Below are 68,474 nucleotides of genomic sequence, written 5' to 3'. Positions count from 1 at the left end.
TGTGTGTGTGTGTGTGTGTGTGTGTGTGTGTGTGTGTGTGTGTGTGTTGGAGCCGCTGCTGTACTGTATCAAGGAGAAAGACTGAGTGGTAAGCTTAATGGATTAGCTAATCCTCAAATATGACAAATGATTCTGGCTGCAACTGATACTGTACAGACCTTTAGAACTCAAGTCAAAAACAACATGACAAAGGTTAGAGTCATTACATCAGACGTCTGGGGAAAATACATATTGTTGTGATGCACACCCATGCGTTATTGCCCTGACTCTGGTCTGAATAATGAGTCCCCCTCTGCTCACGTCTCCTTGTTACTCACACTCCAGGGGTTTTCTAGAATGCTTTTTAAGTGTCTCAGATTTCACATTGGTCATGCTACCACTTCCTCGGTCTGCTTTTCGAGCATGAGAGCCGGCTGTAAAGGAAAGGCAGGCTTTTGAAATCCTCCACGAAGAATCCAGGCCTTGAGGGGTGACATGTTCACAGGCGTGAATCACACAGGATCCTCGATTGTTGGCAGGATTACCCAGCACTCAGCTCTGACTCCTCAAGTCTTTTCTATGCACAAAATTTGCACAGGCATCGCTTTCTTTCTTGTGGGGGAACTGTCTTGTGTCTGCACCTAAATTATCCCCCCTTCAATATGTCTTGGATCTTAAATCAATATAATTAATCATAATTAAAAAGGCTTTAAGACTCTGAAGAGGCAGGGGCTGATCCAGCTGAGAGAGAATGCAGAAGCTATATATAAAAAAAGCACAGGGAGATGGAATTTTATCTTTCGGATACTTAGGCTGCTAAATAACTGGATACATTTTTTTTAAAGCTTAAATTTCATTGATTTTCCATGCGACTTAGGCATGATAAAGTGAGAGCTTTATGCCTATAGTTAAGAGGCTTTTCTGCATTTTAAGCACTATATATTTATGGATATAGGCGGTACATATTATACTACATAGGCACATTCCAGAATTTCCAGTGCAGTTCCGAGTTCCCCAATAGCCTAACAAGTGTGGGAACTGAGCACTGTGGAGTCCCCACTACGCAGAGCAAGGGATGGACAATTCCAGAGACATGTTGCATTAATTGTGTCCATCTCTGAATAGCAGCCTGATCTGTCACTATAACCATCTCTGCAGGAGACCCTCAGTGGACACTTAAGGAACAGGAGGAATCAAACCGTAGAGGGAATGTCAGGCCTGACTGGTTCCGGGCATGAGGTCACATCAAGTGAGGCTCATTTAGAATATGTATTGATCGGGGAATCCGGGGGAGAGGGACTTTCCTGCAATTTCCTTGGCGCTCTGTGGCTCTCCTTACTTCTCTCTTCCACCCAAATGAAGGAGGACAGAATAACGGGACTGCAAGTCTGAGCTCACAACTTCACCTCTGAGCAGGCTCCACAGGCCTAAACTTCCCAGCACAGCAACGGCAACCACGACTGGGGATTCACACCTCTGGCTTTTTTTTTTTTTTTTTTTTTTTTAATTTTGCGCTTACTGGCTGACACACCCGCTGCTTTCTGACTCCCTGCACACAGTCCTGTGGCAATTCAAATTTGAAGACACAAGGAAGCTTAGCCAGAGATCTCTTTCCTTTCTCCCAGGCCTTCAACTGTTCCACCGACAGCTCTGGGAGCTGAGAGGCATTCCCTGTGGAGAATCTGACTCATTCTTACAATGGGGCTTCTCCAGCTCTTCTACAGGCACACATCCCATAGTTCATTTCAGAGCACCCAGATCCTAATGACCACATGGTTCCACTTAGGGCCTCATGACTTGCAGGAGCTAGAGGGCAGCAGGACATGTGGCCAATGCTTACCTCTGCCTTCTCTCCCCTTTGGTCAGTCACCCCTGGAGCACTGGGATAATAATGCCAGCTTCTCAGGAGAAGCTGAGGGTTGCATTGTTTTGGGGAGTCCACAGAGGGAAGCCAAAGAACTGAATTCCCAGCTCGGGAACCAAGAAACACGCCTGCATGTAACACGTTACAAGCTCATGTAAATAAAAGGGGAAAGATTTGGACATCAGAGTGCTTCGACCCCTGAAAGATCTTCTCCTGAGTCTGAATTACTTTGCCAAGCATTGAATGGAGTGAAATCTAAATTTCACATCCCTCTTCAGCCTTGTCAAGGAATATTCATAATAGACATGCATAAAACAGGTGTATCGAACAGCCCAGATGGCCTGTAGGAATGTAGTGTATAGACCCAAAGGGAAAGGCAAATATATAGAGGAAGTGCGTGGGAACTTCTCTTTCTGTTTCTTATACAGTAGTCTGAATCTGCATGCATAGGCAGGGCCATCGAGGAGAACTCAGCGAGTGGAATGGTGAAACTGGAGAAATCATCACTGTGACTGTGGCATCTCAGAGACTAGATCCAGGTAGGAGACCTTAGGGCAGTGGTTCCCAAACTTGTTCCGCCGCTTGTTCAGGGAAAGCCCCTGGTGGGCCGGGCCAGTTTGTTTACCTGCCGCATCCGCAGGTCCGGCCGATCGCGGCTCCCACTGGCCGCGGTTCGCTGCTCCAGGCCAATGGGAGCTGCTGGAAGCGGCGGCCAGTACGTCCCTCAGCCCGCGCCGCTTCCAGCAGCTCCCATTGGCCTGGAGCAGCGAACCGCGGCCAGTGGGAGCCGCGATCGGCCAGACCTGCGGACATGGCAGGTAAACAAACCGGCCTGGCCCGCCAGGGGCTTTCCCTGCACAAGCGGCGGAACACTGATATGGAGGTGATACGTCAGGACCACATGCAGTAGACCTTATCAGAGGGCTGACCGGTAGGTTCCCACACTGCCCCCCCAACCCCCAACCCTTCTAGCTCAGGAGCCAGACACAACTGGACAGCATTCGAGGGTTGGCAAGTTTAGTCACTGGCATAGAGAACAGGTTCTTTGTCGATTTCCCCAGAGAGGCTTTCCCTGCAAATTAGACTTTAGAAAGACAAGGAACCTTTCTCTCTGTTCTCTCCCAGGCCCTTGTCTGACTGTCTCGCTGCTTCTGGAAAAGGAACAACACATGCAACTAGAAATGAGGTACGAAGGATGTTCTGCAGGGAACTTGCCTCTGGGGGTATGGCTACCCTGCAAACAAAATAAAGGTCTGACTGCAGCATGGGTAGGCATACCCGTGTTACTTTTAATCTAGCTAGCACAGGTAACAATAGCAGTCGTGGCATTGGGCTAGCAACCAGAATATGTACCCAAAGTCCCTGGAAGTCTTGTACTCGGGTTGCTAGCCCCTGCTGAAGCCTGTGCCACCATGTCTACATGACTATTGTCACCTGTTACCTGTTATCTCTTCGGAGGCTGCATTGCAAATCCATGGCCTACCCATGCTACAATCAGACCTTCACTGGCCATGCAGACATACCCTTAAGGTACAGCTACGCTTGTGGTGGCATGTGGAATACAGACACCGCACCCACAGCTAGCATGGGTATTTCAATAGCAATGGAGACAATGAGGATACAGCTTAAGCAAGTAGAGTGCCCTACATGCCTGAACCCTAGGGTATATACACAACTGAGCCCCACATGGCTCTCTACACACCCAAGCAGGGCCTCCCACGACTACACTGCACGTAGTGAACCACTGCCTCCCCGCTGCCTCCCCCAAGCCAGAGCCTTGCACTGCGGCACATAGCTACGCGAGTAGTGCCTGTACGTTACACGTCACTAAGTGTAGACAAAGCATTAGAGAAGTGCTTGCCCAATATCCCCACCTGCTCTTCCAGAGAAAGCGAAGGCCCTAATGTCCCCGGGCCACCCAGAGAGAACAGAAAGCAGCTAGGTTCAGGGTCAGAAGGACTTGAGGACACAAGGGGTGATGGCTTGTCTCTGAATTCTCACAATTTGGTCAGTCCTGGGTGGAGCACAGAGCTGCAGTGTCTGCTGTGAGGAGAAGCAGAGCATGGTGTCCCAGGGGAAATGCCACACGTTTGGCCATAAATTTGCAATACAGCCTCAGAGGAGATAACCCTGTCACCTCCGCTGTGCGAGCAGTGGCTCTGCAGTATTAATATCATCCACAGAAGAGGGAAGAAACTATTTAGTAGGAATGGGTGGTGCCCTGGAATGTCAGCGGCACTTTGCAGAGGTTGGACTTTAGCACCATCAGTGAAGGGGAACTGCTACTCTGATATTGCATCTGGGAATGTACAACGAATTTCATAGGCATTAGAGATGCCAAAGATTTTGAAGATCATCCCCATGATTATGTGAAACTCTTACCTTTGATGGATTTCAAATCTAGTTCTAAAGTCCCACGAGATGGGTGGAGGTTAAGGACTCCCTCCTTGGGAAACTATTCCACAGCCCGATGGAGCTCAGACTCAGGATACTCTTCCACATATTCCTTTTACGTTTTCCTTTTCCTCACTACGTCCCATTATTCTTTGTTATAACTCCCCAGCCCTAGCCTAGGAAATTCCTCTCCAGCCTTGGTGATAACCTCCTCCACAAAAGGGACTAGCAGGGGCATAATCCCCAACAGCTCCAATACAGCACACACGGATCATCCTTCCCTCTAGATAATGGGGAAGTCACCTGCCTACCATTAAAAAGTCAGGAAGTCCCATCACAAAGTCAGGGAGCTGTAACTCAGTGCAAGTTAGGGTGCCCAGATAGCAAGTATGAAAAATAGGGGTGGAGTGTGGGGGGTAATAGGCACCTATATAAGAAAAAGCCCCAAATATTGGGACTGTCCCTATAAAATCGGAACATCTGGTCATCCTAGTACAAGGAAGGAAGCAATATCATCAGAACTAAGTTACTAAGGAAGGGTCATGTTGTATCTCAAACTAACCAGCTGACGCAGCCACTCCTTTCCCACAAAGACAGGATCAGAGGAACCCCTTGTAGGAGGCAGATGATGCAGCTGTGGGAAAGGGAAGCATCAAAGTCCACTACAAAAAGGTCAATTCTTTATCTTTTCCCCATTTCTTCCATCCCTCCAGCCCACCAGGCTATCAGCTGTAGGGACACATTTACAACAATGGGCCTCTGCTAATGCCAGCTAGGATTCCAATACCATTGTCTTCACCATAGCAAATACGGCTCATTGCCAGCTGCATGACATGAGCTTATTCAAGACACTGCAGGGGCATACTGAGCACATCAGAGTAACCATTGCTCCACTATGCAGCTTGTGAGCTACCAAGGTGCATTTCCTCCCACCAATGCCGACTAATTTTTGGAGCCCAGCCCACTGATTTCTGCCAACAATACAAAGGGTTTAATAAGAGAAGGACATCTCGTGCAGTCTCTGCATGGAGCATTCCCCATTTTGTACATTCCTTTTGCACATTTCTTGCAAACCCCATTGCCCAGGTCTCATCAGTCTCTCCCAAAGCTGCTGTCGTCTGAAGGGCTGGCCAGATAACACGAATTGTTTCATGAAAAAGTTCAAGGTTTTCCCATTTGGTTTTGTTCCAGCGTGAAACGAAACCACCGCTGCTTTTCAGACATTTTTTTGATAAAAAGAAGAGAGAGAAGAGCCTAGAGCCATCACCTGGAATATGAGAGACCCCGGTTCAAATCCTTGCTTTCCCTAATTTGGAGCAGGACCAGGAACCTAGGTTTCCCTCAGGTGTGTTACCCGTGGAAGGAGCAGTGCTCCGAGACCTCCATGAATCGTTGTGTTCTATCTGGTGGACGCTATGCTCGCTCGCTCTCTTTCTAATACCCCTTTCCTGGACTGAATTGGGAGGATCCCTTAAAAAAAAAAAATCTGATCCTCTGCATTCCACCGTTTGAGGGAGTGGAGAACGTTCTGTGACTCCGGCAGACCAGGTGCCAGCTCATGCCAAGGCCCTGGGCCTCACTGCACACTGACAAATGCACAGCTAGGAACCAGTCTGGCTCACCCGTGTGTTACCATTGTTGTAATAGATGGTAAGTTGATAAGAATGTGTTTAGTGTTTAGACTCGATGAAATGCTTGTAGGCTGCTGCATGTACTGGTTTCACTTATAACATCTGTATCCATTGAGTGTTTGCATTGTAAATCTCTGTAACTGTGTAACTCGCCAGACAGGAAAGAAGCAATAATGAGTGTGGAGTGCGGGTCCTGCACACAATAAGGCCCTTTGAAACCAAATGAGCCATTGTGAAACATCAAAGAACAATGACTTTGTTGATTGCCCCTCCACACACACCCAGGAAGAGGAGACAGATGCTCTAGGGGAAGGGAATAAAAATCCCTGACCAGAAGGAACTTTATCACCCTGCTGCTTGGAATGTGGAGAGGACAAGAGTTCTAAGCATAAGCAAGGGATCCACAAGCTGCTTTGCTTAGCTCTGGAGGTCATAGAAAGCTTGAATATCGCAGCCATTTCTATTACCTTTCGGGACCTAAGACTGTAACTCATCTGTGTGTGTGTGTGTGTGTGTGTTTACCTGCTTTAACCTTGTAAATAACTTATTTCTTTTTCTTAGTTAATAAATCTATAATCAGTTTATTACAGGATTGGCTACGGGCGTTGTCTTTGGTGAGAGATCGAAGGTACAATTGATCTGGGTAAATGACTGGTCCTTTGGGACTGGGAGTAACCTGAATGTTGTTGTGATTTTTGGTGGAAGGGACCATCTATCACAGGGGTGGCCAACCTGACCCTGAGAAGGAGCCAGAATTTACCAATGTGCATTGCCAAAGAGCCACAGTAATACGTCAGCAGCCCCCCATCAGCTTCCCCCTCCCCTCCGCTCCCAGCACCTCCCACCCACCGGCAGCCCCGCTGATCAGCACCTCCCCCTCCCTCTCCGCACCTCCTAATCAGCTGTTTGGTGGCAGGCAGGAGGCTGGGGGGGGAGGCGGGAGGAGCAAGGGCATGGCAGGCTCAGGGGAGGGGGCGGGAAGGGGTGGAGTGGGGCCGGGGGCTGTGGCAGAGCCAGGGGTTGAGCAGTGAGCACCCCCCAGCACACTGGAAAGTTGGCGCCTGTAGCTCCAGCCCTGGAGTCGGTGCCTATACAAGGAGCCGCATATTAACTTCTGAAGAGCCGCATGTGGCTCCGGAGCCACAGGTTGGCCACCCCTGATCTCTCACAAAGGCAGGCTTGCCTAGGTGGCAGGATATATTGGAGTTCCTACGAGGACTGTCTGACTCCATGTTAAGGCTGTTGCAGTGTTTGAGGAGTTCACACTTGATTACTTGGCTGGTGAAATCTACGTATAGACCCGCCCAACCAGTTTGGGGTTTGGGCCCTGTTTCTTAATAGGCTGCCCTGAGGTTGGCACTCACAGTCATGAGCCACTCTAGACAGCCTGGCATATACAATGGGGCCTAAGTGAGGTAATAGGAATTACTGGATAGATATCATATGAACTCTGGCTCATTCACATGTGTCTGGATGAGATCAACATTCCCAATAGGCTCCCATAAGAACTTGATTTTTGTTTCTGGGCTGCAACTTGGTTTCCATTATGGTCACCTTCTCCTGAGCTGAGACTTTGTATCTGACAGTATTCATCCTCAGCCCAGGCCAATGACGGACTCCCCTGGCACCATGTGTCTGTCCTGAATTTCAGCTCCTGGAATATCTTGATCATTCGGTCTGTTTACTTCCATTTTCTCTCTTCAGGATAGGGTGACTGGATGTCCTGATTTTATAGGGACAGTCCCGATTTTTGGGTCTTTTTCTTATATAGGTTCCTATTACCCCTCACCCCCTGTCCCGATTTTTCACACTTGCTGTCTGGTCATCCTAGTTCAGGACCCTGATCAGAAAAATTGCCCAGGAAAAGATAAGTGAAGTTTCTTCTTCCCTAAAGCCAATATTAGTACTCCCCTGATTCTGGAGACAGATCCTGAGAGCACATCACATCAATATAGCATTTTAATACGACTAAATGTATGTAAACAAAGCTTGTGTACACTTAGGCCAGACTTACATGCTTGGGGACTTTATTCTGGGCAGCAGTGACTTAAAAAGATTTGGGGGTCAGGATGGATAATCAGCTCCCAGTGTGATGCTGTGGACAAAAGGGCTAATGCGAACCTATAATGCAGAGGTTGGCAACCTTTCAGAAGTGGTGTGCCCAGGGCCGGCTCTAGTGTTTTTGCCGCCCCAAGCAGGGAGGAAAAAAAAAAGAAGCCGTGATCGCGATCGGCGGCAATTCGGCGGCAGCTCTAGTGCCGCTTCATTCTACGGCGGCAATTAGGCGGGAGGTCCTTTGCTCCCAGAGGGAGTGACGGCCCTGCCGCCGAATTGCCGCCGAACTGCCGGACATGCCGCCCCCCTCTTCATTGGCCGCCCCAGGCACCTGCTTTCTATGTTGGTGCCTGGAGCCGGCCCTGGGTGTGCTGAGTCTTCATTTATTCACTCTAATTTAAGGTTTCACGTGCCAGTAATACATTTTAACGTTTTTAGAAGGTCTCTTTCTATAAGTCTATAATATATAACTAAACTATTGTATGTAAAGTAAATAAGGGTTTTTAAATGTTTAAGAAGCTTCATTTAAAATTAAATTAAAATGCAGAGCCCCCTTGACCAGTGGCCAGGACCTGGGCAGTGTGAGTGCCACTGAAAATCAGCTCGCGTGCCGCCTTCGGCATGCGTGCCATAGGTTGCCTACCCCTGCTATAATGCATAAACAGGGGAATCTTGAGTAGGAATAGAGGTTATTTAACCAGTGTGTGTGACACTGGTGCAACTGCTGCTGGAATACTGTGTCCAGTTCTGGTGTCCTTAATTCAAGAAGGATGTTGATAAATTGGAAAGGGTCAGAGAAGACTCATGAGAATCATTAAAGAATTATAAAACATGGCAAAGGTGATAAACTCCAAGAGCTCAATTTATTTATCTTAAGAAAGAGAAGGTGAAGGAGTGACATAGACTAATCAAAAGTACCAACATAGGGAACAAATATTTAATAATGGGCTCTTCGCTCTTGCAGAGAAGACATAATACAATCCAGTGGCTGGTAGTGGAAGCTAGACAAATTCAGTCTAGAAATAAGGTGTACATTTTTAAGTGAGAGTAATTAACCATTGGGACAATTTACCAAGGGTCCTGATGGATTTTCCATCAAGATTCAATCTTATATTCTAAAAGATATGGCCTAGGAATTGTTTTGGGGAAGGTCTATGGCCTGTATTATACAACAATCAGACTAGATGATCACAATGGTCCCTTCTGGTCTTGGAATCCATGATTCAAGGAAATGGTAATGACAGAAGCTGGGGAAAGAAAAAGGCTGCCATCCATATGCAAAGCATAAGAATTGTTGAGGATGGTAAATGCTTTGAAGATAAATCTCCTGTAGGAACTTAGTTAGATGTTTCAGCTGGGACCCTGCTCTGCTTATCCCCGATTCTCTGCGGCTAGAAAAAGGATGGGAATTGGGTTGTAATGCTCTCATCAGAAGTAGATAACTGACGATTTCACTTATATTGTGGCATTTTGAGGAATTGCCGAGACTGTGAATAGGACACAGCTGTTCCTGTAATTCTTGCATAACTCCATAGGTTACCCCTTCTGGACCATGCCCACTGACCTCATTTGATCAAAGCTTTAGGCAATCATTTGCTCCCAAATTGAAAGAGCCAGCCACCAGTCCAGCCAGGGTTGGTGGGAAGTCAGCAGATAGCTCTGAGACAACTGAGGGGCAGCCACTGACCTCGCCTCACCATCCTGCGCTTGTTCTAGCTACCGCTTGCAAAGAGGTAGAGTCTCTTGCTTCAACTTGCCCTGTGACCTGTATTCTTTTCTAGAGCATCTGGCAGGAGCCAGGGTTGTAAGTCAACTATTCCAATGACTCTGAATTGCCTCAGCTTTCCAGAAAGCCACCTGCTGTAGCACTAAGACAGCCGGGAACTGATTCTCTTGAGTGTCTGAGTTCTAGGACCAAAGCCCCATATATCTGCAGGAAACATTTGTATCCCTGTGTTCTCTAGGGAGAAGCCTGTGGGGCAAGAGGGTTTTACATAGGAGGGACCATGTTTGCAGTACTTAGGGTGACCAGATAAGAGGAAGAAAATATCCAGACACATGGAGTGGGGAGGGGGAGGGGGTCAGCCGGCAAAGCCAAAAAAACCAAAAAGCCAAATGCTGCCAGTGGAGCAAAAAAAGCCGAGTGCTGCGGGCGGAGCGAAATATTGGATCGGTCGGGACACGGGACAAACACCTAAATATCGGGACAGTCACCCTAGCAGTACTGTCCAACCATGTTAGTATTGCTTGTGGGGGCATGCAGGGTATCAGGTGAAAGCACATGGGGGCACTCGGGATGTCATGTGACAGTTCATGTTTATTTGGCCTGATGCCACTTGACTTTTCATGCCTAAAGGAGGGGGGCTGAGGCCAGGCCTACCACAATTTGAGTGCTTGTCAAGGCCCTGTATAGGGAGGAGGCTTCTCCTTCAGGTAAAAATCTCCCTAATTTATAAACAGAGAGTCTCTGCCCATCAGGGGAAATTACCGCAGGTAAATGTGGTGGTGACACCAGGACAAATGGGGACTAGTACATACTGAGGAACCTTCTGGCCTTATAAAATAGAAGGTGGCAGGGCTAGAAAGAAACGATGGGCCAGGCGGCCCCTTCCTACTTACTTGTTCTTTCACTTCTGGGCTGCTGTCCTCCTTGTCCCTCCATGGGCTGCTGGCAGGGAAGGAAGGTCACGCCAGACATGGCAACTTGCAGCAGGAGCTGGGAACTACCTGGTCATGAGGGTGTGGTGACCCACAGCAGCAGCTGGTGACAACAGTCTGATACTTTCCCAGTCTTTCAGGAGTGGCTGGAAATCCCCATCCTCTGTTACATCTGCCCCGGGAGCAGGAGCGGGGGATTGACAATTATACTTTGTCTATGGCTGCTGTTGACATCCTAAGCAAACATTCCCCACACTCCAGAAAGTCTGGCCTGGTGCACATGTTTTTGGCCCCGTCTTATCGCACAAGAACCTGAGCGTGCAAGGTCTGTCAATAAGCACCAGTGGGACCGACCTGTATTTTGCCAGCGCCGTGAGAAAGGTGCGTGGGTTGGAGAATCCAAGGGGCAAAAAACTACTTGGGAAAAGTGCTCTGCTACAGGTGCCCTTGGGCAAGTCACTTAGATCCAGATCCTCAACGGTATTTAGGCGCCTCAGGCTGCTGTGGATTCCAATGAGTGAGGCACCTAAGTACCTTTTGAGGCGCTGGCCTCAGTGTCCCCATCTGTACAAGGGGGACACGAGCACTGCCCACAGGGGGGGCTGTGAGGATAAATACAGTCAAGCCTGTGAGGTGCTCGTGGGGGTGGGAGTCACAGCCGCTCCATGGATGGAGAATTTGTACAGTGCCACAGGTCTGTGTTGTATTTAGCTGCGGGGGAGAGGCCGGGGGCGGTGCAGCAGGCGAGCAGAGCCGCCGCTGTGCTGTTTGCACGCTCCGGCTGGCTTGCCCCGACCTGCCCGCGCCCCGCTGCCAGACGGGGCGGGATGCCCGCGGGAGCGGGGCCGGGCCGGCTGCAGGAGCAGCGGATAGAGCTAACGCCGCGCCCTGGTTCCCCGCAGCCCCCCCGGGGCCCCGCCGCGGCGCAGGGCAGGGCAGGGCCGGGAGGAGGGCGCCGCCCCCTCGCGGTTCTTAGGCACCAGGTGCTGGTGGAGGGAGCAGCCGCGGGTCTGGGAGGCGAGAGCTGCCCTTGGCCAAGGCACGTGAGTGTGATGGGTGGGGAACGACCCTGAGCAGGGGCAACTGGACCCCTTCTCCCGTGGGCAGCTTCCCCAGGCTCTCCTGGCAGGAGTGATGGGGGCGGGAATGATTCTTCCTTAAAGTCCTACTCTGTTTGCAGGTCTCTGGGCAGCTCCTGCTATGTTGGTGGGAGAGACCAGGTTGCTTTGTGTGATATCTGTAACCTAGGGGCAAGAGGCAGTTAGTTGTGGGGTGACATATTAATTGTAGGGTGTTTTTTTTTTTTAAGCCTAATGGCCTTAATGGGTCCTTTGGAGAATGAGATCTGGATACCCAAGGCCAGGTCCTCGGCTTGCAGAAATAGGCGGTGGAAGTCCCGGGGAGCTTTCTTGATTTCCACCTGGCTTCTAAAGACTTCTGCGTGTAAAAACCCGCTTTCGAACAAACAGCGGTTCCAAGTTCAGGCTGAAATGATTGAATTGGAGGGAGGGATTGGAGGAGGAATGTTGAGCAACCAGATTTTCTGACTTTAACTGCTGGTAGCCTTTAAATCAAGAAATTGTCCTGCCTCCTACACTTCTTCAGTGTCACTCTGGGGTAGCCCACAAGTGTTTGCTGTTGAAGAAATTTGGGCCAGATCCTGCAGTCCTGAAAGCCAGTAGAAGTTTTGGTATTGACTTCAGTGGGTTCAGCAAGCTGGTTCCTAAGGGTTTTGCATGATGTTTTAAAACTTACATTTGAGAGTCTTGATTTCCTAACCCAAATATCATGGTTTTTAAATAGGTGCTATAAATTTTGGTATCAGTTCTTAAATGCCAAGGCCATAGGTTCTTAAGAAATACCTACAGTAAATAGAGTTCATTTTGTTGTTAATATTTTTATTTTATTGTTGTTTGTTTGTTTTTGTTTTTTGCACTGGTGTGATCATTTAAACTAACTTTCAACTAGTAGGAAAAGAAACAAAATTCCCATTGGCTTCAGTTGAAGAAGGGTTGGGCCTCATGCCAGTTTGTTTACTCTAAAATTAATGAAAGGATGTAAAGTTTGGAGCAGTAAGGGCTACGATTTATTATCTGTGCAAGTTTGTGTTTTCTAAAGAAGGTAACTGTAATGTGTTTCCCAGCAATTAAATGATTTCTATTATGTTGTTGCTATGACACTATTTAGAACCATTGATTTAATAAATTTAATACCTTCATTCATATATAAGCCCAGAAGGCACCATTATCATCTAGTCTGACCTGTAAAATTTCACCCAGTTACGCCTGCATTGAGCCCCGTACTTGTGTGTGACTAAATTATATCTTCCAGCAAGGCTAGTCTTGATTTAAAGATGTCAAGAGATGGAGAATACACCATTTCTGTTGGTAGATTGCTCCAGTGGTTAATCACTCCCTGTTAAAAATGTATGTCTTATTTCTTCTTTGAATTTGTATGGTTTTAACTTCCAGCCACTGGTACCCATTATGCCTTTCTCTGCTAGATTATCTATTACTGTTTGTTTTTCTTATCACAGACAAAACCTCTGCCTTGAAAGGGAAATATTGAAGAGAGGATTTAGAGAAATAAATCAAACAAGGCGCCTGTCACAATTACAGAGCTAGCCGTAACTAGCTCTGTAACTGTGAAATAATAATAATCTCCAGGGTGAAATCATGGGATTCTCCTACTCTTAGACCAGGCCTGTGGCTGCAATACTCTGTATATCAACCGTGCTTTCCCAGCAGGTCCAGCATCTGTGGTTCTTCCCTTCGGGGGTCTGTGAACAGAGTGTCCAGATGGCCGCCTTAAACCAAAGCATTGTTTGATTTCAACAGTAATAATAAAGCACAACATAAGAGGGGGAGAAGGTTTTGACATGGATATAGGCCTTCCTAGGGATGGTCTAACTTCTTCACGCCTCCCCAGCAGGTGTCTGTATGTGTCTGAGTCTGACCAGCTTCTCAGCAACAACGGTCTCCCTGTCTTAAGAGAGAATCGTTTGTAGCATTCTTTGTTCTCTCAGTTTGTGGGCTTTGGGTCCCTGGTGTCCAAACGCAGTTTGGTAGGCTCAACAGGGGGTCAGGCCCGTCTCCACAGGGCCAGTGGCTCTCCCCCCTGCCTTGTAACATCCCCCACGTGGGCGCTGAGGTATCCTCTCAAGTCATTCTTTAGCCTTCCTGTTTAACCCAGTGTAGTCATACAGTGAACATCCCAATAACCAGCTCACGGATGGCATTCTTAAATTATTACAGAGCAGCCTCTGGCCATCTTGGTGCCCAGCTGTGCTTGGATCGGTGCAGGGGGATCTTGGGCCCACAGGGAGCTCTGTGAAAGCCAGGGGCTCTCAACCCAGATAGAAGGTTCCATCCACATGAATGTAACTTCAGGATTGGGGCTTTAATGTGCCTTCCTAGCTTTAAACACAACCATAGGTTTTACTGTAACCCAAACTGAAGAGAAGGAGGAAGAGTATCTAGGTGTCAGAGCTGGGGATCCTGTTAGTGATCAGTGACTTTAACATCCATATGGATGACAAGTCCTCTGAATGGGGTCCAGGATTTTGTGGCTACCGTGATGCTAACCGAGGAGGCTGTTGGTTTAACTCACAGTGAGTCCCAGTTTGGACCTTGTGTTTGGGATGGGGGTGAGTAATCCTGAAATCCCTACCCACCTCATTGATGGACCATTGCTTCCCTCAGTTTCCCTCTCCCTCGCGAGGGGGCCTATTTGGATGGTTCACCCTCAGAAACTAATGACAGTTGAGTGGGAAGCTGAGGGAGAATGCCATTCCCCTGACAGACTGTGCTATCTAGTGGAATGTCATGTGAGAGGTTGTGGGATCATTCCCCGTGTTCTCCAGCTTGCTACGCCTCGGGACATAAATGCTTTCTTTGAAGTTCTCTTGCCTGTGTTCTACAGAGGGTGAGACTAGATGAGCTAATCATAGAAGTATAGGGTTGTAAGGGGCCTTGAGAGGTCATCTAGTCCACACACACACCCCATCCTGAAGCAGGACTAAAATCGATGAATCATAAGGCTAATTTTCCTCCTCCATGGACAAGGTTGCCCCTAGGCATCCACTTCTTGGACTTTGGTCTAACAGGTCACCTTGGCTTACAGGTGACCTGTGGCAAATGCAGCAGGAGGGAAGTGCTGGCGTTCCAGGTCCAGAAATCTTATCCTGAATCTGACCAAATGGGATACAAAGACTTTTTAAAAAAAACTTACATTGTGGCTGTGAAGTAGGCAAAGAAATGGTTTGTCTCTGCTGCAGGGTCTCCACTAGTGGGCGGTCACCAGTCTGCTGTACTGGACCCAGTCTTTGGATCCCATGTGCTCCCAAGCCCACGGAATCTGAGCAGCGTCCAGACGCTATCTCTAGTCCTTACCTCTTGGGCACATTCTGTCTGACACCCTTCTGTGGGATGGTGGGACCCAACAGTCCAGCTGCCCTAGGTCCCCAAACCAGTTCTGAACCTGCCGCAAGTCCTATGCACACTCTCCACAGAGCTCTACCTTCATGGGCGCTCCAGCGTGTAGTTTAACTCTTTGGTGACACGTGGCAGATAACGCAAGGTACTCACTCAGGCTTTGCCAAGAACTTCTTAAACACACATGCACCTTACTTATAGACGGCACAAGACATTTACAGACCTATGGGAAAAAACAATGCACAGCTGAATGCATTTCCCTCCTTCAGAGTCCTCACCACTCCTGAGAGTCCTTTAGGGTTTGGTCATAGGGGACCAGGTCCATCTTGCCCCCCACATCTCCTTCTCAGTCTCCTCGTTCCGGTGATGGTCTTCATCCCTTTGCTAGAGAGCCTGTCCTTTGAAAAGCGGGGTCAGACACCTCTTCCTGCTTCTCCTCTCAGGTTGGGGGATTTTCCATTCTCCCCCTCCCTCACTTTGAGTGGCAGAGGGTTGCTAAAAGCTAGTGGCTCTGCCTGGCACCCCTCTGGAGCTATCTGGGTAAGACTATACAGTTGCTGATGGCGCTGTTTCAGATTTTCAGATGTGGTGCGTTTTCTACCATAAAATGGAAGCTATAATCCACACTGACGGTCACAGTCATAAACAGAGCGCATAAAATCAAATGGAATTCATGAGTTTACATAGACAGAGTGACGAAACTTCACAGCCTCCACCATAGCGTCTGTAAAGTCGTGATCAGCGGGTTTTCTTCGGGGAGTGGGAAGCTTGCTTGAACAGAGCTGTCTCTGCTCTTTCACGGGTTCAAGTTCCCCCTGTTCTGAAGAAATATCTCCTGACTTTGTGGCTAAAATCATTCAAATCCAGTGGGAGCAGATTCTGGAGGAAACATATGCCACACCGCTGCTTAAGTTTCTGCTATTTCTCTGTCTGAGCTGTTGCCCACATCAGGCCCTTAATTAAGTCTCTTTCTTGATTATTATTTTTGTTTAAATGCATTTTATTTTGAACATCTGTTGATTTATACTTTCTTTTACTCTGCAGAACTCACAGTAGAGGTTGCTGAGATGACTTCCTCAAAAGAATATGGATCCAATTCTTGGGAGCTCATTGTCACAGTCGATCATCAGTATGAAGAAGAGCAAAAGGAATTTACGCTTCGGGTCTCGGGAGATCTACATATTGGTGGAGTGATGCTCAAATTAGTAGAACAAATCAGTGAGTAGAGAGAGAGAGAGAGAGAGTTAATTTGCATGCTGTTATTGAAATTACATGTGTAGATTTCCCCCGCCTCCCCTTCCTTGGCTCAATAGACAAGGCAGAGGAAAGGTTCGAGAGGAAACAAAGATGCAGCAAGGTGAAGTAACTTGCCCTCGGTCCCACAGCAGTTCACTGGCAGAGACAAGAATAGAACCCAGATTTCCTGAGTCACAATCCAGTGTCCCAGCCACTAACATAAGCTGCATCCTGAAATAATTATCCCAGGACCCTGATCTTGCAGTTGGATCCATACAGGCCAAGAAGGAGCTTCCAGATACAACTATACCTGAAAAAATATTGACTATAAATGTCATTGTCTCTAGATTTCCCATAATACAGATATTGTTCCCCTTCACAGACACCACTGCAATCCACAAACTTCCCACTCGGCTGCCACCTAACCCTGTAGTAGCTAACCTCACTTGGTATCGCAAGTTTTTCCATCTGGGCAGGTGCACTGCAGCCTCTCTGAGTGCCCGTCTCCTTCCTGAGCGTGCACACTACTGCCTCGATAGGCCTCTGAATGCCTGTTTCCTGCTTATGCCCTGGAGCAGTTACAAACTGGGGAAGGGGTGTGCAGCTCCCAAGTCGCGTGCAGGGGCCCAATCCAGTAGGTGGGTTCTGAGCCTGCCTCCCAGCTCAGGCCCCTCCGGTGAGTTCACACAAAACTGCTGGGGTGGGACTTCCCTCCCAAGCTGCAGTGGATTGGGTGCTCATCCCAGGATGTGGGAGACCCCCAGTTCAAGGCCCTCCTCCACCTGAGTGGGAGAAGGGATTGGAACAGGGATCTGTCACCTCTCAGGTGTACTAGGCTGCAGAATCATCCCCACGCTCTCTGGCCCAATTAATATTTAATTATTAAATTAAAGAGGAACAACAGCAATAGGCGAGATTGAGGGAGCCCTACACTAGAATAGCCCGATGGTTAGGACACTCACCTGGGAGATGGTAGATCCCTGTTTAATTCCCTTTTCCTCTTCAGGGAACTTGAACCAGGGACTGTCTCTTACTGGGTGTTTGTACAGTGTCTAGCATACTGGGGCCTTGATCTCAGGGTTTCTAATTATTAATATTTGTACTATGGTAACAACAGTCTCATTGTTCGTCTGATCTGTAGCTCCGTGTTTCAAAACAAGACTTTTGAGTGGATCCGCTTTATAGTTGGTTACTGATCGCGCACTTTGCATTCCCTCGTTTGATATTGCCCTAGACTTATCCCGGGATTGGTCAGACTACGCTCTTTGGTGGGAGCAGAAGAAGTGCTGGCTTCTGAAGACCCACTGGACGCTGGATAAATGTGGGGTGCAGGCAGATGCCACGCTGCTCTTTACCCCGCAGCACAAGATGCTGCGCCTCTGCTTGCCGAACATGAAAACCGTGAGGCTGAAGGTCAGCTTCTCTTCGGTGGTGTTCAAGGCTGTCGGTGACATCTGCAAAACCCTCAGTAAGTGACGCTTCATCTCTGATTGCAGCTGTGTTTCAGAGCTTCCTGTTGGCTCAGTGTCTGCAGCCCCTACTCATGCAAAACTCCTACCACGTTCAAAGAGACCCCTCGTATTCGAGGCTGGGAAGAAATTTTCCGCCAGTCAGATTGGCAGTGACCTTGGTGGCTTTTCGCCTTCATCTGTAGCATGGGGCGAGGGTCGCTGGCTAAGATCATGTGGACATAGCTCTCTTAATCACGTCCCTGCCACTACCAGGGCCCCAGGCATTGGTGCACCGCTGTCCCTCCACGGTGCTGCAGCAGAGAACAATAGTTTAGTCTCCTGAGGGCTGTAATCCTTTGGTCTCATTCCGATTGTTGGGCTTGGTGTGGGTGTGGCTGGGTGGTGTTGATGGCCTGTGCTATACAGGAGGTTTGGTGGACCCTTCTGGCCCTAAACTCTATGACCTCAGTCCCAGACCACAGGCCTGGACCTTTCTGAAGAGAACACAGACTTTTATGTTCAGTATCCAGTGCAGGTTGGCTAACAGGGTGAGTCTCCGCCCTTACAGATCCCTGATCCATAACATTATCAGGAGCTTCTCCTGCGACCCACGTGGCTGCTGATTAGTGAGAGTTCTGAGGGTGGCTTTAGGTGGCTGAAGCCACCAACTCCTTTCACGCTGTGCGCAGAAGAGTTTGAGCCCCGTTCTGCTCTCACACCGGCCTTACCACAGGGTAGCCCCGCAGGGTGGGTGGAGTTACTCCCGGAGTACATTAGCATAAATGAGGTGAGAATTGATCAGGCCCATTGCCTTTATTTCTTTCCTATTAAGAAGTGAATTTTAGTGCTTGAGAAACGTGTAGCACTGCTCAGACCAGGACATCCATCCTGCTTCCCCACACAGCCCTGTCAACATACTACAGTCCTGAGCCACAGCAATCTTGGTATGCCAATGATGGATTTCTCCCAAGCAGCAATTAGCAGTGGATTATTACTTGCAGCTGGATTGTGGGTTGTAGGATACAGCCCTGAATACGGAGGAGCCCCAAGTGCCGTTGCCGTGTGTGGTTTTTATTGGCCATTATCTAGTAAGATTCCGTAGCCTTAACTTCAGCACTTATCATTGTAGATATTAGACGGTCGGAAGAACTCTCTCTGTTGAAACAGTCGGAAGATACTTTGAAAAAGAAAAAGAAAAAAGACAAGAATACCAAAGAACCCGTCATAGAAGACATTTTAAACCTGTACAACTCTCCAGTGATTTCAGGATCACCAGGTAACGAAAACCCAGGTGGACTTTATTCAGCTGATTTTTTTTCTTTTAAAGAGAAATATTTTGAGGCCGAGGAAGGGGAAACAGTTCTTCATGTTGTGCAGTTAAAACAGGAGGAGGCAGAGAGGTGTGCAGGGAAGCAGAAGTTAAAGGGATGCTGTTGACGTGAAATCTAGCCAGATTTTTTTTTAAATGATTTGAAAGTAGTTTCAGGTCCTATCCCAGCCTTTGAGTCTCCATGCCAGCGTTTGTGGTTTTATATCACTATTTTTTAAATAGTTTTTCTGTCCCGGTGCTCCTGAAAGACCCACACAGACAAAAAGGGTATCTGACGAAGGCCCCAACCCTGCAAACAGTATATGCTGCTCCTTCGTTGGCAGTGTGAGCCCAGCTTTGGAATGGTCAGTCATTTCTGACATGCTGCAAAAGAGAGAATGGAACTGCTGATTTTTTTTTTTTTAACATTTTATATATCAGCCAAACCTGAGTGGAATTTCATGGGACAAAGAAAAGGCACTTCTCTACCCAGCGGGCATTTCCCCGGGCAAATATCTAAGGCCTGCTTTGAACAATGGAGGTGTGAGAGCTTCTCAAAGAAATGGTTTAGAATCCTGTGTAACAAAGTGCTAGGCAATGTAAAGATAGCGGTCACTACCAGTTCCCCTTATAATAATACATGATTGTTTTTTAACTTGCAGCAAGTCCTGGTTTATACAGTAAAACTATGATTCCCATTTATGATCCTGTCAATGGAACACCAGTCTCTTCTACTATTACTTGGTTCAGTGACAGCCCTCTGACCGCACCGAACTGCAGCATCCTCGCCTTCAGCCATCCCAACTGTTCTCCGGAAACACTGGCTGAAATGTATCAGCCTCGGACCTTAGCTGACAAAGCCAAACTTAATGCAGGGTAAGGATGCTTCTCTTTGGCATGTAAGCTCGCTTAGCTGAATTGACACTAATCCAGCCTTTTCAGAAATGAAACACAGAATTTGAAAACCTAATTCTTGTATTTAGTTGTGTGGTATCTTTAAAAGGGGTCCTTTGATCTAGCTCTCGTCTCATAAATGCTTCTTTGACTCCTTTCTACTTTTTGCCTTTATGCCACTTATTTTGTTTTAAGTGTTCAGCAACGTAACATAAAAAGACACTAGACTAAATTTTTCTTTATCAGACCACTGCAAATCCACTGAAGTGTGTAAGATCGCATTGGTGTAATTGAGAGGAGAATTTGGCCCTCTATCGAGTAATGGTGGCTTCTCCTTAAATAAAGCGCTGAGGGCATGTGTGATGGCCGCCATCTTCATTGACACAGTGGGGATTGAACTGGGGACCTCCAGAGCTAAAAGCGTGACCTGCTACAGCTTGAGCTAAAGAGCCAAACTCAAGAGCTTGGACTTTAACAGAAAAACACTTTTTTGATGGAAATTTTTCAATCAGCCCTACTGTAGACTTATATTTTCTGCTCTGGAGGACCCAGTTTCAATCCTTAGTGTATTGACCAAGATGGCAGTTGCCGTATAAGTGAAGGCTGTAACAGACCCACATCCTCTGTAGATCATGCGTCATGCATGCAGAGGAGCAGGATCGCCTAGACTTCAGCCATAATTGAAGACCTGGCAGAGGAATCACTGAGCCTGCGAGCACTTTCCACAAAGGAAAACTGCATTTTTTTTTATTTATTTTTTTTAGCTTTTTGTCACCTAAGCGGCTCCACCCCCTCCTCTCAATCATTGCAAATCAGTAATTCCTCCCAGGAATGCACTTTGACTAAACAATGCACTGCTGCAGGCCACAGACAAATTCTACTCAATAAGATTTACAAAAATGACTGTGTTGTGCTCCCTCTGCTGGCTCTTCATCCCCAACAAAGACTACTCCTAGGTCTTTGCTGACATACGATGATGTTGGTGCATGCTTTGGCATGAGATGACCACCAAAGTGCTCTTGTTAGATGGGGTCTATCAGGATTTGTTATCCCACAAGCTGACCTACTGCACACTGACAGTGATCCTATCTTTTAGCCTTTACTTTGTCATTTAGTCATTGAGGGAGCTGGTCAGCAAAGCACTTATGAGTAGCCCCATTGACTTCTGTGCTTAAAGTTCATACTTCAAGGCTTAAATAACATCTCGCTAGTAGGGGGTCAGGAGGAAACTTCTCTGGGGGGGCAGGTTACTCCATAATTGCCTACTGCAGGATTTTTTACACCTTCTTCTGAAGCAACTGGACCTAGCTAGTGTTGAAAAAGAACATAGTGGATTGAGTGGATGTGGGGTCTGACCCCTTTGAGCAGGGGGTTGGACTAGATGACCTCCTGAGGTCCCTTCCAACCCTGATATTCTATGACCCAGCCTGGTAGTTCTTGTGTTCCTTTGTTTAAATACTTTAGACACCCATGCAAAAATACAGTGTGCTTCAGTTATGTGAATTTGCCTGTGCTTGTAGGAGCCAAAACTATTCGTTCATTAGAGTTACTCTGTAGCTTTGTATCTGACATTGTTTTCCTGGCACAACTGAATTTATTTTTTGTTTTTTCTCCAGCTGGCTGGATTCATCACGATCGCTTATGGAACAAAGCGTCCAGGAGGACGATCAGCTTCTCTTACGCTTTAAGTACTACACTTTCTTTGATCTGAATCCAAAGGTAAGAGTCTCTTAACTCTTGGTTTCTGTCGTTTCTCTTTGTTTGGCCAGCTTTCGTGTTCAGGAGCTGCAGCACAAGCCTCTTGCGATTCCTAGCTAAAACGCAATAAAGGGTTGCTCGGAAGTTTCATATTCAGTGAATTCTGCTCCTTGCGGATCTTTCAGCTAAGAGTTCGCCCCCTTCGCTGAGTATTTGATACCCAAGTGGCTGTTCACACATCCTGGTCCCCTCCTGTATCAAAGGCCCTGATACTGCTCCATTGAAATCAGTGGAAAGGCTCCCATTCGCCCCACTGGGAGTTGGGTTGGGTCCAGAGAGGCCAGAAGAATGGGAGAGAGGCCAGAGCTGTGTCCCCAGGATTGTCCCCCTTCAAATACATTCTTGTTACCTGTTGGGGTTGTCACTGGGGGTCCTGTTTCCTCTTCCCTTCCTGACTGCATGCCAGAGGGGTTTTGCATCCCAGTGGGCTGTTCCTCTCTGTTCCCCCTTTCCAGATCTCCAGAGCTGAGACCTGACCCCCAGCCTCCCTCCCGGGAGTCACTAAAGATTCCAGCCCCCAGACAGCAACCCATCAAGGACACTGAACTCAACCAGGATGCATGCAGTGCTCTGTGAGCAGGGAGGGTAGCCCCAACTGGGCTCCGGGCCCTTAAGGTGGCACTGCCAAGATATGTCTCAAAGATTTTCTTAACTATAAGGGCCTGGTCCAAAGACCACCAGAAGAAGTGGTCAGGCTTTCAAAAGAGCTTGTTTATTTCCTGCATTTCTCTCAACGTGGGCAACAAGAATAATCGGGGTAACATTTGCAAAAGTACTTAGGAGCCTAAGTCTCATTTGCAAAAGTCACTTTGGGTCAGATTTTTAAAGGTATGCAGGTGCCGAACGCCCATTGAAATGCCACTGGGAACCTCAGTCTCATTGCCTTTTAATGGGACTTAGACTCTCAAGTGCCTACGTCAGTTTTGAAACTGGCACTTAGGCTCCTAAAGTTACTTGAGTGCTTTGGTAAGTTTGCGCCTTAGTTCTTTGCATCTGCACTGATAGTGACTTACACAAGATTACAGGAAGTTGAGTTCTGCTTTTGTTTTATTTTTAAAAACATCACTTAATTAGGGCCAGATCCTTAGCTGGTGTAAATCAGGAAAGTTCCATTGTAAATTGTAGCTGTACCGGCTTATGCCAGCTGAAAATCTTGCCCTTTTTTAACATTTTTTTGGGGGGGTGAATTAATTGTTATTTATCTAAAATGCCTGAAAGGAATGTGCTTTCTAGTCTGATTAAAACGTGGGGTGAAATCCTGGCCCCACTGAAGTCAATGGGAAGTTTGCCATGGACTTCAATGGGACTAGAATTTCATCCATTGTCTCCTCCAGTCAAGGAGTTCCTACATGAACTAATGCAGCATTTTATCTCTGCCTCCAGTATGATGCGGTGCGAATAAACCAGCTATATGAACAAGCCCGGTGGGCCATCCTATTAGAAGAAATCGATTGCACAGAGGAAGAAATGTTGATCTTCGCTGCATTACAGGCATGTACTTGATCCTAGTTGAAAAACCGGTTTTCTCAAGGGGGTAAACACAAGCTAGGGCAGGAACGTAATGGAAAGAGCACGAGCTAATTCCTTGACTTGAGCAGTTTGCAGTTGTGCGTAGAGTTCTTCCAGGGATTGATTGTTGGATTCTGTAAAGTGTTTCATGCTCAGGTTAAAACAATGTCCATTTATTTACATGCAACACATATGCCTTATGTAACCGTTTATTAACAGTTTCTAAAGCAACTATAACCCACATTAAATCAGAGCTATTTATTTTCCATTTCAGAAAGCATTTCTTCTTCAGTATTAACTGCCTACAGGGTAGCCTTTTAATAATGGCTTCTTTGGAAGGAGTTTTTAGACAAAATTGCTTTATTTACTACCTGTCAAAATCCCACTTTGCCCCCGAGGGTTTCTACAATGCAGTTATATTTTGGCAATATAAAAATCTGCAGCACATTGAAAACTGAAAATGTGGGGACAGTGTCAAGTACATTTGAGTTTAACCTGACAATAAATAGCACAAGGAATAGCGTTGTGGTGATATAACACTACAGGGTTCTGGTCCGAGACTGGGACTACTGCAACACAAATAATAGTCGATGATAAAACCCCTTCATTTTAAAATGGAGTTTCCATGGAATTCAAAGTTTGCCACCTCTGAGTGCCACAGAATCCTGCAGTCTTGCTGCAGAATTTAGATCCAGTTTGCCCCAGAGTATGGATTGAAGGCTGGAGTTGTGGATTTGTAGGTTACAAAGCCAGAAGGGACTGCTGTGATCATCTGATCCGACCTCCTGTATAACACAGGTGTCACAGGGTGTTCTACTTGCTGCTGGAGCGCCTCCTTCTGGCTGCATCTGGGGATTAGTTCTGCCAGTCCAACATCCCTCCAGCTTTTGCTCACTGCATCACGCTCCTTGTCCTGCTCCTTTGGGACTCAACTACTCCCGCTTTGTAGCTTGCCCCTCCAGCCAGGCCATTCTAGTCCTCCCTTTCCGGGGTATCAAAGTCTCTCAGGACCCAATGTCCCAGGCAGTCCTTCCTCTGAGAGCTCCGTAATGGTGCCGCTGCTCAGTGGCTGGTAGGGGAACCCAGGCCCGCCCTCTCCATGGGTTCCAGCCTAGAGACCCTACAACAAGCAGTCAAGGTCTGCACAGTCCCGAACCTCACTGCTGTATCCCTGGCCACTTCCTACCTTACCGTCTCTCACCTTGAGAGTGACTGCAGTTCCTCTCTCTAGCCCCCTGCTTGCTTGCTTTTCTTTCCCTTTGTTATGGCGTAGCAGAGTTGACTGAATAGTCACAACCTGCCACCAACTAGAATTCCTCAATACTTAGCGGGTTTTAGCCTCTTGCTCTGCCTGGTGTCTTTCAGGTGCCTTTTTCTTTTACTAAATCACATCATGTAATTTTTTTTGCCTTAAGATGTTTGACTTCCTCAAAAAGCTGTTCCCTTTCTTTATTAAAGCCCCGACATACCCATCAAAGATGATGGATTGTTTCTTCCACCTTCGAGTGAACATAGTCCACCTTCGTGACTTTTTATTCGAAAAAGATTTCTGTTTAAGCCACAATGGTCAAATTGTATTCTTAATAAAAGCATTTCCGTCGCCCTAGCCAGGCCCTGACGTATATTGTAATCCTGAACTCTAGGGCACAATTCAAAAAATCTTCTGCCTCTTTTTCTCATTAATCCAATTGTTTTGCCATTCGTCTTTTCCATTTTTCTGTACTACGTTTCCCCAAGTGTATTTCTATGTCAAACCTTCCATTTCTTTTAGCTGCTTTGTCTGCCATTTCATTCTGTGTGCACTGGGGTCCAAGCTAATGCTACACGTATCCCCATCTGTACTAACTCTGTTGTTAGAAATATCTTAATTGATTAAATCACTTCTATGTACTGAGATGCCCTTTTTTATTGCCATAAGGCCTGAGATTGAATCTGAAAAAAATTACCACTGCTGCTGGGCATACATCCCAGATCTAATTTATTGCTACTAGTTCAGCTGTTATGACAGCAGTGGTGGATTATTGCATGGGACCCATGCCCAGGGGCTCTGGCCAATTTGGGGCTACCGAAAAAATCTCCCCCCACCGAGGCCATGAGGCTGGAGGAGCTCTCACTCCCCGTTGCGGCACGGAGTTTCTCCGGTCTTGGGGTCGCAACGGCAGTGGGGGAGGTGGAAGGAGCAGAATGGGTTGGGGCCATGGGTGGAATGGGGCGGGGCCTCGGGGGAAAGGGTGGAATGGGGTGGGGCCAACGGTGGAACAAGGGTGGGGCTGCGGCGGAAGGGGTGGGGCAGATCACGGTTCCAATGCCGGGGCCCCCCCACTTGCTCCAGCCCAGGGCCCCAGCAGACCTTAATCCACCTCTGCATGACAGAGGTTTCCTGGGTACATATGACATCTGGTTTAGCTTTCATTTCCAGGATATTTTCTTTTAGTTCTTGACCATGTGCTATCAGGCTGTGTGCATTGAGATCCCCATACTAGTCATATGTCACCATTCACTTCATTCAAAATTGCACGAATGTGGTCTATTGACAAGTTGCTAATATACAAGTATTTCTCATTGCCCTTGTGATAATTTTTCATTTTTTCTGACTTTTTTCCCCCCAGTTTGTGATATACAGTTCATCACTTCTATCACTAATGCAATAAACCTTTCTTTTTTCATTACTGGTAGATCATCACCTATTCCTTATGTGGTGTTTATCATATTCTTACAGAACAAGGCTATGTCTGCAGTTCCCCTTTTTCTGTGCTGATTGTCTTTCTTCTCCACCTGATGCTTTGAAAGTCTCCTTACAGTTTTCACATATGTTATTGACAGTTTTTGTCTTTTGCATCTCTTTAGCTTGCCGCAATACACCCTCTATATGCCAGTCTGTGGTTACCACCACAGTTACTACATTTGACCTCTGTCTCTTCTCTACAATTTTCATAGGAATGCTTTCCCCCACATTTACCACATCTTGTTTTCCCTTTACAAACAGCCACTACGTGCTCATACCGTTGGCTCTTATAACACCTGAAGAGAGGGGGGTTATATGGCTTAGTTCTCAATATCTGAAACCCTAGTGTTACTTTCCCAGGTAGAGTCGCTCCCTTGAATGTAATCAGTACAGCTGTGGATGGCTTGCTTTCTTCTCGTTTACTCATTAGTCACTTCCTTACTAATACTTTATCTTCTCCTATGCTTTTGGTTATCTCATCATTGGTCAGCTCTAATAGCACTCCATCTAATACCCCCTTTATTTCAGTCAAATACTTTGGTAGTTGGCAACTTATTTTAACTTTCCCTAGCATTTTAGTTTTTAGCAGTTTATCAGCTTGCTCTTTGTTTTTACATTCAACTAGAAGACCATCTCGCAGCTTCCTAACTCTTGCAATATCCCCTACACTTTTGTTTTAATCCAAGCAGCTACTTTCACAGGGTTAACATCATCTAAGCTTATATCTTTTGGCTAGGGATCTTACCAATAGAACATTTTGGCTTATTTCCTTCCTCAGCTTTGCTTTTTTACTGATATCATCTGCTTCTATTCTTTTCTTTTTTCCCCCTACTTTGCCCTGACCTGCACCACAACTACAAACAACTATCAGTACTACTACATCGCTCAGGGGGAAATCTATACCCCTAGTGTAGGTAGTGTCTTCACTAAATGCTGCAGCTCTGTAAGTGTAGACGAGCCCTGTGTATCCATTCTCCCTCTCTAATAGATTCTTCTTCAGTTTCTAGAGTGACTTCATTTGGGGTCAGGGAATCCTCCATTGCCCTGGCCCCTTCTGCTCTCAGCTATGGGCTTTATATAGGCTCCCCCTGTTCCTGTCCAGTGGAGCCTCCTCTTTAATTAGTCCTCCTTGCTCCCTGGGTCCTCCTCCAGGTGTAGCCTAGCTGGGCAATTGGGCCTCGCTTACCCCCTGCAGGCCTTGTGTGGGGGTGGATACCCCATCACAACCAGCCATAGAACTTCCCCAGCATAATTCCTGTTTGAACCAGAACATCTTTTAGAAAAGCTTGCTGGGCCAGGGTGAGATTGTTAGTCACGGGGGCACCCTGACAAAATGTAGAATTATCCAAGAGTGGAATGTCACCATTGGCATTCGCCATACAAGCTCTTTGGCAATAATTGTATTCGAAATCCTATTGTATCTACCCCACTGTTTACAGCCAATGGAAATTCCATCCTAATTCCTCACTATGGAGGCCCACACCAGGTGGACCCCGCCCTAGAAAAATGATTGCACTCTTTTCAGAGTCTTTGCTTACAGGTAGCCAGTGATATTTACAGTACGTTTTTGAAATAAACTAGGCCTTTCAATCCAACTCTCTATATTTTATTACAGTATCACTTAAGCAAGTTATCATTATCATCAGAGGCACAAGACTTCACAAATGAATCTGAAGTAGACGAAGTGGAAGCTGCGCTTTCCAATCTGGAAGTAACGCTGGAAGGTGGAAAAATGGATAACATTTTGGTATGTCATTTGGGGTCCCGAGCTTGCTCCCACTGAAGTCACTGAATCAAATACCTTAGCTTTATATCCTGAGAACTCTAGTAAGAAAGCAGGACCTGAAGGGTGTGACAGCCCTTTAGGAAGTGTGTTGTAATAAAATTTATCCTTGATTATCCTTAGGAGGACATTACAGACATACCGAAACTTGCAGATAATCTCAGGCTCTTTAGGTGAGTAAACACAAAAAGATTGAACAAAAAACAAAGCTATGCATGTGAAGATTCCTTCAGTTTTGTTGCCTTTTAATGCTGTCCAAGTGATCTCTAACAATGATTTTGAGGAGAGCAGTGAAGATATCTGATAAGTGTATATAACAAATTCCATAACTGGCACTTTGGCATAATGTCCTTTTTTGCTGCTGCTGCTTCTTCCCCCCGATCTTCATCTGGTATAAATCAGTGTACCTCCATTGCAGTCAAGGGAGCTAAACAGATTTACATCTACTGAAGAGCTGGCCCTTTATACATAACAGAGTTCACTGAAAATTCTCCATCAAAACTTTTTTTGACAAAAAAATTGCCTTTTTTTCTAAATCAAATAGTTCACAAATTTTGTTTTTTCCAATTTTTCTGTTTGTTTGTTTTTTCCAGTGTGAAACCAATTTTTTATTTTTTGCCTCCAAAAATGTATAACTTAAGGGGAAAAGTCCTCCTCAAAATCTTGCATTTCTTTCTAATATTTTTAACAGTAAATACTGAAATATTACAGCTGGTTAGAAACATTAACACAAACAGGGGGCCAGATTTAAATGATTTCAAACGGAGTTACACCGGTTTGAAATTGGAGTAATGCTGTGGTGAATCAGGTCTCTAATATCTAGCCTTCAAAGGGTTAGATTTTTATTGGTAAAGGTCAATTTCACCATACACCCACAAACCGATGAAAAATTATTTCTATTGATTATAAAGTTTGCAGATAGGCAAAGTAAGAAAAATGCTACTTGAGAAGTTATTAGAGTTTGAATTAAGGCTATTTACTTTGTATATTTTGACATATGATGTGGACAACTTGTGTTAATGATTATAAAACTTAAACTTTTTTAATCTCAACATCTATTGTCATTAAATAATTGTCTGACCTTCCCATCATCTGAACCCCTATAGGTTCCCACAACTGTGAAAATTTAAGTTGATTAAAGTTGGGGAAAAAAGCTTTAAAATAAAAATGTCAAAAAAATAATAATTTTAAATTGAATTCTGCCAAGCCTAATAACATGTAACCTGCACAAGAAACAGTCCAAAAAGTACAATTCCATCATCACATTACAAATGATCATGAGTAGGATGTTGTACTGAATCACATCACAGCGACTGCAACGTTTGTAATGTTTGTTGTTTCAAAACGGACCCAGTTTTTAGAGAAACAAAGCCTTCTATTGTGGGATTATTTATCAGTTTCATTCTCTGGACAAATCATATTGCACTGACCTCACTTGCTAAATGGCTCAAATAAACCTGAAATGTATAGCTGTCATATTTGCATATGAAAGTTGCCTGGTCATTTCCAGTAAAGAAATCAGTTCAACAGTCATGACGCTTTCAAGGTGTGTTAAGATGAAAGCGAACTCAACCCTTTTAAGTGCTATCAGTTCTGTAGTTTTAGTAATGGATTGTTTGTTTCTCCCTTCCCCCTCCACCTCCCCAACAAGGCGGTTATCTTCAGACAGCATTCAGTGGTTATTTTTAACCATTAAGAATGTTATAAATCACACAGTAAACCAAAGGCATTTCAAAGGATATATGAAAATCAGATTAGATGTAAAACATTCCTTTAAAAGGCTAGTAGTGTTTTGTTACTAATACTTGCTTTGTTGCACTGCTAAATACACAGTTTTGCAAACCTGAACATGTTTGCACTGACAGATGCATTCACATGCATCATGTTGAATCACAGTGTGTGTCATTGCAACATATTGGGAAAACAATATTTGCATTCATATGGGTGATAATATTGGGTAGTTCGCTCACATCTGGCCCAAGAACTACCGGACTATATTTTTTATTTTAAATGAGTAATAAGTAAGGCTGGTTGAAAATTTTCTGTCCAAACTTCTTTTTTGGAAAATTGGGTTTTTGACTAAACAAAAGTTTTCACAGCTGGTGTCCGCTTTCCTCTGAAATGTTTGTTGGTTTTGTTTTCGTGGTTTGGGGTTTTTTCCCCCATCAGAAAAATGAAAACCAAATATTGTCCATTGCCAAAAAGTTTTTTAGATTTTTGACAAAAAGTCAAAATTTTCTAGATGGAAAAATTCTCATTTCCCAATCAGCTCCAGTACTAAATGGACAGTACTCTTCTGTAATTCTTAAAGATCAATAATGACTTTTTAGAATTTGTACATGAAGGGTTTCACTACTCAAGTCAACAGTATTTTAAGTAGATTGTGTTTTTAACTTAAAATAGTGATTGTCTCTTCAAACATATTAGGTTTGATCCTGCTCTTGCTAGTGTCTTATCAGTGGAGTTACTCCTGATTTAGACCAGTACAAACAAGACGAGAATCACACTGAGTTGTGGATAGTCCTGGAGAAAATGTTACTCAATTAATTAAACAATTGCAACTCCTCCCTAAGGCAGATGCATTTAAACTGGTTTAAGAGGGTTAGCTTGCATTGGTAAAGTACTGAATTAAATTAAACTGATTAAAGCCAGAGTCAAACTGGTTTAAGTGTGTCGATGAGGGGTTTACAGCAGTTTTACTAGATGAATTTAAAATTATTATTTATTATTATAGTGCCTAGGAGCCCTAGTTAAGGACCAGGACCCCATTGTGCTAGGTGCTGTACAAACACTGAACAACAGGACAGCTCCTGCCCCAGAAATTGTACAATCAAAGTATAGATTAATTTAGTCAAACTGATGCAATTTTTGTAATATAGACAAGGCCTCGGAAACCACAGTGGAGCATCGGAATTAATGTATACATTGTATTAGCAGTAGTGTATTTATCAGACAAAACCTCATTTAGCCTTTTTAGAAGAGATTGATATTGATTATTAATGTAAAACTTAAAGATGGACCTTAATCAATATTCTGGGTATAAACATCCCTGGACTTCAGGGTAACTTGGAGTTTGTTCTGGACAATGGGGATTGAGCCTTCTCTCACTTACACAGGTGCAAATCATGAGTAACTCCTCTCAAGTCAGTAAATGAATGACCTCGGTGGAGCTATGCTGGATCTATACTGGTGTATCTGAGAGCAGTCTATGGCCCAGCGATTTGTAGGTTGTAACGTAAGCCATAAAACTGATTCACATCCTCTTTATTTGTAGGCCCAAGAAGCTAACGCTAAAAGCCTTCAAGCAGTATTGGTTTGTCTTTAAAGACACTTCAGTATCTTATTTTAAAAACAAGGAAGCTGGGCACGGAGAACCCATTGAGAAGCTAAACCTAAAAGGTAGGCATTTGTTTTTCCTTTTCCATATTTACTCTATTTCATTCATAGTATGGAAAAATTAATCGAGAACTCACTGTAAATTGTATACTAAAAGATCAATATGGTAGCACTTAATCCTACGGCTGTTTACAGATATTGGCCTATTTGGGGCCTGATCATACAGGCTTTACCTGCAGAAAGAGGCCCAGCTGAACTGTACTAGCCCAAAAGGAAGTGTTCCTAGCCTATCTGGCCTGACTTGGAAAGTGCTGAGGGCCACTGAACTCAGTGGAAATTGAGAGAACTTACAGCCATGAAGATCAGACCCTCTGTTTGCGACACTTCTGTTTCCAAATATTTATACTGTATGTTTAAGGCAAATTCTCACCCCTGTCCTTGCAAAAAAGTAAACTGCTAATAGAGGATTTGGGGTAAAATTCCAAAAAGTGCCCAAGACCCATTTTCAAAACTAGTCACTTTTTTGAAAATGGGCCTTAGCCTCCTAAATCACTTAGGTGCTTTTGGAAATTTTACCCTATTCCACTAAACACGTCTCCATTATAATGCTGTATTAAATTATTGCTAAGATCCATGTTGAAAATTTCAGACATCTTCTTTACCTCACTGGTCATATTCTTGTGATTCAAGTTAAACATTGTGCTCTTAGCACTACAGGTGCTCAGCACTTCTGCAAATTAGACCAGTCATTTAGGTGCCGTGCTTTGGGCTAATGTTTGAAAATCTTGCCCACGGATCTCAAAAAGATCCATTAAACACCGCCTTTCCACAGCTATAATAGTTACTGCACCTCTGATGTTAACTAAATACATGTATCCTTCATTTCTTTTTGTCCCTCTGTCATTTAGGATGTGAAGTTGTACCAGATGTAAATGTAGCCGGGAGAAAATTTGGAATTAAATTACTAATTCCTGTTGCTGATGGCATGAATGAAGTGTATTTGAGATGCGATAATGTGAGTAATGAGACATAAAGTACATTCCTTATTCTGGATGTTTATTATGGCACTTCCTGGGAAGGCAAGTCACAGAACAGCACCTGTGATAGACCCTGTACAGATAAATAAAGATGCCCCAGAGATCTCACAATCTGTATGTCAGATAGGATGCCACAAGTGGACAAAACAGGCAAATGGGTGTGGGCTGGTAGAAGGGATAAAGTAATGAGAAAACAGAGTTCATTCACGTATTCACATGTAGAGCCATTTGAAACAAGTAAGCGCATGGTGAAAAATTTCAAAATAAATGAAAATGTTTTGTTTTGAAATTTTCAGTGACATTTTTTTCCTCGCTTTTTTCCCACTGGAAAAGCGGGCAGCGGGAAGGATAGTCGAAAAGTAAGAGTGATTTACACACACACATTTTTTGAATTTTATTTTAATGACAAATTTCAATACAACATGTGGACCCAAGTGAAGATTCTTTGTGAAAATTTTCATTCTGGTCCAAAAAAAAAAATTCCCTGGAAAATATCCTCCTGGCTCTATTCCAAAGCATTTTATTTTATTCGGTAGGCTCAGTAGCCACTGCTGGAGCCAGGAAATTGTTTCCCACAAATATTCACTTGGATAAAATATTGAATTTGCTTCTGTTCTGTTTATGTCCATGAGTCAGTTATGCTGAGCCCCCACAGTTGCTACTGAAGTCAATGGGAACTACAGATGCTAGGCATTTCTCAAAGTCAGGCCCTGTGTGAATGTTCTACCAAGCAGGAATGTTAACAGCTGATTTCAAATAAACATCCAAGAATATTCCATGGAAGCAGCTTTGGAACTCACTACGGTAATCGTGTCCCGGGAAGCTGATTCTGAGTTACACTAGCCCAATCAGAGAGTAGCATTGATACATGTGATCTATGTGTCCAAACTTAACTAATCGGCACAGCTTGAATTTTGGGTGTAGAATGATCATAATGAACTGCTTGTGAGCAACAAATGGCAAGAATTTGGCCAGTAATTGCAAACGATTGGGGGTTTTTATTGCAGGAGAATCAATATGCGTGCTGGATGGCTGCTTGTGTCTTAGCTGCCAAAGGCAAAACAATGGCAGACAGCTCTTACCGGCCCGAGGTGCATAAAATCCTTTCATTCCTGAAGATGAAGAACCGGAGCACATCTCCGCAGGCGGTCTCCGATCCAGAGAGCATGGACATGAAACCGGAACGCTTTGTCTCACCACGATATGCCAAAAAATACAAGTCCAAACAGGTACGGCTGGCGTCCCTGAGGTTAGGCTGGCCCCTGGGAAAGGAGAGATGACAGATACACTGTGGGGTGGAGCCCAGGGTCAGACTGGCTCAGAACGGTGCTGGGAGACTACTCAAGGGGCTCCTTGCCACAGCCAGGAATATCTTACAACAATAATTCTCCTCCGTGTTTAATGAGAGGCCTGTCTCTTTAAAACAAGCACAGAGACAGGCTCTCAACACTTGCTTTCTCCCAGGAAGCCCCCTGCAGCCATCCCTCTGTCTCCAAAGCCAGTGGCTGCCTCCCATTGATCATGCTGGCACCCCAGAAGGTTGCACGAGGGACAAGGTTGTCTGTACCTTAGGTAGATAGGATCCTCCAGCAACCCCCTAGACCGGGAGAGGAGGAGAAGACCTCCTGTGGTTCCCCACCCCCTAGCAGAGCTGGTCGGGAAATTTTTTGTCTAAACTGTTTTTTGTTGGAAAAAGCCAATTCTCTGAAACAGGAAATTTTCACAGGAAAGGGTCTGTTTTGGCAAGAAGGTTTCTTAGGTCGGAGGAGGGGGGCGCAAGTATGTACGTACTTGCAAACACCAACTCCCAGAATAGCCAATAGTCCAGTGGTTGGGGCACTCGCGTGGGATGTGAGAGCCCAGATTTAAGGCTGTGCTTTGCCTGAGTCAGCCCAGGGACTTGAACCTCTTGGCTATTCTAGGGTGAAGGGTTGATCTCTCTCTCTCTCTCGTTTTTCATTTTAAAAGGGCTCGGTTTAATCCTGTTGGAAAATAGGAAAAGTTTTGAAGTCTAAAAAATTTTGGGAGGACTAAAAAAAAGTTTGCCGGGCAGCTTTACCCTCCCCGCCCCCCGCCCCCAAGTTGTACCAGTTTGTCACTGAGTGGGTTTGAATTGATCAAGTTACAATTGTCGAGTAACGAATTGTTGCATGTAACAAATCAAGTCAGCCCATTCCTCCCAGAACTTATGGACAGGCTCCTCTCCAAAGCCAGATAGCAGAGCTACCTGCAACTCAGCCCTCACCGTAGGGTTTTCTCCTTTATAGGGCCACAGCCTCAGAGGGGCCCCCTGCTGCAGGCCTCATGGGCTTCCAGCCCCTCTGGCATTAGATCAGGAATCAGCATGGTAAAACGGCTCCCTAGCAAAGGGCACCTTTGTTTGCACCGATGTACTTGTTACTAGATTGTGCAAATGAAGCCCTAGAGCTTGCTAAGTGCAGTGACTGCAAAGGGCATGAATGCGTACCAAATGTAACAACAGCCTGGTGTCATAAAGGAGCCTGCTTCTCTCATTGGCTTTAAACCTGATCTGCAGGTGATCGGGGTCCATTTCCCCAGCGCTCTGCAGGGCTCCTTGGCAGCATATTTAGCATTCCAGCAGGATGGCTCAGGAGTGACGCTGCGCACAGCAATTCAGTTTCCACGCCATGAGCTCCTGCGGTCACCAGGCCACAAGTCGGGGTAGCAGCCGCAGGTGGACCCAGCACAAAGCAGAAACAGGGAAGTGCACCGGGCCAAAACAAGGATGTAGGATGAGAACCAGAAACGAGCCAGCCAAAGAATCGCTAGCCTGAGGCAGCGTAGGGTGATGGAATGAGCCGTCGCTCCAGGCTAGCTGGGATCGGAGGGCCATATTGTACTGAATGTGCAGCTTGGAAACTAAAAGCTCTTCCTGTGCTGTCGCTTTGTTGGCAAACAATCGACAGAGGGCCGGATTCCCTCCGTGCACGCCAGCTGGTCTGCACCAATCAGGCAAGGTAGAACAGTCATAAATCCATTAGGTCTGGCTTCACGAGGCTCCTGCATGCCTAGAGGAATCCTTGGGTGGCAAAGGGCCACCGTAGGAGCTCCTACACCACCCGACACCTGGCCTGCAGTGCAGGGGATGTGGCCAGAAAGAGGGGGAGTGAGTGGCCGGGGCCTCCTAACATCCCAGAAGTCTCCAGCTATGGAATGCTCCTTAGGGGAGGTGGGCAGCAAACCTAAAATACAGCAGCCCTGAGGTTGCTCTGCTTTATGTTGGATCCCAGCACAGCAGAGAATGAGGATCAGGCAGGTATCTTTATGCCCCAGACTCTCCTGATCTGCACTGAGCAGAACAAGGCTACAGGTCAGGATTTGTCCCTGAGTGAATACAGCACCTTGTTTACTTAGGAGAGCGACTACTTCCTCCTGAACCATTTGTGTCTGAACGTGGCCTTGGAGCTGATACTATTTTATTTAAAGAAAACAAAGGACATTTTTGCACAGCACTCATCAACCCTCTGAAATCCTCCTCTCTCCTGTCTCTCTCAGTTGGCCGCCCGCATTCTGGAAGCCCATCAAAACGTGGCACAGATGCCGCTAGTGGAAGCCAAGTTGCGCTTTATCCAGGCGTGGCAGTCCCTCCCTGAGTTCGGTTTAACATACTACATTGTAAGGTAATAATGTCAGACTGCCCTGCTGTTTTCCTGGTCAGTGATTTTCAGAGACTCCTTTGAATCACAGTTCTTAAGAACATGATCTTACACTTTTTTTTTTTTTTTAAGAACACTTTTTAAATTCTGGAAACCTGCATGCTGTTTTAGGACCAGCTTTATTCTTGGTTTGTACAGCACCGAGCACTATGGGGTTCTGGCCTAGGACAAGGGCTCTTAGGCACTACGGTAATACAAGTAATAAATAGTAATAATATTTCTATTAGGTGGTAGCACTTAGGAGCCCCGTTACTCCCCATTGTGTTCGGCATTGTACAAAACATGAGTTTTGACTGAAGTAAGGTGCCCGGAGGAATAAACTAGACTTATCACTCACACAAACTCAAAGATGAAAAAGCACCATTTCTTCCTCCGTGTTCTCAACTGTGCATTGCATCTCATCGCTCCTGCTCTTTCCCAGTAGCACTCGATGCAACACTGCATTTCTTTTAAGCATCACACCTGTTTTGGCAATTCATTACGTACTATATGCATTCAAATAGCAAACTGTCAGCTCCTCCATATCTCAGGGTTTGTCTCCACTTACTGGGGGATCGACGAGCGGCGATCGATCCACCGGGGGTCAATTTAGTGGGTCTAGTGAAGACCTGCTAAATTGACCGCCAATCACTCTCCTGTCGACTCCGGTACTCCACCGGAATGAGAAGACTAAGGTAAGTCGACAGGAGAGTTTCTCCCGTCAACCCAGTGTGGTGTAGACACCGCAATAAGTCGACCTAAGCTATGTCGACTTCTGCTACGTTATTCACATAGCTGGAGTTGCGTAACTTAGGTCGACTTAGCCCCATAGTGTAGACCTGCCCTCAGCTGTCAGCTGGAAGCTGGGGTCCGAACAAATAGGGTCCAATTCTGCTCTTAGTTATTGCCTTGCAGCATCCATCTCCCACTGCTCTGGGCCTTCCTAAGGTTTCAGTAGGGATATACGGGTGCACCTGAGGACAGAATTTAGACCATTGAGTCACAATTGCTCTCCCCAAAAAGTTCAGCAAAATTTACAGAGCAAAAAAAAAAAAAACCAGTAAGGCACATCCCTTATTTGGTGCCTACTGTCCTGTATAAAGACAATTTAGGATGCACTTTGTCCCATGTTTCATCAATAATTCTGCCAAAGGTCCTAAACTGTGATACAAATGCATGATTTTGTAGCGTAGATAACATATTTGTGTAATGATGTTCTGTAAACTGATAGGCAGTTATCTGATGACACACACACACACACACACACACACACACACACACACACACACACACACACACACACACACACTCACTCTCTCTCTCTCTCTCTCTCTCTCTCTCTCTCTCTCTCTCTCTGATCTGGTTCAAGTCCTCTCCCGCAGGGCCAGCTGTGTGATCTTAGACGAGATTCCAAAATAGAATCAATGTCACACAGGGGGTGGGGGGAAGGAAATGCTTTTCCTAGCTATCTCCTGGGCCCCTTGCCAAGTTCCCATGGAAGGACTTTCCTTGGTCTTACCTCAAATGCTCATATCCTCCAGAGTGAGGCAGAAGCATTCCTTTATATAGTTTCCTGCAGGTGTCACATGACACTTTGTCAATGGACCCCCCTTCTCCATTATGTGATTTGTGTGGAAACTACAACTCCCAGCAGCCCCAGGCTTAAAGGGGCTGTGTCCCTGTATCAGCTTCTTTGGAGCAAGAATCACCTTTTTGTTCTGTGTAACATTTATCACAATGGGGTCCTGGTCCATGACTAGGGTGCCAATGTGCTACCATAAGATAAATCGTAACAATAATAATAAAGATGTACCAGCCGTGCCTGTGTTTACAAGCCAGCACTCTTACATGTCCCTTAAAATGAGCTTTTTTCCCTGTATTTTTCATACAATCCTCCTTTATTTCCCTAAAACGTTGGTGGCTGAATAGCTACATTCCCATGAGAATACACTCTTCTGCTGTATTTTCATAGCCACTGCCATAGTTTACCAGGCCATATTCTTGCCTTGTGCTACGCACCTCAGCAGAGAAGGAGCCAAACTTTCCCAAGCTCCAGGACGTTGTGATCAGCGGGTTTGATTCAAGCCCGTTACTGCTCCAACCTCCTGCGTTGCTCAGGCTGCCTCTGGGCGCTTGCGTTGTGGCTTACCTGTGGCCAGGCAGCGGAAGCCTCCTCCCCCTTTTTGCCACACTTGCATATGGGACAGGTGAAATATCTCACTAGGGAAACGTGCTGCAGAATGAATCTGCTTTCCCCACCCCAGGTTTAAAGGAAGCAAGAAAGATGATCTGCTGGGAATTTCCTATAACAGGCTGATTAGGATCGATGCAGCCACTGGGGATCCTATCACAACGTGGAGATTCTCCAGTATGAAGCAGTGGAATGTGAACTGGGAAATACGTCAGGTAACATCAGAACAGCTCTTCATGTCTGATTCCTACGTTGCAATCACCTGAAGATGATTTCACCAGATCAGACTAGTTTTGGGGTTTAAAAATGATGTCGATTTATTAAATAATCCATTTGTGTGACTTGGTATTACACTAGCAAGACAAGATGGGTGAGAATCTCTTTTATTGGACCAACTTCTGTTGGTGAGAGAGACATGCTTTCGAGCCACAAAGAGCTCTTTGAAGCTTGAAAGCTTGTCTGTCTTTAGCCCATAGGGCTAGCTTGCCTTTATTATATTCACTGCCTTGTCTTCACTATTTTCCACCTTTATTATATTCAGCAGTAATGCAAGGAACCTATAAGCCTGTACCCTGTACGACATTCGCTTCAGCACTTAGTATAACGCTTGAGGCCTATGAACTTTGGCACAGATAAATGGCCCAATGGTAACCCCCACATTTTGGGGAACTGAGAATAGTGTGTGTATGGGGAAATTTTGTTCATAACGACACCAGTCAACCACAGGAACATGAGTTAACATCTGCAGATGACTGCCCACAAGAATGCCCTGGCAAGGAATTAACATATATGATAATAAGTTGAGATCATTGATATACTAACCTATAGGAGAAGGGCACCTCAACGTTAATAGGGTGAGGAAATACAAGTAAGGAAGAGAGGAGGAACCCCTTCTGAATAGGCGTTCGACATAGTGGCATCAGCATACCATATTATACAAGTTCTAGCCCAGCCTGCAGACAGTAGGAGAGAGATGTAGCCTTTGGGAGGTGCCAGAATGGTGCCCACTGGTGATGGTGATGAGGAAGATGATGGCTAACATTTCAGGTTGTTCTACAAGGGATGGTAAGAGTACATGGATGTGCAATGGACATTCTATATTATCTCTATCTATCTTACTGAATTGGGGTGTTTGTGATTGTGCTAAATGTACTAATAAATTATTGTAAATATAGACGTTTTCCTATAGTGTGAGTGTTGGAACTGTGCACATTGGGGTTCCCACCTCTACAATAATTTTAATAATACTGGGCCTGATCTTGGGACAAGAACCTGTCAACCCTCAAAGTGATAACTGGAAATTCTTAAGTAATCAATATAATTAATACAAGAATCTATAGATCAGGCTACATTCTCACCAGTAGAAGTTGGTCCAATAAAAGAGATTACCTCACCTACTTTGTCTTTTTAATATCCTGGCACTGACATGGCTACAACGACACTGCATACAACATTGGTATTATGCTGTTTTTTTTTAACAGGCAGAGACTGAAATTTAAAGCAAAATCAGAAAAATGCAAAAATGGCACCTGCTTAACATGTCTCCCTGTATGCCTTTAAGTCAGATCTGCTCATTGTAATTCACTAGAAAAGGGACAAATTCGGCCGTCAGTTAAATTCTGCCCCTGATTTCATTGGGATGGTACAGGTGAACTCAAGAGCAGAATCAGCTTCCAACGTGTTTTTAATGCTTTACCAGTAAAGTGATAGCATAGTCAGATGGATTACGGTCTGCCTGACCCATCATTCTCTACACTCCAGAGGCAGAATCTTGATTTCTGGGAATGATGTGAGATGCAGAAAGAACCCAGCTTGACTCTCAGATCCCAGGCTGAGTTTGCAGGGCTAAAATGGAAATAATCTTCAGGCTCTGCTACTTCAATGCATAAGTCACTGAGAGAGGGGTAAATATGGACTGCCACAATGTCATTTTTACAGAGATTCTCAGCTTCCTTGGTCCAGCCAAGCTTTGCTCAGTGTAGGATTTGGTAATTGGAGGGCAAAGGTGGCTTTAAGCCTTTTGTGAATCCTAGATTCAGGGGCCAGAGAGTAGCCTAACTCCTGATATAAATTAGTGAGACATAATCTCAGTGGTTCTCAACCGGGGTCCGGGGCCCCCTGGCTGCGAGCAGGTTTCAGGGGGTCTGCTAAGCAGGGCCGGTATTAGTCTTGCTTGGGCCCCAGGGCAGTAAGCTGAAGCCCCACCGCATGGGGCTCAAGCCTGGGGCCCCGAGGCCTGCCCCCCAGGGCTGAAGCCAATGCCTGAGCAACTTACATGCAGAAAAAACAGTTGTTGTGGCACAGGTGGGCCATAGAGTTTTTATGGCATGTTGAGGGGGCCTCAGCGAGAAAAAGGTTGAAAACCCCCGCTCTAGCTTACACCTGGCTCCCCCTAGCTCCAAGGGCCTTTCCAGAAGCCAGGGATAACGGAAATGTGAGATGCTCCAGCTCCCCCCCAAGAATGCCCCTTGTGTGCCAGGGTGCGGTGAGGAGCTGCTAGGCCAGGATCACAAGGAGGCAGAATTGCCCAAAAGCCAGTTCAGCTGGATTTTGTGGCTTCGTACGACTAGAGTTCTAGCCCCCAAATCACACTTAGATTCAGCACATGACATCATGAACCATAATTAAATAATAACGTTCTTTAACTTGTTTGTATACAGCCTCAAAGTAGGGTCGTTCATGCTGTTTGCAAAATTCCCACTGAGACATTTAAAAGCTGGGAACTTCCCCAGTTACCTTAGTGATCTGTGATATGGTTTTTTGTTTGGGCTGTAAAAACATTGAAGGGAGATTTGACCACAAGAGGGCTCTAACTGAACAGATGGGGGGAAAAGGCTTACTGCAGATTCAGAAATCCTTTTCCCACACCACTGTTATTAGCAATGCCAGCTATTTATTTAGGTATTTATAGACCAGCCAGTATTTATTGGGCTCAGTCTATTCTAAAGATTCATGTGATCACTGGTACAGAGGTGATCTTGTTTATTTTCATTACTGATTTTTTTGTTGTTCATTTTCTCTTTAGGTTGCAATTGAGTTTGATCAGAATGTGTCCATTGCTTTCACGTGCCTGAGTGCAGATTGCAAGATTGTCCATGAATACATTGGAGGTTACATCTTCCTGTCAACTCGTTCCAAAGACCAAAATGAAACACTGGATGAAGATCTGTTCCACAAATTAACTGGAGGACAGGAATGAGGTGAAGCAACATGTTTGTTTGCTGGCAAAAAGGACCAGACAATATATAAGGTTTTCTCTCTTACACTGTTACGTCTGTCGGCTGATGGAATAGCACAGACAGTGTACTTACCCTGTGTCAGAGGGATGGAATAAGGTGACTTTTGATCAACATTAGGGAAATAAGATGACTTTGGTTGGTTGTTTTTATGCTACGTTCACTTTATCTTGATTGTTGACGGACATTTCCCATTCTTTCCTGTTTAACTTAGATGATCTATTTTAGCATCCTGAACAAGGAATTTGAGGATATTGGGATACACGTCCTGTTCTCTGTTACACTGGTGCAACTGCCGTTGATCTCCCAGTTTCTAGATTATCTCAGGATTAATAGAGCTAAGGCTACATAAATATACATTTGAAATCTATATTACTGGAACAAAATACTACCTATCCTGTACATAATATGGTCCTTTCCGTACTCTGTGATCTGTCTTACTCAGGGCTTGATAGCTCCATGTGCATCAGTTAAGGACCCAGTCCTGCAAACACTTATTGCCATAGTTGGACTATTCACAGGCATGAAGTCACATTGAAGTCAAAGGGACAACTCCTGTGCATAAAGTTAAGCACAGGTATTAATCTGGGCACCTAAACATTAATCTTTTGGGGAATATTTTCATTTTGATGTTTAAAATAATTGTTTTCATTGCTATTTCTCCATTATTAACGCTTTTTACAAAGGCCTGTAAACGTGCTTCCTCGGCATTTTACAAACGTAGCATTAAATTCGGGGCAAAAGTTATTACATGCCATTCTCTAACTTGAGACCTGAATTATCTGTGGGAACGTTGACACTAAAATCTGTAATGCTGAATGCTTTGGACTTGGGTTTCAAGATATCCTCTTCACAACAACTGCAAAACAAAATCCCTCTTCGTTGGACAGAGAGGTCCACTGGAGTTAATGGTGAGACTCTCATTGACTTCAGTGGGCTTTGGCTCAGGCCTGTAATGCTCAACTGTCAGCAAAGTGCTTGATCACTGGACAGGCTAATTCAGGTACAGTCGTAAAATCAGTTCCTTCCACACCCCCCCAACATTTCATGCATCCTGAGATGTTGAATTTGTCGCTACAGAATCACTGCTAGGTGTTGAGCTGTCGTTGGGCCTGATTCTTCTCTCACTGGGTCTGGTTTTATTCCGGTGTCTCTCAGCTGGCTGCAGCGGAGACATTCCTGATGCATATGGGTGTATGCGCATGAGGGGTCAAGTGCATTGAAACAGGAGGGGGAGCTGTGGAGGAGCACTACAAACTCAAGCCAGGGCGAGGAAGAGGAGCGTTCCCTCCTCTTTAAGCAGCGCTGCTCCCCTTTCTTTAGCGCTCTGTGGGAAGAGTCAGACCCAATGGTGTTCTGTTAGTGAAATTCACTCATGGTGCAGAGCGACCATACAAGGCCTTCTATGCTACTTAATGCCTGCACGAGAGCTGCTAACAACAGAAGTAGGTAGTTCTTTTCATCAGTAGATCTCAACGCACTTTACAAAGGAGGGCAGTGTCATTATCCCCATTTTACAGATGGGGAAACTGAGGCCTGGGGGAAAGTGAAGTGACTTGCCCAAGGTTGCCCAGCAGGACTGTGGCAGAGCCAGGAATAGACCCTTGGGCGCTTCAGTCCTTGTCCAGTGCTCTACCCACTAGGCGACACTGTGTTGAGATCAGAGGGAGACAGCATGAACTGATCTTGCGATCCAAGGTGCAGGCTGTTGATTTTGAAGAACTCTACGCTTCGTTCCGTGGGGAGTTCTGCCTACACCCCACAGCATGTTACAGCTGCAGGCAGCAGGGGGGAACCACATGGTATGCTGTGTATAGCTGAACGTTTGTGCGGTAAGATTTTTTAAATGTTTCCCACTCTAGCCCGGCTTGTAACACACTATTGCTGTTCCAGCCCTTAAATAAATACACACTTTTTTTTGTATTCAAGGAAGGCTGTCCCTGGGATTGTGTATCGAACACGCGGGTATCTTTAACTTTCATTGTTTTGCGCTCATGCTAATACTTTGCTACCCTTCAAACAATGGTGTCCTGCTAGTGCGGGGAGGATGGCCGTGTATACACATCCAGGAGCCCGTAGGACGTCTCTCCCCTGTTTATCCTTTATAGTCGTGAACTCTCAAAAGTCTAGCAGCGTGCGAACCATCCTCCCTCCCAAGGAGTGCTGGAAATGGTACCCCGTATGGCCCATTGACATCACTCCTAAGTGAGTTAGAAGGGTCACGCTAAAGATTCTCTACCTCCTGGGTCTTTGCCAACTTGAGTCTCATCCCCCGGTATGGAATATTGTCCACCGCCTCTGTGATCCCTTTATCAGGGGACACATATGTTTGCCAATATTTTTCTCTGCACCCACCCGGCTGATTTGACAAGCAGTGTGCTGCCCCTTCTGTTACAAAAGCACCATAGACTATAGTGACCACAGGTATTCCAGACCTCCCTTTTTTTTTTCCTATTGTGCAAATGCTGGCACTTCCAACAGCACAGCGCCCTCTAGCACCTTGCTGGGGCATTGGTTCATGACTGTCTCAGGGCTTGTCTATTCTAGGATCTTATTCACTAGGGTCTTACCTTGGTTTAAAACTGTGGCAAGCGGCACTGGTACAAGTAACTTAGTGCATCTACAGTAGGGACTTGCATTGGTGCAGTTACGCTGCAAAGCAGGAAGGTCCTGAGAAGGAAGGATACCAAATATCCTACATGCAGCCCGCTGTGCTTTCCTTGGAGGTCTCAAAGTCCTGTCCAAGTATTGACAAGGCCCAACATTTTCACTTCATAATTAGAAAATGGAAGAGCAGGTGATCTTTCAAAGGGGCATTGCTGTCCCTGATACATGGTTAAATCAGATCAGTTGCTTGTGAATTCTCAGGCTGATCCCTGGCATTCTCGCGTAACATGAAATAGTGTATTGCTGCCCTCCTGCACGTACAGCTGTGACATTCACGTCTTCATCAAAAAGGTTCCTTGCTTCTCCGTTCCCCTCTTGCAATGCTGCGTTGTGGGACACCTTGCATCAAAAGCAAACTAAACGCCAGGTGAGGCTCTTCACGAGTTTCCAGTATCTCAGTCAGAGCTTTCCCCGGAGTATGAGATGCTTTGTGTAGCTGGGCCCTGATTCTCGGGTGCACTGGGGACAGATTTGCTTTGCAGGAAAAAAGCTGCCCTAAAGCCCGGTGAAAATCCCCTCACTTCTACTTCCTGCAAGTGCGTGTGTGTGTGTGTTAAAGGTCCCCGTGCTGGAGTGTTTTGGCTCTTTAGCGGCTACAGCTCGAGCTAATGCTTTTAGCCTTGGTTCAGTCCCAGGTGCGTGGGTCAAATAGAGCGTCTGTCACACAAGCAGCACGGGGGAGCAAGACTACGAGCGGCGGAAGTGCCCTAAAAGTGTGTGTGTGGGGGGGGACCACAGGCGCCTGAACTGTGGTGCCGCCCCCAAGGCCCTGCCCCTGCACTGCCCCTTCTCCCCCGCCCTCGTGACACCCATTCCCCAGAAGCCCCATCCTCAAACTACTTCTCCCTGAGCCTCAGCCCTCTCACCGCCCCTTCCCCGGAGGCCCTGCTCCCATTCTGCCTCTTTCCCCCCTCCCCACTCACTCCTCTCCACCACTCCCCCTGTCGCTCGTCCTTATGGCCAGTAAAAAGTGAGGGGCATGGCCCCTTGGCCCCCCCATTCCAGGGCCCCGATCATGACCAAGTATTCCAAGCCGTTGCAACCGCTATTGGCAGCTAGCATGAGTTTGGCCTGCTTTAACTCACACCCCATGACGACTGGGCCAACTGCAGCTCAAAGCCACCTTTTGCATTGCCACCCACGCTGTGCCAAGTGCTGCTTTGCTAGACGCCACGAACCAGCCCTTTGTGTGACTTGGCATTTCAGTTCCTGTGTGTCACAGCCTGCTTGCCTTACTCCTGCAAAAACCCCTGCTGAAGTCAGTGTTTGCTTGCAGATACCAACTGGTTTACTCAAGTGAGTCATGGCTGCAGGATCAAACCCTTCTAGCTAGATGAGTTACTTACATAGCACCAAAAGTGCCTACAAAGTCCCTACCCTGAATTTAAAGAGAAACTCCAGGGAAATAAGATTTTGCATTCAGAGACAGAATGGAGACAGATGTATTGTCTAGATGAAAACAAAATTCATTATGAAATTAATACTCTGGCTCTAAATAATAGTCCATTGTTGCCACCCTATTCTGTATGTTACAAAGCAAAATCAGATCAGTGTAAAACATTACACATGTCTTGCATAGCTGGGGCTTGCTCCAGCTGCCAAGTAATTCCACAAAAGAGATTTACCACTGATTTGCAAATGGGGTCCTGGCCTATAATGCATGCGTACAGCAAGTAGCATGCAGTGCACCTACCAAGGCTTGTTTAGACCACAGGCTAAATAACCGTGTTCTTGCTTTTATATTCCTTGTAGGAGAAGAATTAACTTGTGCTCACTCTGGGGTTTGATTGGCCTATCCGAAAATGTTTCTTCTTTTATCGGCTTTTGATGTAATTTTTGGATACTTCCATTGTTAGACTCATTTTAAAAATTCTTTGCCTTCCTGGTGGGGAAACACTCATCTCCGGAGCCTTTACAACCTGGTACCATGTATTGCTCCCTCCTAGCTTCAGCTTATCTCACTGTGTCATTAAGGAATGCAAGCCTCATCCTTAACATTCCAGCTCAGATAGTCAGAGGCTTTGACTCACATCAAGGGAGAGGCAGAGGTGGGATCTGTTTTAGATTTCAAAACCCAACCACATACACAGTCTGTGGAAAATGGCCTGATCAAAACACATGCCCAAACTGAGATCCTGGCCATTCCCTTTGCCTTGTCGCTGGAAGCCTTGGTAGAGTTGGAGAGAGGAGAAAATAAGTCAGTTAAAGAAACAGCGGAGGCTGGTGATGTGTGAAAGTAGGTGGATGAAACTGACACACAGCGGAGTTTACAGCAGATTGGAATGTGTGCCTGATTCAAAATAGGGTGATGGCAACACTACCTACCCATAGGACCTGTCATCAGTATGACTGTAGCTATTTATTACTGGTCAGATCAGGTCTCCAGTGTGCTAGGCACTGTACTAACCTGTGGGGAGGCACAGTCTATTCCCTGGAGAGCTGACCATCCAAAATGCAGACAACGGCTGGGGAGAATACTGAGGAAGAACAAAGGCAAAGTCTGATCCTGCAAGAGCACTCAGCACCTTACAGAACATGCTCAGTGCCTTTCTGAATTGGGCCCTGACATTGGCAGGAGTTGCGAGCGCTCAGCACTTTTCAAGAGCAGGCCCGTAAAGGGCAAGATTAAGTGTTGTTTTCCACCCCAGTTGAACTGAATGGCCCCGTTGTTAGTTACCGTGCCGTCTTCTCAACTCTCCAAAGGCTGTCTGATTTCACCCCAGGAGTTAAACCAGTGGGGCTGACTGAGTGAAAAGTGAGGGCAGAGTTTGGCTCAGAGTTTAGTTGGGCAGCCTTTTAAGAGTGTGAAGTGATTAGTCCATTTTCTCATGAAGATACATTGTCCATAAATACCAATCTCCCAGTAGCAAATGCTCCAGCAGTACTTCCTGGCTCAAGGCAAAGAGAGTGCATCTCCCCCTCTCTAGGATGTCTGGAGATGAGGGAAGTCCAAAGAAAAGTAGCATTTAACGCTTTGAGGATGGAGTTTTCATAAGCTCTAAGCACTGGTCTAACTCAGCTCCCGTAATGAGCGCTTTGGCTAATCCCACTTTAAGTGGTAATTCAATCAACGAACGGGGGCAGGTACAAAACAGCTGAAGCCACGGACAGTATCCGACCGTGTCGTTAGCAGGAGCCCAGGCTACACAGTCAGTCCCTCAGAACTGAGGGCAAGTCTACATGAAGATGTAGCTTTCCCATCAGCGTCGTTAATCCACCTCCCCGAGAGGCAGTAGCTATGTCGACGCTCTCCCGTCAACATAGCACTATCTACATGGGGCGTTAGGTTGGTATAACAACGTTGCTTGGGGGTGTGGATTTTTCACACCCCTGAGCGACATAGTTATACTGATATGGGGTTGTAGGGTAGACCAGACCTCAGTGGGACTGCTTGTGTGGGTGAGGCAGCAGGATCAGGCAATAGGTCGGCAAACCCTTTGCCTTGTCTTAGAACTGAGCCAGCTGACTCCATAGCCTACAAGGGAACAATCTGTACATCTCCTGGGAACCACGGGGGGAGGGATAGCTCAGTGGTTTGAGCATTGGCCTGCTAAACCCAGGGTTGTGAGTTCAATCCTTGAGGGGGCCATTTAGGGAACTGGGGTAAAAATCTGTCTCGGGATTGGTCCTGCTTTGAGCAGGGCGTTGGACTAGATGACCTCCTGAGGTCCCTTCCAACCCTGATATTCTATTCCAATAGTCCTCTTAAGAGACCGTATCTTGTTTCTCTGGATGTTCTGCTAATTTTCAAGTCCCTCCCCCCCACTCAGATACTGAATGACATGGCCCGAGATAAGTCTTATGTGCACATACTGTCACGGTCTGTAGGAAAAGCAGTGCATGGATTAAAGTCTTGTCATTGGGGTGTGCAGGTCTGCCATGCACAGATGTGTTACTCTCCTGGAAGAGCAAAGACTCCAAAGAGAACACAAACCACAATTTGATGATTATTTGGTTTGCAGTAGCACCTGGGGTCCTGGGCTTTTGTTTACGCTTTCACTTTGGTGCAGTCCCTATTGACTCCTGTCCCTGCAGTCTGTGCGCTTTCCTATAAGATCTTCATCTCCCTCCTCCTCCTAATGATTATTTGCATTACAATAGTGCCCAGAGGCCCCGCCTGAGATCAGGGCCCCAGTGTGCCAGGCACTGTACAAACATATAGTCCCGTAGCTCACAAGCGAGGTAGATGAGACAGACAAAAGTTGAGGGAGGAAACCCAGGGGAAGCGACTTGCCCCAGCTCTAAGGGCAGAGCTGGGAGTCGGGACTAGAGCCCACGGCCGCTTTATAATTAATGAACCATGCCTCCTAAGTCTCCAGTCTGCTGAACACGGGTTATGCCCTTCTCTGGCCTCTGCGGGGGAACACCCTGTTCCTCAGACCTCCGGAGATGGTACTTGAGGTGAGAACTTTGGTTTCGACATTCCCTCGGGGCCTCCTTCCAGGTAAGGCTGCTCTTAAAAGCCACTTGCCTGGTGTGGCTGTTTCCAGGGTTTGCACTTTGAGTCTCCAGGCGCCTGTGGAGAAATGTAAGCGGGCGGGGGCGACTTTATCTGCTGCTTGAGAAATCTCAGGGCTGGTGTCAGCAGACAAGCGTCAGCATCGGCCCTTCTTCACCTTGACCCTTTAGTGAAGAGACGTAACAACACCCCCCACCCCAGTGTGGGTGGACAAAGAGGAGCTGAGTATAGAAATTGTTCTCCCTCCTCCTTCCCTCCACCCCCTCAGATTTTGGGGGGAGGGACTGGCCCTGCCTGGAGAGGGGTTGTTAGGAAATCTTCCCACCACCTTGCTGGTAAGGGTGAGGGAGCTGGGTGTGTGGAGAGGGGAGGAGAGTGGGCCTATCCGCTTCCCCCCCCCCCCCTCCTGGGGAGGGTGGGGAAGCTGGCATGTGGGGGAGTGAGGCTAGGCCAGATCTCTCCCCTAGCTGCGGGAAGAGGAGAACGGACGCAGTCACTCCCGTGTATAAAGCAAGCACCAGGCAATCAGAGCAGCGCAGACCCCAACAGGAGGCCTGGACAGGTATGTACATGCTGTTAAGGCTGAGTGGGTGGGATTGGCTGTGGGCACTGACATGTCTAGGTTTTTACAGGCCCATTTTCCACCTGTCCCCCTGGGTCTGGACTGGAGGCAGAGGACCCAGAGGCTGTTCTCTCTTGGGCTGAGGGCGGAGCAGGCTCTTGCAAGGCCTCAGATATGGGGAGCATAAAGGGGACATAAAGATCCCATTTCCCCTGTGCCTATCGCAGACAGAAGGCAAGCGGGACTGGAAAATGCCTGGCCCAATGCAGGGGCTGCAGCAGCAAACGGTAACCATTCCTAGCAGAGCAATAAGGGGAACACAATTGAGCTCTGGGTGCCATATAGTAATGGGCTTCAATCACTCTGCCAATGAGATTTTTTTGGCTGAGGGTTCAGCTTCAAGATGCCAGCAGAGCAGGAATGATGGTCTAATGGTTAGGGCACTAGCCTGAGCCCCAAGACTCGTGGGTTCAAGTCCCTACTCTGCCACAAACTGCCTGGGGGACCTTGGGCTAGTCACTTAGGGTGAGACTTTTAAAGGTACTTGGGTGCCTAGTGAGATTCTCAAAGTTGCCTAACTCCCTCTTACACCCTTTAGAAAATCCCACTAGGCACCTGTCTGCATTTTTAGGCACCTTCAAAAAACAGCACCTAGTCTCTCTCTGCCTCACTTCCCCATCTGTAAAGTGGGGATAATAGCACTGCCCTAGCTCACCGGGGGGTTGGGACGAAAAATACAGTCAAGGCTGAGCTGCTCAGCTACGGTGGCAATGGGGGGTGGGGGTAATAGGTACCAGAGAGAGCTAGCTCCGTGTGCATTTGCAGCTGTCGCTTTGTTCAGTTCTTCCCACTTGTTCCAGGCAAAGGCTGCACGCAGGGGCAGCAGAACAGGCTGTGTTGTACACAGCCAGCACGGGGCTCTGGGGAGGCAGCAGATGGAATTTAGGGAGGGCATCTGCACTTCATGGAGCAGCCTGGCAGCTGCTGTTGTGGGGGTGAGGGGTGAAGGCTGCAGCATACACACACCTAGCCAGCTCTGACCTAGAGCAAGCACTACAGAGGAGAGGGATGGGGAAGGCAAATGTAACCAGAGATGCTAATGACAGGCCAGATCCTCAGGGCCGGTGCAACCCATTAGGCGACCTAGGCGGTCGCCTAGGGCACTAGCATTTGGGGGTCGGCATTTCGGGTCCTTCGGCGGTGACTGCGGCGGCCGGATCTTCAGCCTCCCCGGTCGTCGTCGACATTTAGGTGGAGGGAGCTGGGGCAGGGGGGCATGGGGAGGGCCGCCTGGAGCAAGTAAGGGGAGGGCGGCATGCAGGGGAACTCCCCGCCCCAGCTCACTTCTGCTCCGCCTCCTCCCCGAGCACGCTGCCCCGCTCTGCTTCTCTCCCTCCCTGGCTTGTGGCGCCAAACAGCTGATTGGCGCCGCAAGCCTAGGAGGCGGGAGAAGTGGAGCGGCGACGGCGTGCTCGGAGAGGAGGCGGAGCAGAGGTGAGCTGGGGCGGAGAGCTGCCGCACGGCTGGCCGGGGGGGAGCGGCCGCAGGGGGGCACCTTAGGGTGGAGGGAGGGGGCGGAGAGCTGCCATAGGGTTCGGGGCGGGGGGGCGTAAGGTGCAGGCTCCTCAGCTCCCGGCTGAACAGAGGGTGCTCCTCACTGTGGAGGGTCAGGCTCTGCAGACACACACGAGGAGAAATGCAGGGGTGGGAGCTGCATACAGTTCTGATGCAGAGTGCTCCGGGGAGGGGCAGTGGATCGAACCCACTGGTGCTGCGCCCATGGCATTGTGAGGCATATTACGGATCATCCACCTGCAAGTCCTCAGCGGGAAATCCTGGCCTTGCCTAAGGGACCCCTGACAGCTATGGCCATTAGGAGATTTATATGCACTCTCCTTTGTCTGGATGGGGACTGGTGAGGAGCAGGCTCCAACCAGAGCTGCACAAAAGGAGAACGAATACCCAAACCCCCTTGCCTAGGTCACAGAGTCCAGAACAAGCAGTTCAGAGGCTGGGGTTTTTCCAGGTAAAAAGTTCCAGAGCTCAGGTAGGGAGTGGGAGCAGAGTGCGCTAAAGCAGTGAGTGACCAAGGGAGCAGCTTCTTGCTGACAGGCCTCTTTCTGCAGGGGGAAATGGCCCTTCTTGAGTTTTGGCCATTTTGGTGCAAGGCAACGAGGACCCCTGCATACACTGTAATACATCAATGACACTGGAAAATTCCCCAAGTCCGTGACACTGAATCCTCTACTACCAGGAAAGTCACCTGCTGCAAAGCCCCTGCCACCACTTGGGAAAGGGCCATTGGTGTAACTGTCAAAGAGCTAGAAGCAGATCTAGGGGAGAGTTTCAAAAGTGCCAAAGGGATTTAGAAGCATAGGTTTTCAAAAGCCCTGAAGTGGCTTAGGCAACGGCTACACTACAAAACTCTGCCAACATAGCAATGCTGATCGGGGATGCGAAGAGGGGTGAACCCTGATGGATGTATGTATGTATGTATGTACATATACAAATGTAGCTGTGCTGGCCAAAGCCCCTAGTGTAGACTCGGCTATACTGGCAAACACACGCAATGCTGGTAAAAGCTGTGTCCACACTATACTCCTGGGGGAATTCTGCGCCACTACACACGCGCAGAATTCATGTTCCCCGCAGATTTTTTTTTTCTCTGCAGAAAATACATTTCGCCAGAGAGGTGCTGCAGTTACACCTTTCACCGACCAGGGAGTGCTGTGGCACTCGAACAGACAGCAGACAGCTCACTGTAGCAGCCAGCTGCCAATAGGGAGGAGGAGAGGCTGTGTTCCTCATAGCACCCTGCCTGTGGGACCAGTTGAGGAGGCATGAGGTATGGGGAGACAGACAAAGTGGAGCACATGGGACTGCTGGGGGAATCACACAGACTGGGGGGTTCAGAAGGGCTAGTGGGAGGGACAGACTGGGGCAGAAGCTGAATGGAAGTGGGGGGGTGCAGTGACACCAGGGGGGCAGTGAGGTACAGGTCCACATGGGAATGGGGGTAGCTGAAAGGGGGTTCAGGGCCACATGGGGATGGGGTTGGAGCGTGCAAGTGGGCAGGGGGTGACTGGGGGTGCAGGGATGCATGGGGACAGGGAAGGAGGGATGACTGAGTGTGGGGGCAGGGACACATGCGGATGGGGGAAGCGGGGTGCAGGGATACATGGGGACGGGGCAGATGTCCATGGGAGAGATTAGGGATCAGCCAGAGTCTGCGTGGGGGAGGCTCCCCAACTCACTAACAATCCCTCCTCCCTCCACAAAACCTGTTCCATACTTCTCCCACCCACACCCAACGCCCTCCTGGTTCACTCCCAGGCTCCTTCCCAGCAATTATTTCTCTCTTCCTCAGCTCCTCTGTTACCCCTGACTCCCCCAAGCAGTTGCACTGTGTCTGAGGGGTGCGGGAAATAAGTTTCTGTATTGTAGTTTAAATTAATTATTACCCAGAGTTCTATATTAATTTGCCTAGTAAGGAATCTATTTGTCAAAAAACATTTCCTGAATCTTTTTTGTTGTCTGTAGGGTTACAGACATACCTGTTGACAGGTATTTTCATAGAATCATATGACTGGAAGGAACTTAAGAGGTCATCTAGTCCAGTGTCCTGCATTCATAGCAGGACTAAGTATTATCTAGACCATCTCTGACAGGTGTTTGTCTAACTTGCTCTTAAAAATCTCCAATGACAAAGATTCCACAACCTCCCTAGGCAATTTATTCCAGTGCTTAACTACCCTGATAGATAGGAAGTGTTTCCTAATGTCCAACCTAAACTGCCCTTGCTGCAATTTAAGCCCATTGCTTCTTGTCCTATCCTCACAGGCTAAGGAGAACAATTTTTCTCTCTCCTCCTTGTAACAACCTTTTATATACTTGAAAGTACATAATGCCTCATCTTTTATGTCTTTTGAAATAAATTACCAAAATAATTGAAACTGGAGTGATTATATTGTGTTATCTTGACAAATAAAATATGCGGAATTTTAAAATATTGTGCGCAGATAATTTTTTGGCGCAGAATTCCCCCAGGAGTAACACTAGCACTCTGCCAGTACAGTATACTGGTATTGTTATACCATCAGAGCACTCCTAGTGTAGACCTTGCCAAAGGAGGCTGACTTTCAATGGAACCCAGCTGCTTTTCCCCACAAGCCCCAGTGAAAGGAGAGTCAATGGGCCTTGTGCTCCTAAATCCCCTGGGGGCTTTTGAAAATCTCCAAGATCATTCTCTTAGAACCCATAAGATTCCGACACTTGCATTCTGCAGGCCACTTCGTAGGAGCCACCTTGCCGTGGGCACGCCTGACCTTCCAAGCCCTGGCTCCCCACTGCCAATGCACCATGTCATGAGAGAACAAGCCCATGGCAAGGTGGAAAACGTGATTACCACGCAATTGACTTTTGGACCTTTAGAGGCAAGCTCCTGTCTGCTCTGTATGGCGATTAAAGAGCCTATTGAACTTCACATAAGAGGAGACTTTGCCCATTCTCTTTGACCAAAATTATCCCCTCATGCACTTGCTGTGTATGTATTGTTTTCACTACTTATTTATTTGTATTGTGGTAGCACCTAGGCATCCTGGTCATGGCCCGGGAACCCATTGTGTTAAGTGCTGAACAAACACAGAACCAAAAGAGGGTCCCTGACCCAAAGAGTTTACAGCCTCAGGGTGTGTCTGCACTAGAAAGCGCTATGGCTGTAGTGTAGATACTTACTACAGCAATGCAAGGGGTTCTCCCATCGCTGTAGCAAATCCATCTCTCCAAGAGGCGGTAGCTAGGTCGACGGAAGAATTCTTCCATTGACCAAAAACTGTCAACACTAGGGACTTGGGTTCGCTTAAGTACGTAGATGGGTCAACCTAACTTTCGTGTGTAGACCAGCCCTAAGTTGGCTGCTGCTCTCCCCTCAGACCTTCAGTTCTGAGTATACAGCTAGGCAGAGATGATAATGCTGCATGTGTGTTTGTACAGCGCCTAGCGCGATGGGTTCCTGGTCCGTGAGTGGGGCTCCTAGGTGCTAGAAAGATAATACAACTAATAAATAATAACAAATACAGTTTGGGACACACATTGGTTGCCTTTGGGATGAAAGGTTTTATGTACCTTTAAATATGCTCAGATGAGACTTCCTTCCCAAATGCCTGATCTTTATGGCAGTTTAATTACAGCAGAGACTCTAGTTATCACCTCCACCATCTGCAGGCACCAGCAAAATATTTATTGGTGTTTTGTTTTCACATAGCTCGTGGTAGCCCCAAAGGGCTTTAATTTACTTCTCTATATTGCTGTTTTGTTTCCCTCACCCTGAAAAGCAAAAGAATGTTTTCCCTCCTGCTCGCTCTTTCTCTGCTGGCGTGGGAGGCGGCGGCCGGCCTGACAGACAGAGCAGCTCCAGCTGCGTTGGGGGATTTCACAGCTCTTTTCCAGTTGACCCAGCAAGACCCCTGGGAAAACGACGTTAATCTTACCAGCATGTCCTGTGAGGATCTGAGGAACAAGACATGGACCCACTTGCAACTGAACAACAACAGCCTGCAAGCCTTCCCTGCCTGCCTGCCTGAGGGACTGGAGGCCTTAGACCTCAGCACCAACCAGTTGCCTGCGCTGAGTGGCGTGGAGATAGCGAACTTCCCAAAGCTGCACACCCTCTGCTTGAGGCACAACCACATCCAAGAAGTTGCGTGGGGAACCGGAGCCCTCAGTAGCCTCCAGTTCCTGGACCTAAGTGCTAATAAGTTGTCCTCTCTGCCATCATGCCAGACGGCCCACCTGCCAAACCTGAAGTGGCTGTCGCTGGCCGGAAACCCCATCACTGAACTCCAGCCTCTGGCTTTCTCCTGTTATCCACAGCTACAGTTCCTGAACTTGTCTGCCACTCTGCTAGGGCATGAGAATGGCGGAGGGATTAGCGTGTCAGCCTTTGCCATGAACGTGTTGCAGGGAGACACCGGGAACAGAGCTAGGAGCACCATTGATGTGCTTGACCTGAGTGGGACCTTTCTCGAGAAAAGTAAGTTTGAAGATTTTTGTGGTACACATGGGGCCTGATCAAACCTGATGAAGCGAAACCACTGTTAGTGTCACAGCCACCAGCAGTAGAACTGGGGACCTCCGGAGCTGTTGGCAGGAGCTGCAACAGCTTGAGGTAAAGGTCACTAGCTGGGGCTGTAACAGACTCATATCCTCCATGGATCGGGCACAGCGGAGGAAGCTCTAAAACACACCCACCAGTTGGTTACAATAAGCAGTGGTGGGAATTCTCTTGTGTAGACAAGACTTCAGAGGGGAAGGTGGAGAAATAGCTATTAGCACAAGCCGAGCAACTACACCTGCCCACAACAGAATTTCTCATCTGTCCTCGTAATCCCTCTATCCCCATCCACTATCCCCTCCGATTATCCAGCTCTCAGCCTTGGGCTATCTTTAACTTCTGCCTTTCCTCCTCTTTTCCTATCCAGTCTTCCCAAAGCCCCTCTCTTGTTCTTCAGTGGCCTGTCTAACATATGCCTTTCGTTTCTCCCCCGTCCCCCGCAGCTAAACCCTGCCTAATCCCTTCGCTTTCTCCTCTTATTTTTGGCACAGCCCAGAGAGGCTTCCACCAAGACCAGGGCCTCGTTGTGTTAGGCATTATCAATCCACAGAGCAAGAGGCAAGCCCCACCCCAAAGAGCTTACAGTCCAAATAGACAAGATAGGACCATGGGAGGATGATCATCCCCATTGTATAAATGGGGGAGCTGAGTCACGGAGAGGCAGTGACTCAGAGTCTGTGGCAAAGCCCAGACTGCACCCCAATCTCCTCAGTCTAGTCCCTTAGCCGCAAGACCATCCTTCCTCTCTCTGACAGTCTGTCCCCTCTCTCTCTCTCCCTCTCCCTCCTGGGCTCCTGTAACATTTCATCCAGTCAAATGGGTACAATAATTCCGACCTGGTGAGGTTCAGTGAATGGATAATTGCTCAAATCCTTTGAGCAAGACAAAGGAAAGTAGCGGTGGATGTGTAAAGGGGTACTATAAACCTGCTGTTCTCATACAGCCAAATCCAGGGATTCCCTAGCAGAGGTTCCAGCCCAGTCACTAATCAGTCCAGCCCTCTGCGCTGCGTGAGGGCGCTTTGCCTTACACGTGTGCTGCTAAACTGCTGGGGAAATAACGAAAGCCCTGGGAAATTCTTCTTATTTTTTTTTTTATAATTTTTCATGTTACTTTTTGGGAATTTCACGTTAGTTTGATTTATCCATTTTATCCATGCTGGGGGGAGGGGGGGTCCTGCCCTCAGGAGCTGAGAGGACCTTGGGGGTTGGAGTCCACCCAGTACTCACCACACAGCAACAGCTTCTGTGCCCCGGGGCTGGGCCCAGCTCTTCACTCTGGGAATCGTGACCTGGTACCCGGGTCACAGCGCTATTCAGTTTTGGCCCAGCTGCCCCCCATCATAACAGAAGGGCAGCCAGGCCACACCTCAGCAGCACTGTGACCGTGTGTGCCGGGTTGCAATCCCCGGAGCAGGGAGCCAGGCCCAGCCCCCCCAGGAGCCGCCGCTGCAGGGTGAGTGTTTTGTTTTATTTCGTGTTATTTTGCATTTGCTATAACCAGCAGCTGCATCAGTTTGTCAGTAAAACGCAATCCACTGCAGTCCGCTTACTGGCCAGTCCTAAATCCAGCACAGTGCTCTGCTCACGTACCAGTCACCCGGGTCTTCTCTGCTTCAGTTCAGCAGGAGTGGGCCCAGGACTTGGTCAGCCTTAGGTCGCTCCACCTTGCAAGGATGGCCCAGCTGAGGAGCTTCGACACGGATCTATTCAAGTCACTGCCCAGGCTGAGAGAACTAAATTGCCAGGACTCCCGTGCGCTGAGCGGGGTGAGGACGGAGCTATTTGACGATGCTCCTCACCTGACCTTTCTCACCTTCCAGAAGTAGGTGTTTTCTTTGCTCACCCATGTGTTAAAATGCCGCTGTCTGCTGAAAGTGTCTAGTGACAGCTGGGTCCCCTCACTGCCCCCATAATGCCCCTGGAGTCATCCGAATAGGAAGGTCTTTAGTGTATGGGGGAGATGCCATTTCAATTCACATGGAATTTTTGCACAGCCTTGTTGGCACAGCAGAACTAGGATTTCCCAGGCTGTGTGCCAGAGTCTCTTCCCTGCTCCAGCTGGTGCAAAGATGCCAGAAAGATGGCAGATCTCTCCACTGTTGGGGAGAGTTCCCCTATAGCAGGAGGCTGCATAGCTGGCTCCTATGCTACTCGCCCTGCAGCCTTTAGTAGAGAGGGCATACCGGGCACCTGTTAGAGAGGTGTGGCTGGAGTACACTGCACTCTGGAGATCTCTGGCTGGCAGAGAGGGCCATAGTCAGCTGTGCAGACTAGAGCAGCCATGAAGTTGCTCTAAACTTCACCAGCGCTGTCCTAGAACTGTCCCCAGAATCAGAGACACGACTGACTTCTTCACACGCTCCCAGCCTTGCTGCGCCAGTGGATACTGGGAGTAGCAGAGAATCTGGCCCCAAGGGCCAAACTCACATCATGATGCAGAAACTGCCTGAAGCTGCCTTAATGAGGCCTCCTGAGCCTGGTGCAGTTGTTGGCACCTGTCAGTGTGCGGCTCTTTCTGTACAGCTTCCTTTCCTGGGCAGACGGGTGACTTAGAACAGTCTGTTTCACTGAACTCGAAAGGCCAGAATTCCCTCTCAGCTGCACTGACTTCAGCGGAGATGCAGGAATGGAACTGAGAATCTGGTCCAAAGTATTAATGACCCTGCAGCTTAATCACGCCTGGGTTGTGGAGAACCCAATGCCCCCCATTCCCTCGCCTTTGGAGTATTTAGCCTCAACCAGGCCTAAGTGCACTCAGCAGACGTTATAAGGCTGATGGACTGGAGATTTATGGAGCGAAATCCCCTGCTAGTGTAAACTAGCACAGCTCCATTGACTTGATGATTTCAAGTTTGTGAGAATGGGCTTGTCTGCATTGTGGGCTAAATTGGCGCTGCTGTGATCGATGCCGCGGCTGTCGATTTAGCGGGTCTGGTGAAGACGCGATAAGTCAATGGGAGAATGCTCTCCCGTCAGCTTCAGTACTCCACCTCCCCAAGAAGCGGAAGGTAAGTCGGCAGGAGAGTGTCTCCTGTCGACATAGCGCAGTGTAGACACTGCTGTAAGTCGATCTAAGCTACGTCGACTTAAGTTACGTATCTTACATAATTTAACTAGCGTAACTTGGATCAATTTACCTTGTTAGTGTAGACCAGGCCTAAGTAATTCTACTGGGTAGACCCTAGGAAGAGAGATGGGAACAATAAGTGAGACATGCTCAAACCAGGAACTTGAAATATCTACTTAGGCCTGGTCTACACTGGGGGGGATCGATCTAAGTTACGCAACTTCAGCTATGTGAATAACGTAGCTGAAGTTGACGTACTTAGATCGACTTACCATGGTGTCTTCACCGTGGTGAGTCGACTGCTGCCGCTCCCCCGTCAACTCTGCCTGCGCCTTTTGCGGCAGTGGAGTACAGGAGTCGACGGGAGAGCGTTTGGGGGTCGATTTATCGTGTCTAGACTAGACGCGATAAATCGACCCCCGCTGGATCGATCACTGCCCGCCGATCCAGCAAGCTCTTTGCGGCAGGGACCCTCTTTTTGGTCTGTATGTGTACGGTGCCTAGCACAATGGGGGCCTAGTCTACAACTGGGACTCTTACGCATTACAGTCATACAAATAATAAATGATAATAAATACCTGCCTACAGAATTGACTGACTGCAAAGACTAAAACAGGAGGATTAACGTACCTGGGAAAGGGGATTGTCGAGACCGGAATGGAAATGAAAGGTTTGGATGACATAAGCACAGTTTGGATAGGAGTTTCGAGTCAGCGGACCAGGATAAGGAGGGTTGACTAACTGCTGTCATGCTGGAGCTCTGGCAGCTTCTCTCTGCATTGGATGGTGGAGAAGGGAAACACAATGTTACACCCTTAGCTTTCCTAAGAAGATTTAATTAAAATAATGAAGGTTACTTGTTAAACACTGGAGTCAGGGCAGACAGGTGCAAAAGGCAAGTGGGGAGGGGGAGCTGGCTCAAAGAAGAGAGAAAGCTGTGGAATGTGATAGTAACATGTGACACTGCATAAAGCTAAGAGCAGGGTCTCCCAAGGGGCAGCTTGGAGCCGCTTTGTGTATCCTCTAGATCAGTATCCAAAATTCTCATGCCAGGCATTCGAGCAATAGCAAATAGCAAGGAAAACTGCAGTGGGACATGGGATGTTTTAGGGAGAGGGAGAGAGGAAAAGTATTTTCATCATAAGTTACATCTTCAGTGCACCTTGCAGATGTAACTAACTAACCCTCTCATCATCCCTGTGCTACAGGGAAGTATCATTAGCACCATTAGCTGGGGAGACTGAAGCATATTGGGGCAAATTCTGCAGTCCTTAAGTCCCATTGATTTCAAGTGACTTCTGCCTTGCCAACCACATGCCTTCAAAAATCATGAGCTGGGCCCTCCAAAATCAGGAGATTGGCTTAACAATCATGAGATTAAAACAATAAATGTGTGGGGGAGGGTGTCTCTTGCTTTACCTTCTGGTTTTTGAGCTTTTGGGATTCAATTAGGGGCATGTTTTCACGTGGTTTTTCTACAACCACAGGGGTGAGAAACTCCTGGTGCTGGGGCTTGAGGTAAGAAACGCCAAATACTGCGAGACTCATGATAAAATTCATGAGAGTTGGCAATGCTGGAGTTTGGCCAAAGTCAACACCGGGTCACTAGCAGAAGCCGTTGGCCCTTGTGTCTACTCCCATAATCCACTAGACTATGCTAGTTTGTACCTCACTGCTGGTGTCCATTGTAACCTGTGTTGCAACAGAACCTCATACCAATCTCTTAAAGTACCAATATTCCATCGGAATAGCAGCAGTGCTTCATTTATGGATGGTGTTAGGGTGACCCGATGTCACGATTTTATAGGGACAGTCCCAATTTTTGGGTCTTTTTTTTATATAGGCTATTACCCCCCACCCCCACCCCCTGTCCCGATTTTTCACACTTGCTGTCTGGTCACCCTAGATGGTGTACAGGTATCTGTACTGTTTATTTAAACTTCCATCAGAAAGCCAGGCAGGAGGAGTTCTAGGTAGAAACTGCAGTGCAGCAGAGAGAGACAGTAGTTATTGCTTCTTGGAGAGTTTCTTGTTCCGTGTTAGGAGAAAGCAACTTTGTGATTCTTTACAGGGAAGGGTGCAGCGCTACGGATGTATTTTGCATCACATACCATGGGTTACACAGTTATGAAGTAGTTAATGTAGACAAAGATATAACATGAACAGTGACGGCAATGTACCAGAATAGCAAGTATATTGCAAATAGAGCAGTCAGGGCGGATTAGGAAAGGATTTAGAGGATATTGTGGAAAATCCTTTAAGCCACCAGCCAGGAATATGAATGCAGCAGAAAATGAAAAAACAGGGCACTGGATGCGTGAACAGAGAACAGAACACAAGTCTAAGTGGTAGTGAACAAAGAAAAGATCAGACTCTGCTCTCAGCTACACTGCTGGATTTTGGGACAGAATTCACCCAGTGCTTGTAAAGAAGATGGGCAAAGAAGGCCTCCCTATTCACAGAGCTTAGGTCTAACTCAGAAGGAAAAGGCACAAGACAATTCAGGCACAAGCAGTTGCAGAGACAACAGCAATGTTGCTATCCCCAAGTGTTCAAAACTCAGGAATAATGCTTAAAAATCATAGACTGGCTTAAAATCCTGAGGTTTTTAAAACAACAATAAATGTGGGGTGCTTTTTCTTTTGCCTTCTGGTTCCTGACCCTGTCATGTGCACTCAGGTCACATTTTCAAGCTTTTCTCTGAAACTATGAGGGCTCAAAACTTACCTTTTTTTTTTTTTTTTAAATGAATGCTGAGATTCTCAAATTGTTCCCCGGACTCCAGGAACTGGAGCTTTCAGAAAAACATCCAATATGTTGGTAACACTGTACCAATGAATACAGCCCTGCGCGGATACAAAATCTGTATCCACATCTGATCCGCGATTCGCAAACATGGTCCGTGGCTATAAAGTGGAGATCTGCAGATTTGCAGGGCTCTATAAATGAGTCCACGTAAGGTGTATGCTTGGCATGCAGAAACTGAAGCTATTCCAAACATGGCATGAAGGGGTTGAAAGGAGGCTGGAGAGTGAATTGGGAGCACCATAGGGCAGGAGAATAGGCGTAGGCTGAAGTGAAAGCCAAGATAAATACAAGGGTTGAGGGATAAGACAAAACTTTACCAAAGCAGAGTTGCTAGGTACAGGGTCCTTTTCCTTTCCGGCTGCCATTCCTACTGCATTCTGGGAATGCCTTTAACGTAAGTTTGCTGCAGAGAATGAATCTAAATTGGGGTGAATGTGATGATGCGTGAGGGAGATACGTGAGCAAATGGGGTAATATGTGAGAATGAACTTGGTTTTCCTGAGGGGGGATTAGTAATCTGCTATGAGCCAGGAACAAATTACTGCCTCCCCAGGGAGCAGAGAAGGCTGCATGCCACCCCTTACCTAGGCTATTAAAGCACAATCCAGCCCTGGGGCCTTAGCCCATACTTGCTAAAGATTCTCAAAATTTTCATCTCCTAGCTGTAACCTGAGTTCCTTTAATCCTTGGAATATCAACTCATCAGGTAGCATCAGCATCAACCTGTATGGAAATCCTTTAGAGTGCAACTGTGGACTTTCCTGGCTCCTTTCTGATCCGGAGAGAGTTGTACTGCAAAGGTAAATGACCTGTCAGCTGCATATTACTCACACACCAGGAATGTAGGAGTGAGCATAAAGATTATCCTGAGCCTGTTTACTTCAGTTTTTGCTACAAGTTATGCATGGATGGTGTAGTTTTCCTGTTGAAATACAAACCCCATCAATATTAGTCAGAATCGCCATCTGTTCCTCAAAGGACAGACATCTAAAATAAAGTTTCCTTCAAGAACTAAGTCTGGGCTAATTATATTTGAAAGCAGCACTATGCTGTTAACACAAGCAGAACTATAAAATGATGGCATCTACTGATAATTTATTCTCTGCCTCCCCCCATTAGTACTTTACTGCGAGTACAGATAAAATGTAAGCTAGCTCAGTGGCCTTAATGATATTGTGCCCTGGAGATCTGCAGTCAAATTGTGAGCTCTGATTCCTGAGCCAGTTGGGACTAAGAATACTGTGGAAGTAACTACACCTCACTCTACATTGCCCCCTGCTGTCAGATTTGGAGAGGCATTACTCAACATGGCCTTGGCGCTTAATGCTTTGTGTGGTGTGCCTTCAACTTCCACGGCACCTTGTTGAATCAGACCCGTGGCCTTCCCAGTTAGGGGATATTTGCTGCACCTTGCAAAACGTGTTGGTAATATGGTGAGGAAAATCAGCCTGAAAGTGCAGAACTGTAGTCAAGACTCTGCTGGGCTTTGGCCCCAGATTTCATGTGAGAGAACAGGTTTCTGATTGGCATTAGCAGCTCACTATCTGATACGTTTCATAGATGCTGATGGCGCCGTCCTATAACTGTTATGTCGATTCTAACTCGTTTGCTTCATCCTGCAGGGCATCCGACACAATTTGCAACACAGCCTCAGAAGACAGAGAGAAGCCTTCATCCTCATCGTCTCTTTCGCTGTTACAACTCTATGATGAATGCCAGGCCAAGAGAAACACCACGTTCCCCACATCAAACACTCCCCCTCTCACAGAAGACTCTTCCAACCTTCCCATTATTGATTCCACTACTGCGGCAGCAACAATGGACTCTACTCTATTTGCCGAAGAACATTACAGCGACTCCTTGGTGTCACGAAACATGGTAAGTATGACGCAAACAGCTCAGATGAAGAACGATCCCACAAGTGCAGACGTTTTTTCCAAATCTACTACCGATCCCACTACTGAAGGAACCACAGCCACCTCTTCAACAATTCTGGGAGAGCTTTATAGCGACTCCTTAACTCAGCAAAGCACTGCGAGTACAATCAAAACAGATCCATTGAAGAGAAATGCTACAATGACTACTGCTCTGTTTCCCCAAGAGGAAACATTCTACCAGTCTACTAATAACCCTTCCACTGAAGCGACAGGACCAATAGGGACAAACTCTCCTCTTTTTCCTGGCACAGTAAGTCCATCTCAGACAGATCAACGGCCGCAAAACCCCACAAAGGCAAACCCTATTCCAAACCCTACCCATGCTGTAATACACGTGGATTATGAATATGACTATTACGATGATCAACCAAAGGAAAGCATAACTCAACCGATAATAGTCTCTTGTGACTACGACCCCTGCCACCACCTCCAGAAGCCATGCTCTGAACTTCAGAGGTTGTCCCCATGTCTGTGTCCTGGTGCGTCTGGAGAAGACACTGTTCCAGATCCACCGAGGCTCAGAGAAGTGTCTGAAACGACAGACACATCAGCACAGATCCACTGGTGTGCCCCCAGTTCAGTCGTTCATAGTTACCAGCTTGCATACCATGCCAAAGGCAGCGAGAAGAGCCAGATCCTGGTTGATGAGATCTATCCCACAGCAAGGCAGCATACACTATACAAACTTTCACCAGACACCACCTATTGGGTGTGCGTGATTGCTTCTAACAAAGCAGGATTGAGCCAGACGACGAGTGAGAAGATTTTGGGCAATCCATGCACCCAGTTTACAACAAAGCCCAGCTATATATCCATCTTTGTGGTCTTGTCCCTAGCAAGTGGGGTCTTCCTAATCACCACCATGGTATTGTCTGTGTGTCTGTATCAGAAATGTAAAAAGCCTCACGCTGAGCAATACGGCACACACCTCATCTCTTATAAAAACCCAGCATTTGATTACCCCTTAAAACTGCAGCCATGTAATTAGCCCCAGGTAGTTTTGTCAACATATTTTGCAGTAAAACATCTTATAGCAACACATCTAAGTGGAATCCAGCTGTTCACTTGGTTATGAGTTCCTCACAGGGCTGACTTCATCTGTTGTAATTGAAATTACACTGGGGACAGCTGTGGCGCCGAATGCTTTGTTTTGTTACAACAGGACACCACCTGGCCTGTTTGAGATCTCTCTTTTCCATTTCTAAAGATTTGTTTGTGTTTGGGGTGAAGTTTCTCTTTTTATTATAATGTATAATTATTTTCTGGCAGCTGATCGGGAGGTCCCAATGATGATTTTAAAATGAAGTGAGGAGGGATACGGGTGGCACAACCTTATGCGGAAGGAGGAAGAGGCATAGTTCTGACGTTCCTTGGCTATAGTACTTCTCTAAACTAATCTAAGGTGATGTTGAAGCACCCAGAAGAAAAGCCCTGATAGAAATAATCCCTAGCATGTATACAGTGCCTTTCAGCTGTAGATATCAGTGTTTTACAAAGGTGCAAGGGTTTATAGATTTTAAAATCAGAAGGGACTAGTGTGATCATCTAATCAAACCTCCTACAAAACAGTGACCATAGAATTTTGTCCTGTGATTCCTGCGACAAGCCCCTAATTTCTGGTTGGTAAAACATCTGTCATATCACTATACCCCTTGTACAGATGGGGAAATTACCAAGAGGAAGGGCTAGATATTTTTTTTAAAAGGTCTTTAGGTGCCAATAGCTTTTGAAAATCCCTGTAGGACCCTATCTGCATCATTAAGCACTTAAAGACCTTTAAAAAAGCTGGCTCAAAGTCCACAGTCCTATTTAGGTGCCTAAATAGCAACATCCTCTGTATCAAAAATGCTGCACGCACACACAAACCCACTTGCACCTTTGAAAATCAGGCTACCCTATTTAGGAGCCTTGCTATGGATTTAAGAGCCTGACATTAGGCACCCAGGATTGGAAATATGGACGTTTGGGCTTTTGTTTAAATACCTACTCGTCCCCAAACACTTTTCTTGAAAGTGTCACCATCCTGCCTTATTAGTGCATGTCCCTGGGACTAGGGCTACACACTAGCTGGCTGGTGCAACAGGGACTCGGTTGGGATTGTACTCGGATAACTAGACTGAGCCACGCTGCCATGGCCACACTGTTGTTATTAGGCGCTAGCAGAGTACACTTGTGTACATTTACCTGAAGTGAGAATTACAACTGCTGCTGTGTAGCTGTACAATGAGCCTCCCAACGTGTCTTCCAGCAAAACTAGGGCTCACCAGGACTTTACATCCCTCATAGAAGCATGAAAAAAAAGCAACAAGGAAAAAAAAATCCTGTCAGTCCTTTATATGCTATAAAGAAACAACGACAAGCCCATTTAAAAAAAAAATAGGTTGCAGATCACCTTTAAATAGCCTTGTCTGTGTTTTGTGTATTAAGATGCTGCTGTGCTGGTTTTGTTTCCATGGTATTCCACTACGGCATGCTCCTCTCGATACAGAACACACGTAGCTGTAAGTGAAGGCTTGTACAGGGGCAAAGAGTGTAAACTTTATTATATTTTTTGCTGTTGGAGATGGTTTGAACTCAATACAAAAATGTAATTGAAAAACAAATGATTGAAAATGAAGGATGGGAACAGTCTTGGGGTCCTCCATTGAGAGGGGCCGCACACCCACAATGCCAGCCAACCTCAGTGGGAATGGCAAATGTGCAGCACCAGCCACTTAAGAACAAGACATGAAGATTTAATGAATAAAAACAAGTATATTATAAGCTCCTTGGGGCAGGGACAGTCTTTCTATTCCATGTTTGTACAGCACCTAGCACAGGGGGTTCTGGCCCATGACTGGGGCTCCGAGGTGCTATCACAATACAAATAACAGAATGTTGTATGGAGTCTCCAAAATGAAAGTAAATGGCTATAATTATAACATGTGTCACAATCATTCCCCCATCAAAAGAATGAAACAAGTGAGTTAGCACCATGATAAATGATCAAAGCCTTGGATTGATCTGCAAAGTTAGTAGAATAGTGATAGTGAGGTTGACTGGACCTGTCATTATTATACTGAGGTAGATAACTGAGTATCAGTGCAACCTGGTAGGGGTTGAGATAAGTTCTTTAAAACTGAGATCCTGTCCACTCCAGTGGACATTTAAGATATGATTTTCCAAGATGCCTAAGGGATTTGGATTCCAATTTATTTAATTTAAATAGGAATTGGGCATCCAAATCTCTTAAGCAGCTTTGAAAATCTCAGCCTTAAAGCACCCATGGCCCTGTTCATCAGAGACTGGAGTTAGCGGATGAAAGGTATTTGTGTTGTGATGGTTATTTTTACCAGGGTAAAAATATCACATGCTCTGTACTAATGGAAATAAAAAATGCAGCATGATAATGAAATAACCACAGTATTGTTCTTGTTTTAAAGGCAACAGACAAGTGTACAATAACGAGGTCAGGACTTTTTTGCCTGTTTGATCAGGGTGAAATCTGGACATCTCTTTCCACAGTAGTTTTGGAGCATACAATAAAGTATCATTTTTATTCTGGTACACTAGCATGTACTCTGATATCAAGATTGTTGGGTTTTCATTCTGTATCACAAGCATTAATATATTTACTAGTGCCTGCTATCACTTTGAGTCCCAATTTTTTTCCCTCCTGCTCCACTCCAGCTGCACTTAATGCTTGGCACCATCTTTTGATAACTACCCTATGCCTTGGAGAATACCTTTTATACCACTCTGAGTCACTGAGGTCAGTTATCCTCACTAACTTTCCATAAACCAACCTATATTAAAGGTGATTTGCAAACAGAAAAATAGACGCAAAAGAGCACAATCCCTATGATATAGAAAGGAAGCATGAACCATAATTTTAATTTTTTCAGGCATCATCGGCAAAATGGAAACATTATTTAAAAACCTGCAAATTAAGTTTCCTACTATCTTTAGTGTTTAATTTTTTTTAAAGCTGTTACACACCTATAAAGAACTGTTAATTAGTCTGACTTTGGCTCTACTTGTTCCAGCAACATGCAGCATTAAAACCTAAATAACTACACCTCTACCTCGATATAACGCTGTCCTCGGGAGCCAAAAAATCTTACCGCGTTATAGGTGAAACCGTGTTATATTGAACTTGCTTTGATTCACTGGAGTGTGCAGTCCCGCCCCCCCCGAGCACTGCTTTACCGCGTTATATCCGAATTCGTGTTATAGCGGGTCACGTTATATAGAGGTAGCAGTGTATGTGTCTGCAGGGAGAGTCTAAACTATTTCCCCCTGTCAATCCAATCTCATGTGAAAAGAATTGAACTTAAAACAACCCAAGGCAGCATTAAATTGTTTCTCACCACCATGAAACGTGGAAATGCAGCCAATAACTGTCCCACTCTAGGGGGTCACTACTTGTTCAAAGACTCTTCATTTGCAGAATGGACCAATAAGGACAGCTTTCATCCTGACAAATACAGCCATTTGAACTCAGTTGCTTTTCAGATGAACGCCCCAAGGTGATTATTTTTGCACAACAAAGAGCTGGGATGCTGAGTCCATGATTGTTCTCATGGGTAAGGCGGAGTATCATTTCTGTACCTTAGCTATGTTTTATCAGCAGCAGTTAATATCCAGAATAAACCAGTAAGGACAGAAGGAGCAACTAATGTACATGCTAGAAACAGCCAACAGCTCTGCACTGTTTAACAACTTCATTTAATATAAATACCTTGAGGACAACTCCAAATAACTGTACAATAAACTAAATACAAAGACAAATCATGAAACGGTGTAGCCATTGTATTCATAAATGTGCTGAGGCAGCTGTATGCTGACATGATCCTTCAGTAGCCTTAACATTTTACCATTCCCTACCGGAACATCATATTCAGGTGTACCTCACTATACTTGACATGGTGGTAATGAACAAAAAAAGGAATAACCTGAATGGACTTTGTCATCTCTCCATTTTAAAATTGTGTTGCTGAAGAAATACAATACTCCCAAATAACCAAACGTGCACATTAAGAAGAAACATTTTATAGGATCTGCTTTACATTTATCCTTCCATTGCAAATAAGACAGATTTGGACTGCTGTATATGGTGATAGCTAAGAGACAGGCATTGAATAAAAATTAAACGTTGTCTGTGAACCATTTCTATACAAGTTAAAAGAAAAAATTAAAATGTTTTATATACACACCTACAACCACACCCCCTCAAAATCAGTATGTGTCTACAATAAATTCACTTTTGGTGATAGAGCACCATAGTCCAACATATATTACCTATTTTCAGTTACTTTACCTCTTCACACCTCAGTTCTTTGCTACTACATGCAAAACACACATCTGGCTCGAAGGTATTTAATAAGAAGATTTCATTACTTTTTGTAGCTATCAGAGTATAAGCAAGGAACAAGCGTTTAAGTCTGTAACTTTAAATAGTTTTGCTCTATTCTTTGATCACAGGTAGTAAATTGAGATCATAGCAATGCCTGATAAACAACGCAGTCAGAGATATAGGAGAATCACGCACAGAATATGCCGCTTTAACTGTTTCTAATGAATCCAGTGATTTGGACAAGCATTTAAAATGTCTTGATTTTTCTCAGTTCTATTTACGTTGATATTTCTGCTCCAAGAAGATCTCAAACTGACCAAGCAGTTTTAAAATAGCCAGCATAGTTCACACAGGAAGTTCAGTACCTTGGTTTCTCAACCACTATCAACT

At 46.4% G+C, this 68,474-nt stretch overlaps 3 protein-coding genes across 6 annotated transcripts in view; 2 read left to right on the top strand and 1 right to left on the bottom strand.

Annotated features, from left to right (window-relative positions):
* Nucleotides 1-16,078: 16,078 nt before the first annotated feature.
* Nucleotides 16,079-41,274, top strand: FERMT1 (fermitin family member 1). 4 transcript variants are annotated; one of them, XM_024196512.3, is made up of 15 exons: nt 16,079-16,232; nt 17,485-17,718; nt 18,831-18,977; nt 19,673-19,886; nt 21,521-21,623; nt 23,046-23,153; nt 27,512-27,643; nt 27,803-27,852; nt 28,786-28,797; nt 30,954-31,078; nt 31,924-32,030; nt 33,060-33,281; nt 35,569-35,693; nt 37,973-38,114; nt 40,925-41,274. In XM_024196512.3, exons 1-15 carry the CDS (start codon nt 16,082-16,084, stop codon nt 41,096-41,098), a joined length of 2,046 nt encoding a protein of 681 aa, XP_024052280.1. In that variant the 5' UTR covers nt 16,079-16,081; the 3' UTR covers nt 41,099-41,274. The 4 variants fall into 4 exon arrangements, with proteins under 4 accessions (XP_024052280.1, XP_024052279.1, XP_024052278.1 ...); XM_024196510.3 differs by lacking the exon at nt 28,786-28,797 and adding an exon at nt 34,535-34,555 and having other exon boundaries at nt 16,082-16,232; nt 18,831-19,004; XM_024196511.3 differs by lacking the exon at nt 28,786-28,797 and having other exon boundaries at nt 18,831-19,004.
* A 7,416-nt stretch (nt 41,275-48,690) lies between these two features.
* On the top strand, nt 48,691-63,737 carry LRRN4 (leucine rich repeat neuronal 4). The gene is made up of 5 exons (XM_024196508.2): nt 48,691-48,827; nt 54,157-54,854; nt 56,555-56,759; nt 61,475-61,612; nt 62,435-63,737. Exons 1-5 carry the CDS (start codon nt 48,691-48,693, stop codon nt 63,735-63,737), a joined length of 2,481 nt encoding a protein of 826 aa, XP_024052276.2.
* A 4,027-nt stretch (nt 63,738-67,764) lies between these two features.
* The window catches only part of CRLS1 (cardiolipin synthase 1), a gene marked incomplete at its 5' end in the record, with an annotated part of 10,383 nt that continues 9,673 nt past the window's right edge, over nt 67,765-68,474 (bottom strand). The window contains one exon of the mRNA XM_026653141.2: nt 67,765-68,474. This exon is cut by the window's right edge and continues 847 nt beyond it.

The sequence above is a fragment of the Terrapene carolina genome, unplaced genomic scaffold (genome assembly GCF_002925995.2).
Source record: "Terrapene carolina triunguis isolate 2854851 unplaced genomic scaffold, T_m_triunguis-2.0 Scaffold132, whole genome shotgun sequence".
NCBI lineage: Eukaryota > Metazoa > Chordata > Testudines > Emydidae > Terrapene > Terrapene triunguis.
Note: the sequence above shows the minus strand (reverse complement) of the source record. Positions and strands in the feature narration are given on the sequence as shown.

Excerpts from the sequence above, each read along its gene's own strand:
- FERMT1 (XM_024196510.3), top strand. The coding sequence starts at position 16,082 with ATGACTTCCTCAAAAGAATATGGATCCAATTCTTGGGAGCTCATTGTC. Across the intron at positions 19,005-19,672 it reads AAACCCAGGTGGACTTTATT|CAAGTCCTGGTTTATACAGT; the intron begins CAGCTGATTTTT and ends TTTAACTTGCAG. Across the intron at positions 27,644-27,802 it reads GAAAAATGGATAACATTTTG|GAGGACATTACAGACATACC; the intron begins GTATGTCATTTG and ends GATTATCCTTAG.
- LRRN4 (XM_024196508.2), top strand. The coding sequence starts at position 48,691 with ATGTGGGGGAGTGAGGCTAGGCCAGATCTCTCCCCTAGCTGCGGGAAG. Across the intron at positions 48,828-54,156 it reads CAGGAGGCCTGGACAGGTAT|CAAAAGAATGTTTTCCCTCC; the intron begins GTACATGCTGTT and ends CACCCTGAAAAG. Across the intron at positions 56,760-61,474 it reads ACCTTTCTCACCTTCCAGAA|CTGTAACCTGAGTTCCTTTA; the intron begins GTAGGTGTTTTC and ends TTCATCTCCTAG.